Genomic DNA, 58,195 nt, shown 5'->3' on the forward strand with positions numbered 1-58,195 from the left:
AATCCCCTCTTTGAGGATTTATACAACAAAAAACCTGCTCTTGTTCCGCTTCTTGGGCACAGAATTAAGCCCTTCATTTCTGCTGCTGGCATTGAGCTGGAAAATATAGCTCCTTCCCGTCTTCTTTTTTCTCCTCCTTGGCAACTGGTGAGGCCTGAAGTTGACCTAACTCTGACAAAGTTTAAGAAATCTGTAACTAATGAATTACAATATAACCAAGAATATAATCAATTAAAAAATAAATATAATACTCACAAATCCTTATTTACAGATGGGTCCAAGGATGGTGGCGCGGTGGCATGTGCCACTGTCACTGGATCCCGAACAATATCTTCTCGACTACCAAATAACAGCTCTATTTTCACAGCAGAAGCTAACGCCATATTAACAGCTCTTAAATATATTAATAAACACCGTAAATATGAGCAATACATCATCTTTTCCGATTCTCTTTCTTGTCTTCAGGCTATTAAAAATCTTTCTTGTAAACATCCACTTTTATTAGAAATTATTGAATTGTATAATGAGCTTGCTACTGGCCAATGCGACATCGTCTTTTGTTGGTTACCCAGCCACGTTGGCATTTCTGGCAACACAATGGCTGATCTTGCTGCTAAGGCAGCACTCAGCAAATCTGTGACACCACTTTTGATCCCATACTCTGATTACAAAGCTGCTATAGGATCTTATATCCGTGATCTGATGCAAAAGAAGTGGGAAACCCAAGTCGGTATCAATAAATTACATGAAATAAAACCCTATGTCGGTTACACTTACTTGGGTTGTCAGTCCAGATTTGAAGAGGTCATCATACGACGATGTCGTATTGGCCACACAAGATATACGCTGGAGTACCTATTAAAAGGTGAGGATCCTCCGTTTTGTATCCCTTGTGATGAACGAATCACGGTCAAGCATGTCTTGCTTGACTGTGTTGAGTACTCCATCACAAGGGATATCTATTTCAAATCCCGAACTATGAAGGATCTTTTCACTAATATAAGTCCTCATTTAATTATTGCTTTTTTAAAAGAAATAAATTTGTTAACAGATTTGTAAATAGCTAAATATTTTATGATTGGAAGTTTGAATTAGTAACACAGATTGTTAGTGGCTGTATCCTCGAGGGGGGTTAAAGTACTGTAAAATTATTGTCCTCCTGAGAGGGTACGTAAGTCCCAAAACATTCAACGTAAATTTCAACTTTCCGTTTTTTAATCGTAGAATATGTGTAATTTTAATGTGTGGCTAGATATATCTCAATTGCTAACCGTTGAGGGGATGATGTAAATCCAGCTAGGGCCCATGCAGGAAGCAAATGTACTGTAAGTCTCCATGGTTCCTAGTATGGTGATCTACCTTCAGTTGTTGGCAATCTATAGCCTGTTTTTATATTGTATTGTCATTTATAGTTCCAATATTTTAGATTTAATTGCTAGTTTTAAATGGATATCTGTGATACACTAGTAGTTTTACTGTTCTTCGTCAACAGGTTTTTAAATGCACTACTTTATTGATATATAATATAATTATAAACTGTTCTCGTCACGATATGGCTGAAATATTGCCGATGTGACAATAAATATTAACTCACTCACTCTTTTCATAAAAAACATAGGCCTATATTCTTAGGCATAGAATGATTAAAAAAGAATACGGGCGCTAAGGGAGGATGTCTTTCCCATATAGTTTAGGGGGGAGCATTCACATTTTACATGCACCCCCATAACCTCACACCCATAAATTATGAAGGGTCCCTTAGCGTTAATCAGAAGAGTATGACGTTGGTACGAGGTAGTCATCTACATAAAAAACACATCAATACATAACAAGCAATTCAATTAATTTAGATTACTTCATTATCTGTGAATTTAACTTGCTTAATATGACTACCAATATCCTAATATTTTCGAAAAAGGAACCGCTAGATAGGCGGTAATGAGTACAAATACAGATATAGACAAATGCTATGTAGGGCCTGATACTTACCAGATGGCCAGTTTGCTTCAAAATCCACTCCGGCCTGGAACAGAATCGTCGCAGCTCGCTGAGAAGTCACGAGCATCTCCTTGTCGCAATTCATTTGCTGTAATGGCAGTTTAAATCACGTGGTTCTACATTGCATGTGATTGTTTAGAGCTCGACTTGCACGAGATTCTGGTGCAGGAACTTACTCCGCACACTTATAGTCCGTTTGGGTTCAAATGAGAACGACAAATGATTAAATAACTCGAAATTGGGATAAGTGCACAAAACATAAGTAAGACACATAGTCCTGAAACCTCTGTACCCAACAGGATCTGAAATCGGACGTTTTATTATCGATCACGGAAGAAGTTGTTTAGTAAGAAGCCATCATGTAATATTATGCTATTTTCACGCTTCACACCGGGGGATGACAAACGGCTGATGGATCATCGGCTGACCAGCTAGGGTCATCTCACCTGGCTGTGCTGCGTTGCACCTGAACGTGTGCGTGTGTGTTATCTGACCAACTCTCGGTTCCATACACGAAACAAGGCTCGCCTCACCTTATTCCCGGTATCGCACCTCGAGAAGAACTTTTCCCTTGGCAGATCGGGGTTGACAGCCCGATGCATCTACCTCAATGTTTTTATCGGAAACATCTTCAATAAATAAATACAAAACCATTCATTTTTTTTATTTTATTATATTTGCACATTGCAGTTAATAATATTACAACTAGAATAAGGATGTTTTTTACCTTGTGGTATATGTGAAATAACAACCTTAAGCTCGTGATTCGCTTCGATAACTACCTCTCGGTTCCCTCGAGGTGGTTATCACAGCGAACCACTCGCTTGGCGGTTATTATTTCACCCATAACGTCCTATCTCTAGATAAATGTTTGCCACTCCACATCTGAATAAGGAAGGGCTCTCCTGTGGGATCTGCACGTCGGGAAACAGTTAACATTGTGTTCTGTTGCGTAGATGGAATGTACAGTCGGAGTGAGTTGCCGCCATTCCCTCTCTGACTCCCGGGGCGCTGCACAACCGTGATCCACCATATAAACACTGTTTTCGACAGTCTGCTACCTTGAATACAGCTCAACCTTGTATAAAAGGCGCACTGTGGAGGGTAACCATCACATATCACTGTTGAGTGCATTATTTGGAGCATATCTTTTCAGACCCATAAAGAGCGCATCGCCCTGTTTTGTTCAGCGTTCATAGATGACAGAGAGTATGTCCCCCCATATAGCCGCTCCGTCCTGTATAGTTGGCCAAACCGTGGAATCATACAACTTCATATTGGTGTTATACTGCAATCCTCACAGATGTTTAACCTTTGATGCAGAACGCGGTTTGCTGAACAAACCACAGCTGCAATTGACCCATGTGCTGGTAATCTCTGGATGAAGCAGTCCCAGATAATTGTAACTTAATATAATTTTAAAAGACGTTGATCCGCACGTAAAAGGTTGAGTTGATCTTTCACACGACGGGTTTCTAAAATGAACGACCTTTGATTTATCAGGGTTTATTGCTCGTTTGTTTTTTCAGACATCAAATGTTGAGGCAGTCTTATCATTCTCGTTTTTCGTCATGAGGATTATGTCATCAGAATATGCAAGGATGCTAACAGAGTCTTCATTAATCTTCACTCCCAGATCTAGCTCATTCACAGTCTCAGTATGGTCATTCAGATATAAATTGAATAGAAGCGGAGGTAAAAGGCATCCTTGTTTCACACCTCCACGTACCTCAAACCAAGGGGTAAAATAACCACCCACATGTACACAGCACTTTACACATATACACAGTAACACAGTAGCTCTCTAGATCTTGCCACTAATCCCCATGTTACGTAGCTTATCTTGTTTCTATTATTATCTTGTTTCTATTATGGTCTTTAAGGACGATACATGTTCAGTTGTGGATCTTTCTTTCCTAAAGCCTTTGATTGTCTGTTTTGTTCAACGTGATTTGTTAGTCTGTCGTTGATCACACCACAGTACAGTTTATAAGTTGAACTGGCAAGAGTTATGCCTCTGTGTGAGAGGGTTCTCTTGGGTCTGCCGTCGAGCTTTTAGGTATAGGGCTTATTACTCCTCTTGGCCACAGTGAGGGGACTTGTCGAGTAATGAAACACAATTTAAAAAGTTTATGATGGAATAAAAGGCAGGTGTCATTTTCCAGCTCTTCCATAGGAAGTTGATCAAATCCTGGCGCTTTTCGATTTTTCGACTTTATTAATACTGTTAAGTGTTCCTCTACGGTGATTGGGTCATTCAGATGGGTCTGTTCTTCAGTTTCATTGTCTCGTTCTGTCTGTGGTTCAGTGGAAAACACGCTTTTGTTCAAGAGCGTCGAATGGATATAATTTTGCAACTTACTACCGGTGTCGACCTTTGGACATTTTTATAAGGCTCAGGACGTCGACAAGCGGTAGTTATTGGGTGTTATCTTAGCACATGGCTAATCTCCTGTGACGTTGATTCAGCGTCAACATATTTAATAGATTTATAATGTCCTTGTATAAATGTGTATGTATTTTAAAAAAAATGTGTATGTATTTTTAATAAATATGTATGTATTTTTAAAAAATGTGTAATATTTTATAAAAATTCGTAATATTTTGTAATATAACTATTTATAATTCCTGTAAAATGTAGTATGTTGTAATATGGTTAAATAAAATCTGTCTATATAGTCTCTCGTTACCACTCGTTGATTCTATGTATTTTATGTTATGTGCTTTATGTTTTAACGTATGTTTACTCAGTGAACTGAGACTGAAATAAAACAGTATCTGTATACACTATCTGTACCCTGTATACATACATTAGGTGTGTTCTCGTCCTCATAATCCGGATTATCCTCTTCTAACAACACGTAGACCCGTCATTGTCTCTATAGTCCAATGTTAATTGCTAAACTATCGAAACGGACAGGACGTCGACCTTTTTTTCTTCACTCAGCCGTGAATTTTGGACCAAAGGTCGACGTCCTGAGCCCTAACCCTACATCCGGGTTGGCCAAGCTACCGAATAGATAGGATTACTTAAGATAGGGCTGGGTGAGCGGGAATAACCCACGAATTCCAAAATACATGTAAGTTTACCAAACGTATCCCGTACATCTAAAATATCTCGGGAGGGAGGGAATCCCCAAATCTCTGATCCATACATAAGAATAGGTAATACCTTTAAAAATCAAATATATTAATCAAATTTTTTAATGGAAAATGACGAATACTAGTTTTTAATAAGAGTATAACTTTCCAAACTTGTTGTGATAATACGTTTAATGTACTATACTACCATGAACCAGAGCTAAAGTACTGTCGGAAATAAAAAAACCAACAACTGTTTTTAGGCTGTTACTCTGTATCCCTAAAACTTACACAATTGCAAAAAGCATATGTTGAAATAACCTACATCGGCCTAACTGGGCGTTCAGTGGGATGATTAACAGGATATCCAGAAAAGCATGTTTACTCGTAAAATCAGGCAAAACTTGGAAAACATACTTATAGCTGCTGGAAACAACAGACATATAGACATTACGTCGCTCAGCCAGGTATGACGACGGACAGGTACAGTACATTATTAAGTGTAGGGTTGCTCCATTACATGTACCGCCGCCGAAATACCTTAGTTTTGCGTGCGACGTTAAATAAAGCACAACAACAACAATTATATGTTTATGTTCATGGGTAGACAAAATGGCAGCATTCATGTTGGGAGTAGTCAAAATGGGAAGATGCCCCGTCGACTCACCTGGCATTAAATGCATGATTTATGCCTTTTTATGATATTTTATGCTTTGTCGTGAATGTTGAATATGTCTCATCTATTGATTAACATCTTACGTGTCTTTCTTTCATAAGGTTTATGTTGAGTTCTGTAAAATAGTATGATACCCATAGAAATGCTTAAATCAGCCATCGTATTAAAATGTCTCAAAATATATAGGTGGCATGACCACCCGAAGATCGACAGGACTGGATATTGTTTGTAAATTGTTATGTCATGCCGTTTACTTCCCCAGTTTAATTCCCCTAAAGGATTATCTCATCTTAGCTGATATCTCTATTCCCCAGCCCGACCCCATCCACAGTCTGGCACACCCGTCCTGGGTTTGCTTTTGAGACGACCCCTCCCACCTGTGCGTTATTATAGTGATAGTGAGACTCCGTGGTAGCTACATCCTTAATAGTTTCAGTATTTAAGTTATTATTATTTCTTACGTCAACTATCGTTGATAATGAAGCTAAGTCTAATTTTAAAATGGACATTTAAAAAGTGTCCATTGTAATACAATATATCATCGCACACTAATTTGCATAACACCATGCTCTGTTCCAAATAAGTCGCTTTAGACTTAGAAAAAACCGCATTGGTCATTGCTGCACTAATCTCTCCCCAGTAAAGTCCTTTTTAACGTTTCCTAACTCCCTACCACTGAAACTGTAGTTAGACCGAACTTAGTTTAACAAATATGTCACACTTTCTCATATTAACTACATAAATTGTAGATATATCTGTGAAAAAACCCCGTAAATGTTGTTGTTTTAAGGTGTCTGGGAACTGGCTGTCTGCGTAATGGGAGGACACCCTTTAGAGAGGTGTACACCAAATTATTTATAACTAGAGACTATACCAAGAGTATTGCTATCTAATGCATTTTTTTCTTATTTTCGGAGTCTACATGCTTTGCGAAAAAATATTACGTTACTTTTGGATATACATGTATTTACTCTCAATTGTTATTCATTGAAATTATCGTAAACGCAAATACTCTCGGGGAATTAAAAAACAAACTAAGAGAACACAACACCAATTAAATCTACTTTAATCTTTTCTATGGATCAAGATTTTGTCAGATAGTTCACTCCTGACTCTGGCGTTGGTGTGGCGATCTAAATGGAGATAAGTTTATCCAGACCTATTTCTGATAGTCCTGAATGTAACTGCGGGCATCACACTGACGATGCGCTTCTGTCCCACATTTAACGACATAAGATTAAATGCATACTTCTTTACTAGAGGGTTTAATTTGTCTTCAATTTTATATGGTCATTCGGGCTCATCTGAACAGGTAAATCGAAAATTATTAAAATCTGTACATACCTACACCATGTCTTTCCAGAGATTCTCGGAATTTACCTAACTTAGTTTTATGGTATATGCCGTGCCTTGCAAATATTTTAACATCAAATAGCTACTAAATTTGAAACTGACTTTATTTGAATTCAAAGAGTCTATGTCAATCTATTTAAATCATCAGAAAATAGGAGGATAAAGAGCTCAAGCAAAACATCCTCAGGACATCTTTGGTTGTCAGCTCCTAAAAAATCACAATGTCATTGACAAAGAATGAAAATAGAAATGGTGAAAGCTGACAGCCTAGCGACACGGCAATGTTCGCTGACTGAGCCAATGTACAAAGCCCCACAATGCATCCGTGGAATGTCCCGTGACTAGTCAACGTGTCAAATTTGTCTGATATTGAAATACAAATATTTCCTCTTTTCTGAGCTCATCACGCCCCACGGTTGGGAACACTCAACAAACACATCCAATACAAGCAAACTGATTACCTTAACGATAACAATACTTACTGGAAGAGATAGCAAGATGTATACTTTTGGTGAAAATATTCGCAATGTTTTTACGTTATCATATCTAAGGGTGAACAATATATAGAAAGGCTGTCCACGAATATTAAACAGAGCGAAACGCTGTGATGTGCTTAGCTGGGACACTTCAGATCGAGCTGTTGAGCATTCATGACTCCCGTGAAGTAATACACCATGGCCTCACCATGCAGATGGCAAAGGAAACGACGATTAGTCCTTATTTGTTTATTAGTAAGCGTCGTAGTCGCTCTGAAGTACAGTATATGGACGAACCACAATGAGTTGTCTCGGGAATTGCCAGGTCCCTTGTTACGTCTTCACAACCCCGACGATCCCAATGTGAAACTCGTGTTTGCCCAAATGGACCTGACGGATCCAGGAGTCAATGGTACAGGATTGACGTTAAATGTGACGAAACTTCCCAAAGAAGAGGCTGAGAAGTTCCAGAGGAGTTTGGAGCAGAGGGAGTACTCCAGTTATATCAGCAGTCTCATACCTCTCCAGAGATCTCTGCCTGATATCCGTCTTAAGGGATGTCACTCGCTGTACACAGACCTCAACCTCCCTGAAACCAGTGTGATCATCATCTTCCACAACGAGCACTGGTCAGTCGTGTTACGGACTATCCACAGCATCATGGACAACACTCCACCTCATCTTATCAAGGAGATCATCTTAGTGGACGATGCATCTACAGACGAGGTTCTGAAGGATCCGTTGGAAAAGTATATTTCCCGATTCAGCAAAGTGCAGATACTGCGAGCTGAGTCTAGACAGGGTTTGATAAGAGCGCGGATGATGGGATTTGAACAGTCTACGGCTCCTGTTGCAGTGTTCATGGACGCACATTGTGAATGTTTTCCTGGCTGGCTGGAACCACTGGTGACAAGGATCGCCGAAAATCAGAGTATAATAACTACCCCTAACCTTCACTGGTTAGATTCTGAAAGCTTAAAAATCCACAAATGGGAACAGCGAAAGAATATTGGAATACCCGTTCTCACCTTCCCCAATCTTTTCTTCACCTGGTCCTCCATGTCAGAAGAGGAGTGGAAGAAGAGAACACGGGAGACTGACCCAGTTCGGTCTCCAGCCATGGTTGGATGTGTCATTGCCGTCAGCAGGAGTTGGTTCAAGAAACTTGGAATGTTTGATCCTGGTTTGGAAATCTGGGGCGGGGAGAATACCGAGTTATCTATCAAGACGTGGCTATGTGGAGGTGGACTGGAGATCATTCCCTGTTCAAATGTAGCGCACATGTACCATCCTCATCGCCCATCAAAAGAAAGTGACATCAGGTTCAAAAGAAACATCGCTCGTGTGTCCAACGTGTGGTTGGACAAGTACAAACACTTTACTGACAATTACGACGGTAGCATTGCGGATTATGGTGACATTTCGGATAGGATAGCTCTCAGAGATTCACTGAAATGCCATCCATTTGAGTTTTATTTGACACATGTTTATCCAGATCAATTCATCCCAGGGAACGGTATTTACACAGGGCCAATACGAAATGTGGAGGTTTCTAACCATTGCCTGGACTCGGGGGGCAGAAAGAATGGGGATTCAGTCAATGTTTTGCTGTATTCTTGTCATGGTCAAGGCAATCAATTATGGGATTTCACAGAGCATCATGAGATTAGAACTGGAGGAAGATGTTTAGATTCAGGATATGGAGATAACGTTGTGATGCGGAACTGTCACGGTCAGAGAGGGAACCAGGAGTGGGAAGTGGTCAGTCTGGCAGGTCACGTGCTGCTCCGGTCTCACGGAAATTGTGTTGGTGTTACTAAAGATAAATCTGCTCTTGTCTTGGAGAAATGCCACAGTTCTCCACTACAACAGTGGACTTGGAAGCAAAACAGGAAACCTAAGATTTCTTGACCACATATTCGTGTTACTTTGTACAATGATGTATCTCAGTTCCCAGTACAAGAGGACAGAGAAACAGAGAAAAGTACGGTTTTTCTATCATGCTTAACAGTATTCTTTTGTTTATGATGACATTTGACATGGCAAATTGAAAATACACTTCATTATCATGATCAAGAATAAAATGACAAAGCCAAATTATTCAGCTATATTTCCTTTCAAGACCATATATTAGGCATGAATGGTCAATCAAACCAAAAGAATTGGACATATACTACCCATCAAAAGTTTAGACTCGCGTAAATCAATCACTATAAGTTATGTATGTACATATGGTTACAACGAAGATGGATTTCTCCACTAACTTGGGGAAAACATCTGCAAACCTTATGCAGATTAATTGCACGAGGATCATGTATCAAATTGCTGAAAAGCATGACAATATCGTGCATGTGAACAGCTGCGTTTTGGTGTAAAGTTTTGATAAAAAAAATCGCCATTTTTCACCGAGTGTCATCATTTATTGAACACATGACAATAACCTTTTAACGTCACGAATTTGTTTTACAATACACTAGTTCATGTATAAACAGCTCATGTACGCTGTATGGATTATTTTACAAAATCTTGTTCAGAACTTTTGACTGATGTAAGTGGCTACATTTACACTGGTGAGTCTAAGCATTTGATGGGGAGTATATAAGACTTTCTAGCTAATTTATCTCTGTAGGAACATGTTAAAAGTGCAGAGTGTAAAAGTGAGCTGAGTGACTGTTCTGTTCATTAGCGAGGGCGTGTCCACAAGGATGATTTAGTCTCAGCTTATTTGCAACTTTATCTCAATGGACTATTTCATGAAGAACTACCACTGCTGAAACGTAATGCTTTAAATGCAAACACATAAGTGCCTAATTTTAAGGACATCTCATCTATATGTTCCTGGATAGTATGCACATGAACAGTATGCTTGTACTCTTACGTTAATGACAGCATGCAGGCCTCTATGTTAGCAATGTATAAATTCTGGTTACACATATATGTTGTTTCTCTTTTCACTGAAAACATATTCAATATGTATCATCCACTGTGTATGCAATAAGCATATGTTTCGTCGCATTACGTTACTACGTATGCGAGTGTTTACTTGTGTGTCTGTTGTTTTACGCCGCAGGAGTTGATTTGCCCAGTACACAATGGTATTTCTGCCAAGCGAGTTGATTTCCCCAGTACACAATGGTATTTCTGCCAAGCGAGTTGATTTCCCCAGTACACAATGGTACCTCTGCCAAGCGAGTTGATTTCCCCAGTACACAATCGTACCTCTGCCAAGCGAGTTGATTTCCCCAGTACACAATGGTACCTCTGCCAAGCGAGTTGATTTCACTTTGGAACATTGGTAGCTCTAACAAGCGAGTTGAATTCACTTGGGCACATTGGTAGCTCTAACAAGCGAGTTGAATTCACTTGGGCACATTGGTAGCTCTAACAAGCGAGTTGAATTCACTTGGGCACATTGGTAGCTCTAACAAGCGAGTTGAATTCACTTGGGCACTTGGGGTAGGGCACATTGGTAGCTCTAACAAGCGAGTTGAATTCACTAGGGCACATTGGTAGCTCTAACAAGCGAGTTGAATTCACTTGGGCACATTGGTAGCTCTAACAATCGAGTTGGGAAGCTCACGAGTTGGCACATTGGTAGCTCTAACAAGCGAGTTGAATTAGCTCTAACAAGCGAGTTGAATTCACTCACTTGGGCACATTGGTAGCTCTAACAAGCGAGTTGAATTCACTTGGGCACATTGGTAGCTCTAACACATTGGTACAAAGCGAGTTGAATTCACTTGGGCACATTGGTAGCTCTAACAAGCGAGTTGAATTAACAGAGTTGAATTTGAATTTCTAACTAGGGCACATTGGTAGCTCTAACAAACGAGTTGAATTCACTTAGTCACATTGGTAGCTCTAACAAGCTAGTTGAATTCTCTAGGGCACATTGGTAGCTCTAACAATCGAGTTGAATTCACTTGGGCACATTCGTAGCTCTAACAATCGAGTTGAATTCACTTGGGCACATTCGTACCTCCACCAAACGAGTTGATTTCCCCCAGTGCACATTGATACCTCTACCAAACGGGTTTTAGTACATTCATGTGCGAAATTGGACTACCTTCAGTTAATCACAGTTAATGTATTTCCATTTCCAGTTTTCATCCATCTCAAGACGAATATCCAGAAATAACGCCCCGCCATCTTCACCAAACTGGCATCTTTGACAGTCAGCGTGTAAATTTGATATACATCCACAACACACCCATATTATGTTTTTTGTCCGTCCCCGTGCGATATTAGGTCCATTTCAGTTACTTTTTGAACAATTACGTTTAGTATCATAGGACACTTTCCGATACTTTTCAACTTTTTATACTCCCTGGGGATCATACAGCCATGCTTCCTGTTAGGCGCAATGAACTAAGCACTCACATTGCCATCACATCCTCACGGGTACCCATTTTATAGGTGAGTGAACTGAGACTAGGTGGATCACAGTATCTTGTCCAAGGATACTACTCAAATGTGCCCACATCGGGACCCGAACCTAGGTGCCTCCACCGGGATAGAACCCGGGCCTTCGGCGTGATAGGCAGACGCCTTACCACTGCGCTATTGCGTTCCCCATTTAAAGTACTAATGTACTTAGCAAACGTTTGCGAATCATGCAATAACATTCGTAATTTTGCATTGGTCTTTTCAATCTTGACTTATATGTGTGATGAACGCTTTGAACGGTGCAAGTTAAAATTGTGTGAACGCCAGAGAGAGTGAAGGCTTTCCTCTGTTGCAAAATGTCTGTAATAATAGAGATATATACAGCGAAACCAGGTTTTAATTCAGTTAGGTTGTGTATCTCAGAACAGCGCAAGCGCTTAAAAGCCTATCAAACAAGTTCCCCGGGACAAATGAACCAAAAGGGGTCGTCTCAAAAACAGAACCGGCGTTAAACGATATTAAACAGCTTTGATAAAGGGGTGATTAGGGTACAGTGTAAATATTCTTCTATCAATGAGGACACAGTTATCCAGAAATACATTAATCATAGCTCTCCACGAAGTGGAATTTCCATACACTGCCAGTGGCGATGACGAAGCAGTGATCCATGAGGATTATTCGTTCCTTTTCTGAGGTCATTCATGACTGGGACTTGAGATCATATAACATTCCCGGATGAATTATCATTCAAATTCTGGACAAAAAAACACACATTATGATACCATATAAAGGTTAGCGTGACATTTTAAGCACTCCTGTACCTGGGCTTCGTAGTGTATGCATACTAGTTTTCTTGGCAGAAATGAACAGACTATTCTCATACCTCATTATTCGTAATTATTACGCGGAGCCAGAACTGATCTTTCAGCATTTCCTAGAGTGTTTTAGCTGTGATGCTTACAGCTTGCTTGAATGGCCTTTTCATCAAAGTAATTGTGTCTCAAACAAATTGTAAGGTGTTTTTTTATGAAAGGAACAAAACAGTATTTTGTCATATATTCAAACATATTTCATTCAAATTAAAAAGGACCGTGAGCAGGTTATCCAACATGACTCCCATAGAAAAGAAAACAATTGGAATGTACGAAGGAAAGATTTACGTTACTTTCATTAGTTACATAATCTCCTCGTACGACTTTTTCGAATATACATTTGCATTGCCGAAAGGATATGTTCCTTTTTCATAAAGGACAGACATTAATTTCGCCTTTACATCAAATCAAAATCAAATTTTACATTGCTGTTCGGGCGTTTGGTAAAATGTCCCGAATTAGTTTTACGCCGCTTTTAGCAATATTCCAGCGATATCACGGCGGGGGCACCAGAAACAGGCTTCACACATTGTATCCATATTGAGAATCAACCCGGGTCTTCGGCGTCGCAACATTTACAAGCTGATCTCATATAGTTGTGATTGGTTAGTTTTTAGTTAAACGCCGCACTCAGCAATATTCCAGCTGTATGGCGGCTGTCTGCAAATAATCGAGTCTGGACCAGACAACCCAGTGATCACCAACATGAGCATCAATCTACGTAATTGGGATACGATGACATGTGTCAACCAAGTCAGCGAGCCTGACCACCCGATCCCGTTAGGCACCTCTTACGACAAGCATGGATTTCTGAAAATCAAATCTAACCCGGACCTTCACGGGTTCTCATAGTTGTGATGGCTGTTAAGGTAAACACACAAGAACCTAGCTAATTGTACAGACAACTGGCTCGTGTACAGATGGCGGTACAATTCTTATAAAGTAAAAGGTTTCTGACTAGTTCGAAAAAACCCGTCTTCATTTGGCTATTGTTCAAATAGTAGAACAGAGAGTAGACAGAGAAACTAAGACAATCCATCTTTGATCTGCTGTACCAACAAATCCTCAGTATCATGAGTGCATCAGATGATTTGTTATGGATGATATGCATTCGAGGTGGCTGAAACGTTTTGAGTGGAACTATAATGGGTGTCATTGATGGAGAATATTGGTATTAAGTATTTTTCAATGTAATCCCTTCCCATGAACACTTGATCCTCCTGATGAAAAAGGCTTCTGCTGTTGGTGTGATAAAGGTGCTTTTCTTGATGGAACCACCTTCATTTAGTGAGTTCGGATCTGAACTTCTCACGCAGTTGTCAAAGGGGATTAGCATCAGGTTGGCCATTAATCGTCCAACCTTGAGGTAGGTTGTCCGCCAGTAGGATTCATTTGAAATCCCAGAATCCGAGCTGAAATATTCCTTTGCCTTCCTCGGAAGTGACCTTAACTGTTTCCACTGCTTTGACTGCTGTTTATAGTCTGTGGCTTACAGACGTCAACTCAGGGCTCGTTCATGATCACAGATCGTTGAACAAAGAGGTTTTCCAAAAGGGTTAAATTCTTTTGGAACTTGGGGAGTTTCTGGAGCCTTGGGTACCACCATGCTGAAACCTTTGCTCATTCTCAGATCATTACTCTCTGATGGTAGGTCCCCACTTCTGTTCATTTGCATGTTGGTTCAAATGTTTTGGAAAGTATTACACTTAATATGATTGGGACGAATTATCCTTTGAAGGTAGGCGGGCAAGTGAGTGATATTTATTTGGCAAATGAGCATGTTGATAAAATGACAAAAAACAAACAAAACAAAAATGACGCTAGTCTGTACATCATACAGTCTGAATAAGAAAATCCAGTGATTGTCATCATGAGCATCAATCTACGCCAGAACTTGTATCAACTAAGTCAGCGAGCCTAACCACCGTTAGTTGCTTTAAGGGTTGCTGAAGACCAATTCTAACCCGGATCTTCAAGGGTCCCTTAGCGTGCGTTGTCGTAAGAATAAAAAGGTGAGCTCTTTACATTCATGAAAGAAAATAGCAGCTGCAAGATATAAAAGGGGATGTGGCCGAGAGAAACCAAGCAACACCATAACAAAAACAGCATAGGGCATTGCGTAACAAATTAGAAGTGAATTACTCCGTACCCTTACGATACGTTGTGGGTTTTTTCTTTTCCCTCTTAGAACATTGTTTTCAGTAGGGAAGAGTTTTAATTTTATAAAGGAAACATAGTGTTATGAAAATTGTAGACATAACCATTTTTGTTAAATACATACTTATCATTCGTTGACATCCCAAATTATAGTTCAAGTGGATCTGATATTCGAACAACGAATCCTGACGTACCTCAGGGGTGAAAAAAGTTCTCAGTTGAAAGTGAGATGACTGTGCCATACAAGTCCCCTTTGTGGGTTTACATGAGAGCTGGGGTTTTGAAAGCATATTTAGTGGACTCATTGGGGCGAAACGACACACATTGTGTTAACAGAGCCGGTAATTAATATATAATATAGCAGGTATATATATGAGCACACCGAGTAGCAGGTCAATGCGCCATGAAACTGACATAATAGTACATAGAGTAACAAGTGAACTCGTCATGAAACTGACATAATTATACATAGGGTAGCAGGTCAACTCGCTATGAAACTGACATATTAGAACACAGAGTAGCGGGGGAACTCGTCATGAAACTGACATATTAGAACACACAGTAGCGGGGGAACTCGTCATGAAACTGACATTCTAGAACACAGAGTAGCAAATGAACTCGTCATGAAACTGACATATTAGAACACAGAGTAGCAAGTGAACTCGGCATGAAGCTGACATGTTAGTACACAGAGTAGAGGGTGAACTCGCCATGCAACTGACATATCAGAACACAGAGTAGCAAGTGAACTCGTTATGAAACTGACATGTTTGTACACAGAGTAGCATGTGCACTCGTCATGAAACTGACATATTAGAACACAGAGTAGCGGGGGAACTCATCATTAACCTGACATATTTGAACACAGAGTAGCGGGGGAACTCGTCATGGAACTGACATATTAGAACACAGAGTAGCGGGGGAACTCATCATTAACCTGACATATTTGAACACAGAGTAGCGGGGGAACTTGTCATGAAACTGACATATTACAACACAGAGTAGTGTGGGAACTCGTCATGAAACTGACATATTAGAACACAGAGTTACGAGTGAACTCGTCATGAAACTGACATATTAGAACACAGAGTAGCAAGTGAACTCGTTATGAAACTGACATAATTATACACAGGGTAACAAGTGAAATCGTCATGAAACTGACATGTTTGTACGCAGAGTAGCATGTGCACTCGTCATGAAACTGACATATTAGGACACACAGTAGCGGGGGAACTCGTCATGAAACTGACATTCTAGAACACAGAGTAGCGGGGGAACTCGTCATGAAACTGACATATTAGAACACAGAGTAACGAGTGAACTCGTCATGAAACTGACATATTAGAACACAGAGTAGCAAGTGAACTCGTTATGAAACTGACATAATTATACACAGGGTAACAAGTGAAATCGTCATGAAACTGACATATTAGAACACACAGTAGCGGGGGAACTCGTCATGGAACTGACATATTAGAACACAGAGTGGCGGGGGAACTCGGCATGAAACTGACATATTAGAACACACAGTAGCGGGGGAGCTCGTCATGAAACTGACATATTAGAACACAGAGTAGCAAATGAACTCGTCATGAAACTGACATATTAGAATACAGAGTAGCAAGTGAACTCGCCATGGAACTGACATATTAGAACACAGATTAGTGTGGGAACGCGTCATGAAACTGACATATTAGAACACAGAGTAACGGGGGAACTCGTCATGAACCTGACATATTAGAACACAGAGTAGCGGGGGAACTCGTCATGAACCTGACATATTAGAACACAGAGTAGCAAATGAACTCGTCATGAAACTGACATATTAGAATACAGAGTAGCAAGTGAACTCGCCATGGAACTGACATATTAGAACACAGATAAGTGCGGGAACGCGTCATGAAACTGACATATTAGAACACAGAGTAGCGGGGGAACTCGTCATGAACCTGACATATTAGAACACAGAGTAGCGGGGGAACTCGGCATGAAACTGACATATTAGAACACAGAGTAGCGGGGGAGCTCGTCATGAAACTGACATATTAGAACACAGAGTAGCAAATGAACTCGTCATGAAACTGACATATTAGAATACAGAGTAGCAAGTGAACTCGCCATGGAACTGACATATTAGAACACAGATTAGTGTGGGAACGCGTCATGAAACTGACATATTAGAACACAGAGTAGCGGGGGAACTCGTCATGAAACTGACATATTAGAACACAGAGTAGCGGGGGAACTCGTCATGAACCTGACATATTAGAACACAGAGTAGCAAATGAACTCGTCATGAAACTGACATATTAGAATACAGAGTAGCAAGTGAACTCGCCATGGAACTGACATATTAGAACACAGATAAGTGTGGGAACGCGTCATGAAACTGACATATTAGAACACAGAGTAGCGGGGGAACTCGTCATGAACCTGACATATTAGAACACAGAGTAGCGGGGAAACACGTCATGAAACTGGCATATTAGAACACCGAGTAACGGGGACCTCGTCATGAAACTGACATATTAGAATACAGAGTAGCAAGTGAACTCGCCATGGAACTGACATATTAGAACACAGATTAGTGTGGGAACGCGTCATGAAACTGACATATTAGAACACAGAGTAGCGGGGGAACTCGTCATGAAACTGACATATTAGAACACAGAGTAGCGGGGGAACTCGTCATGAACCTGACATATTAGAACACAGAGTAGCAAATGAACTCGTCATGAAACTGACATATTAGAATACAGAGTAGCAAGTGAACTCGCCATGGAACTGACATATTAGAACACAGATAAGTGTGGGAACGCGTCATGAAACTGACATATTAGAACACAGAGTAGCGGGGGAACTCGTCATGAACCTGACATATTAGAACACAGAGTAGCGGGGAAACACGTCATGAAACTGGCATATTAGAACACCGAGTAACGGGGGACCTCGTCATGAAACTGACAAATTAGAACACAGAGTAACGGGGGACCTCGTCATGAAACTGACATATTAGAAAACAAAGTAGCGAGTGAACTCGCCATGAAACTGACATATTAGAGTGTGTGACTGAGTTTAGTTTTACGTCGCACTCAGCAATATTCCACCTATATGGGGGGACATATTAGAACACAGATTAGCTGGTGAAGTCATCATGAAACTGACATAATTATACACAGGGTAGCAAGTGAAATCGTCATGAAACATGAGTGTTCAGAAAAAACATCAAAAAAATTATTTTCGTAACATTATATAAAATAGGCATAAATTAATATGTAAAGGCACGAACATATATACTGAGTCAAAAAAGAAACTTTCTTTCTTCAGGGCACTATAAAAGAACAAGAGATGGTAAGATGGTTAAATTGTTATTATTTCATTGCTGAGATCTGTGTGATGTACTCGATACACTGACAGTGCCATAATCCGTTCCATTAGGCTACACCGCCGTTCCAAAACATGGGTATACAGAATGTCAAGTCACAAGAATAAAAATGCGAAATTTCTCAGTTCAATATCGTGTATGGCCGCCCCGCGCATTCACCACTGCCAAACACCGTCTCCTCATCGACAGCCTGATGCTTGTGAACACGTGGTTGGGGATTCTGCGCCATTGCTCTTGCAAGGCAGCGCCAAGTTCCTGCAAATTCTGAGGTTGGTTCCTAAGACCACGAAGCCTTCTCCCAAGTGCATCCCAAACGTGCTCTATTGGATTAAGGTCAGGGGACCTCGATGACCAGTCCATGACGTTGATTCCAGCGTTTTGAAGGAAATTTCGTGTCAACATCGCGGTATGCGGCCGAGCATTATCATGCTGGAACTGTAGACCTGGGCCATGAGCCGCCATGAAAGGAACGAGTTCAGGGGGTGAGCACCTGGTCGCGGTAAGCAGCTGTGAGGTTTCCACGGATGACCAGAAGTCGGGAACGGTTGTTCCAACAGAAAGCACCCCACACCATGCAACTTCCGCTTCTGGGTCCATCGGAGGTGACGTTGGGCCCATAGCAGACGTTGACGTTGATGAAACGGCGTCAATATTGGCCCACGATATGGACGTCGAGAATGGAGTTTGGCAGCCCGCAACCGATTTCGAATGGTCTGTGAGGACAGTCGACCTCTAAACATCTCAGCCCTGGTTCGTGTAGCCGGCAGAAATCTGTCACGTAGGTGACGAAGGACGATTTGACGGTCTTCTGCTCGTGACGTCACACGTGGACGACCCGACCTTGGGCTATCAGAAGTGGTGCCAGTTTGTTGTAGACGACCTCGCAAGTCATACACAGTACGACGGCTGCATCCCATTGCTCTTGCGACGTCAATAACTGATCTTCCCGCTTGCAACATGCCAACGGCACGTTCACGTTGCACATTTGACAATCGTGGCATTTCAAGTACCGTTAGAACTGTGGTTTAAAAGTGTTTTTTCAATTCTTGAGGCCAATGCAAACACGTGCTTATGAAGAAAACTTCGATGCGAAGATCATGTGATCGACTGCACGTGCGAAACCTGATTTGGCACTAACGTCATTTGCACGAGGAATGGATGGGTTTGAGTGGGTTTTGCTAACGTTTTTCTAGAGTCGAAAGATAGGGATCCCATTTCGGATACATAGATGTATCATCAGAGAAAAATTATTCATTATTTTCAAATTACATTTTGTGAAGTTTCTTTTTTGACTCAGTATATGTTTTTTGAAGACTGGTATGATAGAGGATGTTTCAAATGATTATAAAGAAATGTATTCCTTATATCTACGTAGTCTTTACAATAAAGTAAAACATGTCAGGACACTGTGACGGGTTCGTTTTCAATGCAGCAAGTTGTGAAGTCACTCTGTATGAATATCTATGTCCGAAATGCCACTTTCGCACAAATGTTTTAGATTTCTGGTTCCTTCCAACCAAAAAAGCACCTGCAACTTCTGGCCTTCTTTATCACATAAATTATTCTCATGCAAACTGTTTTTGCATTGTATACATTGAGACAACACGTGATGTGCCTAAACTCTGTTTTCATATGAACCTTTTTGTAACTCTAATCTGTGTTAGAATGGGCCGTGCAAAGCTGTTACATCCTTTTGAAACATCGTAACCGTGCCTTGACATAAAGGAACTATGTCTCGTGTGCTACTCAAAGCTGAATACTGTGACATATCACGTGACAGGCGACGTGACAAGATGACCATCTGAAGTAGACTTGCATACACATGAAACCGAAGCCGTTGAAGGTTGGGTCAAACAAATATTTGTTTTGCAATCAAAGCGAAGACATCCAGTCTTGGAACTTAGCTATTACTAGTTTGACGTTAGACGTGTGGTGGATGAACATTGGAAGAAGATGGCAGAGAAGTGCGTTGTTCCTGATAATGAGGGAGGTAATGTTTGGTTTGGTTTCTTTTCAACAACGTGCTATTAGTTTTGTTTTATTGTTGAGATACATTGCTTTGTTTCAGTTCCTCAGCATTTTGTTATTTTTATGCAGTATTTTATGTCGGGATTTTGCATAGAGACTTCATACTTTTCATCCGCACCTGCAAACTAAGACATTATATTAAATAATGTCCTTGTGGGCCCCAAATAATGATGTTGCAAAAGAAATGAATAGACAATATTAAGGCACGATTAAGCAAGTTATTCGATAAAATCAGGGGACCGTTGCCTTGAATGATTTTTTCTGCACTTTTGTAGTCAAGCGTATTGTACTAACGAACACGAATAACTAAGGTTTACGTAAGTTTCAAAACCAATATCTGTTTATAATATTTTAAAGAAGACCTCTTTTAAAACATTTTCATGAAGACATCTCCATGACTGTGAGATATTCACAGCTGGCGCGGTGCACAATTTGGATGTTTGCACGTTTGTTGGAAGCATGATGCTCACACACTTGTATGTGTTCAAGGCGGTGGGGTAGCCCAGTGGTTAAAGCGTTCGCTCGTCACGCCGAAGACCCCGGTTCGATTCCCCACACGGGCACAATGTGTGAAGCCCATTTCTGGAGTCCCCCGCCATGATATTCCTGGAATATTCCTAAAAGCGGCCTCAAACCGTACTCACTCATTCTGAAAACGCAGGACTGAGCCGCCACGTTGCAGTTGACAATGTCCCGCCACAAGTTACACGTCAAGTTCCTAACTGCCATGAACGGGAAAAGGCAGTTGCTTTTATCTAAATCTATTATCATTAATCATAAATTATTATTGGATGGTACATAGAGTAAATTGATAAAATTGGGAACGATAATTTAAAAAAAAGATATTTCTCTTTGCAAGTTCGAATGGTAATAATCATCTGGTAATCCATGTATATGTCCTGAAGAGTGGCATCCGTTTTTGCTTGACATCGGTACAAAAATCTATATAGAAATGTTGCATCAGAATATAGAGGAAGTTGGCATACATAAAACATATCTAGTCAATAGTTTACAAATTCAACACAACATAGACAATATTTTGTAGAACTGAATTGTATGCATTTAGTCTAAAAATCGCAGGAAATACTACATATAATCGCTGAGACTAGATATTTAAAAATTACCCCCTTAAAAACTCATCGATTCATCTTAGACATGGATAAGTGCTTAGTTACATCCCTTGCAGTGAAGCATAACATTTATTTAAATTGTTCCAGACCTCTACTCTATCGAACATGTCTGTATGGGATAGATCTATGTTAGAATTGCTCTTCAGCACCTCATGCTTGTCGTAAGAGGCCACAAACGGGGCCGGTTGGTCAGTGGCAGGCAAGCTGACTTGGTTGAAGCATGTCATCGGATCCCAATTGCGTAGATCGATGGACCTGTCATCGGATCCCAATTGCGTAGATCGATGGACCTATAGAACTGGTCTTCGGCAACTCATGCTTGTCGTAAGAGGCGACTAACGGGATCGGGCGATCAGGCTCGCTGATTTGGTTGATACATGTCATCGTATCCCTACTGGGTAGATCGATGCTCATGCTGTTGATCACTGGATTGCCTGGTCCAGACTCGATTATTTACAGAGCGCCGCCAAACAACAGCCAACTGACCAACCACCCAGCGCAGATTGATGCTTATGATGTCAATCCCTGGACTGTCTTGTTCAGGAACTGACAGACCACAATGAGTGAGTGAGTGAGTATGTTTTTACGCCGCCTTTAGCAATATTCCAGCAATATCACCAGAAATGGGCTTCGCGCATTGTACCCATGTGGGGCATCGAACCCGGGCCTTCGGGACTTCAGCGAACGCTTTAACCACTAGGCTACCCACCGCCCCGAAAGACCGCAAGCAATAGAAAATATATAATCATTTTGAGTATATTCATGTATATATGAATAACCCCTCCAGTATGGCGTCCTTGACACGGGCAGTACATACACGAGGGTAACCAGACTCTTCATATTTGCTGACACACTGACATTTGGACAAACAAGTGATGTTTATATACATAGTGGCATGGTGACCAACTTATCTGTGACTCGCTGAGGTGTGTTCTACTTCTCATCCAGTTATTCTATTTCTGGGTAAAACAAGACATGCACGTGTATTTCACAAAAACGACTCATGAATGGTAAATACTAAACACCTTGGCCCTGTTTCACACAGCCATCTTTACGCTAGGACTGCTGTAACTCTATGTTAAAGTATGGGAGTAAGGACACAACAGGAGCTACGGTCGCTTTGTCAAACAGAAACAAATAGTCAAAGGGCAAATGTGAATATATCAACAGACGGTGGCAAGAACACTTACAAAATGTAAGCCGCACATTCTTTGTGGAGTGACACCAGCACTTCAAGGGTTTTGTATTTACCACGTTATCCTCATGAGCCGGGGGAGTACTGTACTTTCGCATGCGCTTCGACGGATTACTTCCTTACCTCGGGACCACGAGCGCCATCACAGTTTAGGAGTGCTCGTTTAACGGGACAGTGAGGCGCATGTGCGAGAAATGAAAATGTTTGTCCCTGAAGACATGTCAGCTCCCAAAAGATCGGAAAGGGTACCAAGGAGGGGTTTGGGGGCAGGGTTGCGTGAGTTGGTCCGAACTACATTTGCGCGACAAGTTGCGTCAAAGCTTGGCGTACATTGTTCTACTCTGAACTTACATCGGGTATTGCAAATATGTCAATCTCGATTATCCATTGTAAAATATCTTATGTTATGAAAATCAGCCATATAGACCTATTGTTTTGTTGACTTTTCATTTATCCATACAGGGTACGTTTATGTCAGTAATATAGCTGTGTGTTTGGTGTTGTGTGGCGACCTTGAACACTTCTCATATATGTTGCGATATGAGAGACGGAACCCAGCTGACAAGGCGGAAGTAGTGAGTGAGTGAGTGAATATGGTTTTACGCTCCTTTTAGCAATATTCCGGCAATATCATGGCGGGGGTCACCATAAATGGGTTCCGCACGTTGTACCCAAGAGAGGAATCGAACCCGGGCCTTCGGCGTGACGAGCGAACGGCTACACCACTTGGATACCCCACCGCTCCTTAGCTGTAGTACATGTGTCTGAAGAAATAATGCTGATGATAGCTTAGCTCTCATTCGTCTGAGCACTTACGGTTTTCGAGGTTTAGCCAAGCCGTTGGTTGATTATGTCGTTGGTTAAATATCGCGACTACACCGCAAATTTACCGAAAGTATGCAAGGGTGAAATATTAAATAAACGTTAAATTGGCTGATGCTACCTGTTTTATATCTGAGTTAAAATTTAACTTTGCTTCAGCATCATTTCAGCCACATAACGAAGTGTAATAAAGTAACACGGTGAGTGAGCGAGTGATCAAACGGTTGAATAAGTGAGCGAGGAAATGAGTGAGTGAGCGCGCGAGCGAAAGAGTGGATGACCGAGTGAGTGAGTGATCAAACGTGTGCGCGAGCGTCCACACTACTTAAGCGACCCGTGAAGATGTGGACTAGAATTGATCTTCAGTAACCCATGCTTGTCGTAAGAGGCAACTAAAGGGGTCGGGTGGTCAGGCTCGCTGACTTGATTGACACATGTCATCATGTCCCAAATGCACAGATTGATGCTCATGATGTTGATCACTGGATTGTCTGGTCCAGACTCGATTATTTACGTACCGCCGCCATATAGCTGGAATATTGCTGAGTGCGGCGTAAAACAACCAACCAACACCACTTTAGCAACAACATTGAGAGGGAATGAACTCTGTTCATTGTGCCATGGGGGAGACCCGAACCCGGTCCTGTACTGCTTTAACCACTGGGCTACCAAACTGCTCCGCTCATGTTTCGAGTGATTAATTCAATTAACGTCTTTTTTCTGACAGTTCCTGTATTAACATCCAAAAGATGGATTCTGGCCTACGTGGCCATCGTCGGCTTCTTCTTCCTCTACTGCGTCCGCACCAACATCAGCGTGGCCATCGTGTGTATGGTGAAGACGCAGCAGATGAACATTACCACCGCCGGCAACCTCACACAGGAGAATCTCGCAGATGTGACTCAAAGCTGTACCATTGAGGAATCCAAAGGGTTTGATGTAAGTGGCGACGGCGACGACGATGTTTATTATTGTGATCATTAAGATTAAGTTAAACCTAAAATTGCCTCCATTACACAACATATCCCTCCAATAAGCATGGAATTGGAAGCCCGTATCTTTCGTTTATTGGCGACCTAGCTTCGTATATTGGCGACTTTATCGCGTGTATTGGCGCCCTACTTTCAAATTCTGGCGCCCTATTACTGACCTGGTCCTAACGCTGAATCCAAACAGTAATACCCCCTGTACCGAAATACAGAAACACTTTAGCACCATTACGCTCCACAACGAAGTGTACAGTTTTAGCACTTGAATTGCAGCAGTATAACGGTGGGGGACACGACGCATGGGCTTTACACATTGTGCCTTTGCAGGGAATCGAACCCGCGCCGCAGGCACTATAACCACTAGGCTACCTCACTTATTAATTACGTCTATGGGCGGTGAGGTAGCCTAGTGGTTAAAGTGCCTGTGGCGCGGGTTCAATTCCCCAGTCATCACAACCCACTGGCCTGCAGTCAAGTTGTACATATATTGCATACAGGCTGCACTGTAGCCGTCGTCATGTTTTTTTTTAAACAAACTATTTTTTAAAAAGATATGAATTTCATTTTTTTTTAAATTTTAAGATTTTAAGTACTCACCATATTATTCACTCAGCCCAATGACATGTACTTTTGGTCAAGTCTATATGGACAACGACGGCCCATTCAAATAAAAAGCGGTTTCAAGCAATTTTTCCGGGGTGTCATCCCCAAGCAAACCCGACTCCCACAATGCACCCTCTTCCTGTGGTGTGATGACGCTAGCTTTCCTAGCCTTCTACGCATGCCAAAACCAGACTGTGCCAGTGATTACATTTTAGCGTCTAAAATGGTTCTTAAGCCCCTAAAAGCAAAGTCGGTGGTTAGGTTAACATCTCGACCACTTTGGCGCAAGAATCTTTGCATCAAAATAAGAATCTCGTGAACTATGTTGCCCTTGTTGACCTCCCTTTTGGTTCCTTACCCGTGCAGGTCCGTGTTAGAATATTGATCTTCAGTAACCCATACTTGTTGTAAGAGGCAACTAACGTGATCGGGTGGTCAGGCTCACTGACTTGGTTGACACATCGGTTCCCAATTCCGCAGATCGATGCTCATGCTGTTGATCACTGGATTGTCAGATCCAGACTCGATTATTTACAGACCGCCGCCATATAGCTGGAATATTGCTGAGTGCGGCGTAAAACTAAACTCACTCACTCTTTTGGTTACTTACTGCTGTGACAAACAGACTCAGCGTCCTATTCAGCTCTTTATCAGAAATACTTAATAATCTGCTGCCTAACTGGGATTCAAACCCATCCCTTTCACGTTGCCAGGAATCGAAAACCAGCACTGCCCACTGCTTTTCTTTTCTGAATTTTTACTTTTTTGGGAGATTTATTTTCAGAAACTGAGAGAGGTTAGCCAAAACGTTTGGTAGTTGTTTGTTCACTTTCTTTTTCTATCTGCTGAGAAGCAAGCATCAGTTCATCATCTACTGAACTATTCATTTGGTCAAATTCCCGTTCTAGGTATTGCGACTCACGCAGCAATTCTTCATCCGAAGAACTATTCCCAACTGTATCTACATGATTTCTCCTTGCAGAGTGATATCAAAATTGACACTCGAAATACTTCCATTCAATTGCTTCGGAAAATGTATTAACTTTGAGTGACAAAGACATCGCATAAAGAACCCAATTCGCCTGACATGATTGAAAACATCTGGTAAAATGGATGCAGTAAAATATTTCGTTTGTTTTGTATCCCTCCAATACGCTGCCACGTGCACAGTAGAGCGTGTTCATAGCGTGTGTATCGTGCATACCGTGCTACCCAGATGTAGGACGCCAATATTAATAGTGCTGTGTTCGGGTGCAAGAGTTACGAAACTAGGGCGCCAATATGTATGATTTTAGGTTTAAGCGCAATAAACTCCTCAGACTCGCCAATATTCGCGCGGCTGGGTGGGTCCTCGGCCTAACGGCCTCGGACTCAGCCAGCCGCGCGAATATTGGCGAGTCTTCGGAGTTTATTCCTTACATATATTCCTTTATAATACAGCAGACCCGTGAAGGTCCGGGTTAGAACTGATCTTCAGTAACCCATGCTTGTCGTAAGAGGCAACTAACGGGATCGCGTGATCAGGCTCGCTGACTTGGTTGACACATGTCATCGTATCCCAATTGCGTAGATCGATGCTCATGCTGTTAATCAATGGATTGTCTGGTCCAGACTCGATTTATTTACAGACCGCCGCCATATAGCTGGAATATTGCTGAATGCGGCGTAAAACTAAACTCACTTATATATAGCAGTCATGATCTCCGACACCTTCATGTCTGGCAACATTGGTTTTGGAAAACCAGAGATTCCAAGCTTTCCAACGGTACCAAAACATCTTGCTATGCCTCCAGTAGACGTGTTTCAGGTTTTCACACCATAAACCACTGTTCATTTGGGTAAGACTGACTGTCTGAGTTTAGTTTTACGCCGCTTTTAGCAATATTCCAGCAACATCACGGCGGGGGACACCAGAAATGGGCTTCACACAATGTACCCATGTGGGGATTCGAACCCGGGTCTTCGGCGTGACGAGCCAACGCTTTAACCACTAGGCTACCTCACCGTCCCCATTTGGGTAAGATGAATTAATAGTAACGTATCAGTTATTTCACATTTCGTTGTTTTTCTTATTGCATGGGACTGGTGATAAGCAACGTCGTCAGGCCACTCTCCTTGTTAAATAAACTATAATCATCATCATCATCATCATCGGATTAATTGGATACATATTTCGGCCGATGAATGCACGTTCACGCTGATTATTACCTTTTCTCACTACCATATCCATTTAGTCTTCTCTGACAATAAACGCGAAATACGTAATAACAGACTGTGGTCACACAAATGTTAACACATGAAGTGGCTTCAACTGTGTGAAGGACACTACAGCCTAAAAGTTCATTCAAGGGCTGGGACGGGTCCAAATATTCTATCCGGGTGCCCCACCCACTAATACCATACCCGACCCGGATACCCGTTAGGTTAATTCCTGACATCAAATCTACAAGGAATGGCAATATATTCTTCAGCCCGAAGACTAATATTTCGAGTTTTTCAATATCTTAACCATGCATTGTGCATGGAAATATGCGCTTTATAAATGAACTATTATTATTATATTCAAAACAGGTAAGAATAACGCCTCTAACATATTCGTAACGTTGTGGGAAGGTTGTAGATTGGTAACGTCAAGACACAACGTTGTGACAACGTTAGTATTACGTCATTTTATAACGTTATGTCACAACGTAATAACAACGTCGAAAATTTACGTTGAGGAAACGATAGAGTTTTCTGTAAAACTGTTCACTTTCAGATTCTTTCTTCACTATTCAGCTACTGCTTCAGAAAACACACGACCAAAACAACATACAAATTGACAAATAAACATTGAAGTGAATTTCCGCTTTGTTTCCTGTGTACTGTTCAGTACTTGGATTCAAATATGAATGTTAAACAGAACGTTAAGACAACGTAAAATACATTAGCACCAAAAGACTTTACCTTGTGGCGACGTAAAAATGACGTATTACAACGTCAGGCCACAACGTTGTGACAAACGTATAAACGAAAGTCCACGGAATAACGTTAAAACAACGAAAGCATAACGTTGTCACAACGTTGTCACAACGTGGAATTTTTAGCTGGGAACAAGTTCCATTGTTTAATCTATTAGTCACATGACCATAACGGATAGGGGTATTGAGACGGGTACCCGGGTCCAAGTCATTACCAACCCGTCCCAGGTATCCGGGTTAACCGTCCTAGCCCTAGTCCATTCCCCTTACACACGTTGAGAAATTTAACGCAATGACAAACAACCCACCACGTCACCTTGTCTCACCACCCTATCCATTTAGTCACCTCTAACAACAAGCACAGGTTTGCTGGTGACCTATTTTCTTATCAGCATCACCAAGGCTGAATTAAGGAGCTAACCTCTTTAGAAACACGCATAAAAAAGCTAACTGTAGGTACACAAATATTATCATATAAAGTGGTTTCACCTGAGTGAAGTAGGTCAGGCCACAAATTCACTGATGTGCAACAACGCGGTTTTCGTGGGGAGAAGAAACTGGAAATTGGACAACCTGTATGTTTGTGTTGAACACGTCAATGTTGATGCCGCGATAATACCACGATGTGTTAGTAAATCAGGTGCATCAGTCTCCTTATAGCAAACAGTCCCTTTCTCGGAGCACGCTTCATCAGTTTCGTAACGTTTAAATATGTTGCCATTGTGTGAAGCACGAATGTCACAGTTACTGTAGACATAATTAAATATCGTGCCACGTTGTTAACGCCTTACAGCGGCCTCGTACATTTGTTTTCTTCAGGACACAATCGTGGTACTTTCCATACAGGGTCGCTTTCCACGTTTTTCTTTTGTCAAGTTTTAGTCGGAAGTATTTTGTTAACCGCGTTAAAACTATGCTAAACTACGGAAGCGTGGAAAGGACCTGATGAAATAGAATTTATCTTGAGCGCACGAGTTAGTATGTTGAGTGCACAAGTTAACATATTGAGCGCTCAAGTTAGTTATTTTCAGCGCACAAGTTAGTATTTTCAGCGCACGACTTAATATCTTGAGCACACAAATTAATATCTTGTTGTGTTGGGGGGAGAGAGGAAGATCGTTGGTTCGATCCCCGACCGCGCCATATCAAAAGACCTTAAAATATGGTACTTGTTGGTCCCTGCCTGGCGCTCGGCATTAATGGGTAGGTACAACAAGGACTGGTCGGCTCAGAGTCAGTATAATGTGTCTAAGTGGGGTATTCATGCTTCTCTGCGACATGGTATCTCAGTGGGCTAGCACTATAAAACCAGCTTCAGTCTGGGCTAGTACAAGCAGCCGCACATACACATACACACGCATGCACGTCGTCATATGAGCGAAATATTCTCAAGCACGACGTTAAACCCAATTTCACCTCACCTTACCTCGTGTTAAGCATCCAATGGCATTACTGGAACGTTTGCTTGACTGCTGGCTAAATTGTACAAACCTATATCCTTTTTGGAAGATTTCAAACGATGCAAACCATTATTGGCATGAGTATATTAGTATGCGCGCGTATAGCACATATACTGACTATATTTCTTACTAAAATACCACGTTCCTGTCCTGTTACTTCCTCCCTATACACAGGTTTATATTAGATGAGAATAACATGCATTGTTATACTTCGAACAGAGAAAAAGCCAAGTTTCCAGTTGAACTAAAACCCATATCTTCAGTGAGTTAATAAGATGATTATCTCCTCCTATGAAGTGTAAAGAATCTCATTTATATATAATTGTGGCTCTAATGACCTTCCCTTAGAAATGAGAGGAATCAAATCCTGTGACAATTTTAAGTTACAGCTGAAATCTCACCTCTTCACCATCTACTATGTCTGACTCACTAGTGTTGACATTTTCCCTCTAATATCCAGTCTTTTAAATGTATTTTATTCTATTCCGTGTTGCGTTTTGAGCATATGTTTTTATGGAATCTAGCGCTATACAAAACTACATTATTTATTATTAATAATATTAATTAATTGGAAGATAAATATTTTATAATTTCACTCCAAACATCAAAATTAAATGCTCTTAATTATTGGGTCTTATCTAGACACAGTCTCCTAAGACCTATTGTTTTATCGTGGTTATCATTTATTTGTACCGAATTTCGTTAGTACCACTTCCACCATAACGCCTGATGCGATTTCGCTGATACCTTCACAATAATAGCCCCTAAAGCAACTGAGATTCTAGTGTCAACATTATGACGACATCTGTCATAATCGTCATATCTTTGGAACCCATGACTGAAATAAACGTGAATCAACTAGCGTCTCCGCTCCTCCATTGCTTCGACATGAGTGAGTGAGTGAGTTGTGTTTAAGCCGCACTCAGCAATATTCCAGCCATATGGCGGTAGTCTGTAAATAATCGAGTCTGGACCAGACAATCCAGTGATCAACAGCATGAGCATCGATCTGCACAACTGGGAACCAATGACATGTGGTCAACCAAGCCACCCATCCTGACCACCCGATCCCGTTAGTCAAGTATCTCAAGATACTAAGTTTAGCACTCAGCATTCTAACTTGTGCGCTCAAGACATTAACTTGTGCTCTCAACATATTAACTCGTGCGCTCAAAATAAATTTTATTTCATCAGGTCTCTTCAGCGCTTCCGTACTAAACTTTTCTGATTAAGTAATTTGCTTTATACATTCACGTCACGATCAAAATAAATTCTTAATTATTTTAAATACCACTTGCAGTTTATGCTCAAATAAGTACTCAATTACCTTGTGTAGCGTTCTCAAATATTGACTAAAACAAATCCGAAATTACTTGTAATTTATGCAAAAAAACATTATCAATCATGCTCATACACCTTGTGCACCACTTTCAAGAGGAGGCATGTCCTGCTCTACTCGAAGCGGCCGTCAGTCTCACAAGTTCATACAGAATGGATAATTCCTGCATTATTTTTCTTTCAGACAGCAGAGATTGATTGGGACAAGTCTGTACAGTCAGCCGCCAATCTTACAAGTTCAAACAGAATAGATAATTCCTGCATTATTTTTCTCTTTCAGACAGGACAGATTGATTGGGACAAGTCTGTACAGTCAGCCGCCAATCTTACAAGTTCAAACAGAATGGATAATTCCTGCATTATTTTTCTTTCAGACAGCAGAGATTGATAGGTACAAGTCTGTACAGTCAGCCGCCAATCTTACAAGTTCAAACAGAATGGATAATTCCTGCATTATTTTTCCCTTTCAGACAGGACAGATTGATTGGGACAAGTCAGTACAGTCAGCCGCCAATCTCATTAGTATTGACTGCGTGTGGCGAAAACTAAACTCACTCACTAGTTCAATCATAATGATAATATTTGCATTACTTTTCTCTTTCAGACAGCAGAGTTTGACTGGGACAAGTCTATACAGTCGGCCATCTTGTCATCGTTCTTCTATGGTTATCTCTTGCTGCAGATACCAGGGGGGTGGTTGGCGGTACGGTTCGGGGGAAAGAGGGTCATAGGCTACATGTTTGTGGTCAATGCCTTGACCACCCTCCTGGTACCCGTGTGTGCTAGGGTGGACTACAGGCTCGTCATGGCGCTGAGAATACTCCTCGGCATATCATCCGTAGGTGTTATTTGAGTGGGAAATACTTTTGCTTGGAACGGTATTTCAATTACGTTATGGTAACGTCATCGATGCAGATCGTAGACATTTTTCCACTTTGTCCAAACCGATGACATTGGGGATTGTGCAGATGACCCAGGGATGATAATCGCATTGAATATAGGATTCGAACTTACTGTTAAATACTGATATAAGGGCATCATCATCTTGGTCATGATGAACGGCATCGCTTTGATATTCACGCCCATGAAGTAATACACAATGATATTACACAAATAGTTCCAGTCATTCATTGTTTGGTAACAATGGTGGTAACAGCTGCTTGGTAACAGTCGTGGTACTAGTGTTACAGATAATGATTAGGCGTTGAAAACAATACGATGGCATCAATGCAAACAAAAAAAGCATCGCTTGACAAAGGAATGGTAACATAAACGCCTTTATTAGTTGGATAATGTACGATTTAAGCAATATTAATGATATGAGTTACAGATTTTACATGCGCTTTCCGACATAGTGATAATGCATATTTCTCACACGGCAGGATATGCAACATGCTTCTTTTCATACAGTCGGAATCAAACAATGGATGTTGTCTGTCTGTCTGTCTGTGCGGGCGTGCGTATGCATGTATATATGTTTGTATGTATCATAATAATATATGTCTGCCTGTCTGTCTGCGCGTTCGTGCGTACGTGCGTGCGTGCGTGCGTGCGTGCGTGCGTGCGTGCGTGCGTGCGTATGTATGTATGTATGTATGTATGTATGTATGTATGTATGTATGTATGTATGTATGTATGTATGTTGTGTGCAATATAGCTCTAACGAGATGTCGGTTTAGTCTGTTACATATCCAGCCATGCAGTCAATGTGGGGTTTGTGGGCCCCGCCGCTTGAGAGAAGCAGACTAGCATCTTTTACCTACTCAGGTAATTATTTTCTAGGTGAAATGATGTGACCAAATACATCCCACGAGAAGGAAAACCAAAACATCTTCTCTAATATATGTTTTCCGAAAATTGTTGAATTCCTTGAATAAGGTCGGCTTTGAGTTAGTATGCTGTATCTGAGTGTGTTATCTATGTTAAACTACTGCATGGTATAGCTAAACCGACTGAAGTCTTGACAAATACACACAGACACACACAGACACACACAGATATGACAGACATACACAAACACACATAAACATACACACACAAATACGCATACACTTAGAGACACACAAACGCATAAAATCACATATATACTCACACACAAACACAGAAAAACCCACAGAGAAAAAGTTACACTGACAGAAACATACACAAACGCACGCGCGCGGAGGGTTAAATCCAGTTTCAACTCACATCATCACCATTTGATTCTCCCATGCCTTCACGGGGCGGTGAGGTAGCCTTGTGGTTAAATGTTCGCTCGTCGTGCCGAAGACCCGGGTTCGATTCCCCACATGGGTACACCATGTGAGGCCCAATTCTGGTGTCCCCAGTCGTGATATTACTGGAATATTGCTAAAGCGGCGTAAAACTAACCTCAGTCATTCACTCTTTCTGTACACTGACTGTCATATTATTGCATTGGGTTCTGTGTCCATTAACAAACCTGTTCTAATTATGTCCCTAGGTTAATATACATTGCGTCTATGTTTACAGGTTCTCTGATCGGAAACATCTTCGCTTTTTCTGCATCAGGACTTCTTTGTGAATACGGATTTGACAACGGTTGGGGGTCAATTTTCTACATTATAGGTGAGTGAGTGAGTTGAATTTTACGCCGTACTATGCAGTATTCCAGCTATATGGCGGTGGTCTGTAAATAATCAAGTTTAGACCAGATACTCCAGTGACCAACATCATGATCATTGATCTACGCAATTGGGATACGATGACATGTGTCACACACCACCCGATCCCGTTAGTCGCCTCTTACGACAAGCATGGGTTTCTGAAGATCAATTCTAACCCGGATCTTCACGGGCCCTACATTATAGGTAATGGATATGACAAAACATGTATTACAACGATTTAGGTTTCGGTCAAAGCCACCGGAAAAGCGCGTGAATATTGTGTCACGCCGGTAATAACAACGAAATGACAACGTTCGAGTAAACCGGTGAACGATAGCATGAGCATCGACCAAGAACGAAGACATGGCACACATGTCAACCAGCTGGCCAAGGATGACGAGGACGAAACTATTAGATGCTGCTGTCTTTAGATGCTGCATAAACTGGCAGCAAGTTTCCCTGTACCCCTGTAGAAGTAGTTCGTGCAGTTGTGGTAGTACAAACCGCTGTTGTGGTGGTAGTGGTCGTGGTTGTAGTTGACGTAGGAGTAGAGGTAACCGTAGCAGCAGCAGCAGGAGCAGTGACAGCAGTTGCTGAAGTAAATGGTTGCGAATCAGCTTTTTACACAAAGTGTTGTAAATTCAGATTTAATCAAAATCTAATATATACAAAGTATTCACCTGAGAGTTTACACTTCAGTCGCCTCATTAATCTATGATTGCGAGTCCATGTTTCTTAGGAAATCGTCGTCACCTATCGTGAGACATCGCCACGATGTCAAAATCATTTCTTGTTTTATATTTATCTATCATCAAACATGGATGTATACTGTCTTTTGTACGGCAGTTAAGAATATTATTCATTGTTGCCTAATTTACTGTGTAAAACTGCAAATATAAAAATTATAGTCATTACGTTTGTTGTTTTCCCCGTGAAGGCATTATGGTTGTTGTTTTCCCGGTGAAGGCATTACGTTTGCTGTTTTCCCCGTGAAGGCATTATGTTTGTTGTTTTCCCCGTGAAGGCATTATATTTGTTGTTTTCCCCGTGAAGGCATTATGTATGTTGTTTTCTCCGTGAAGGCATTATGTTTGTTGTTTTCCCCGTGAAGGCATTATGTTTGTTCTTTTCCCCGTGAAGGCATTACGTTTGTTGTTTTCCCCGTGAAGGCATTATGTTTGTTGTTTTCCCCGTGAAGGCATTATATTTGTTGTTTTCCCCGTGAAGGCATTATGTATGTTGTTTTCTCCGTGAAGGCATTATGTTTGTTGTTTTCCCCGTGAAGGCATTATGTTTGTTCTTTTCCCCGTGAAGGCTTACGTTTGTTGTTTTCCCCGTGAAGGCATTATGTTTGTTCTTTTCCCCGTGAAGGCATTACGTTTGTTGTTTTCCCCGTGAAGGCATTATATTTGTTGTTTTCCCCGTGAAGGCATTATGTATGTTGTTTTCCCCGTGAAGGCATTATGTTTGTTGTTTTCCCCGTGAAGGCATTATGTATGTTGTTTTCCCCGTGAAGGCATTATGTTTGTTGTTTTCCCCGTGAAGGCATTATGTTTGTTGTTTTCCCCGTGAAGGCATTATGTTTGTTCTTTTCCCCGTGAAGGCTTTACGTTTGTTGTTTTCCCCGTGAAGGCATTATGTTTGTTCTTTTCCCCGTGAAGGCATTACGTTTGTTGTTTTCCCCGTGAAGGCATTATATTTGTTGTTTTCCCCGTGAAGGCATTATGTATGTTGTTTTCCCCGTGAAGGCATTATGTTTGTTGTTTTCCCCGTGAAGGCATTATGTTTGTTGTTTTCCCCGTGAAGGCATTATATTTGTTGTTTTCCCCGTGAAGGCATTATGTATGTTGTTTTCTCCGTGAAGGCATTATGTTTGTTGTTTTCCCCGTGAAGGCATTATGTTTGTTCTTTTCCCCGTGAAGGCTTTACGTTTGTTGTTTTCCCCGTGAAGGCATTATGTTTGTTCTTTTCCCCGTGAAGGCATTACGTTTGTTGTTTTCCCCGTGAAGGCATTATATTTGTTGTTTTCCCCGTGAAGGCATTATGTATGTTGTTTTCCCCGTGAAGGCATTATGTTTGTTGTTTTCCCCGTGAAGGCATTATGTTTGTTGTTTTCCCCGTGAAGGCATTATGTTTGTTGTTTTCCCCGTGAAGGCATTACGTTTGTTGTTTTCCCCGTGAAGGCATTATGTTTGTTGTTTTCCCCGTGAAGGCATTATTGTTCTTGTTTTCTCCGTGAAGGCATTACGTTTGTTGTTTTCCCCGTGAAGGCATTACGTTTGCTGTTTTCCCCGTGAAGGCATTATGTTTGTTGTTTTCCCCGTGAAGGCATTATATTTGTTGTTTTCCCCGTGAAGGCATTATGTATGTTGTTTTCTCCGTGAAGGCATTATGTTTGTTGTTTTCCCCGTGAAGGCATTATGTTTGTTCTTTTCCCCGTGAAGGCATTATTGTTCTTGTTTTCCCCGTGAAGGCATTATGTTTGTTGTTTTCCCCGTGAAGGCATTATATTTGTTGTTTTCCCCGTGAAGGCATTATGTATGTTGTTTTCTCCGTGAAGGCATTATGTTTGTTGTTTTCCCCGTGAAGGCATTATGTTTGTTCTTTTCCCCGTGAAGGCTTTACGTTTGTTGTTTTCCCCGTGAAGGCATTATGTTTGTTCTTTTCCCCGTGAAGGCATTACGTTTGTTGTTTTCCCCGTGAAGGCATTATGTATGTTGTTTTCCCCGTGAAGGCATTATGTTTGTTGTTTTCCCCGTGAAGGCATTATGTTTGTTGTTTTCCCCGTGAAGGCATTATGTTTGTTGTTTTCCCCGTGAAGGCATTATGTTTGTTCTTTTCCCCGTGAAGGCTTTACGTTTGTTGTTTTCCCCGTGAAGGCATTATGTTTGTTCTTTTCCCCGTGAAGGCATTACGTTTGTTGTTTTCCCCGTGAAGGCATTATATTTGTTGTTTTCCCCGTGAAGGCATTATGTATGTTGTTTTCCCCGTGAAGGCATTATGTTTGTTGTTTTCCCCGTGAAGGCATTATGTTTGTTGTTTTCCCCGTGAAGGCATTACGTTTGTTGTTTTCCCCGTGAAGGCATTATGTTTGTTGTTTTCCCCGTGAAGGCATTATTGTTCTTGTTTTCTCCGTGAAGGCATTATGTTTGTTGTTTTCCCCGTGAAGGCATTATGTTTGTTGTTTTCCCCGTGAAGGCATTATTGTTCTTGTTTTCTCCGTGAAGGCATTATGTTTGTTGTTTTCCCCGTGAAGGCATTATGTTTGTTGTTTTCCCCGTGAAGGCATTATGTTTGTTGTTTTCCCCGTGAAGGCATTATGTTTGTTGTTTTCCCCGTGAAGGCATTACGTTTGCTGTTTTCCCCGTGAAGGCATTATGGTTGTTTTCCCCGTGAAGGCATTATGTTTGTTGTTTTCCCCGTGAAGGCTTTATGTTTGTTGTTTTCCCCGTGAAGGCATTACGTTTGTTGTTTTCCCCGTGAAGGCATTATGTTTGTTGTTTTCCCCGTGAAGGCATTATTGTTCTTGTTTTCTCCGTGAAGGCATTATGTTTGTTGTTTTCCCCGTGAAGGCATTATGTTTGTTGTTTTCCCCGTGAAGGCATTATTGTTCTTGTTTTCTCCGTGAAGGCATTATGTTTGTTGTTTTCCCCGTGAAGGCATTATGTTTGTTGTTTTCCCCATGAAGGCATTATGTTTGTTGTTTTCCCCGTGAAGGCATTATGTTTGTTGTTTTCCCCGTGAAGGCATTACGTTTGCTGTTTTCCCCGTGAAGGCATTATGGTTGTTTTCCCCGTGAAGGCATTATGTTTGTTGTTTTCCCCGTGAAGGCTTTATGTTTGTTGTTTTCCCCGTGAAGGCTTTATGTTTGTTGTTTTCCCCGTGAAGGCATTATGTTTGTTGTTTTCCCCGTGAAGGCATTATGTTCGTTGTTTTCCTCGTGAAGGCATTGGTACGTTCCTGTGGGCCTGCCTATGGATGTTGGTCGTTGCTGACTCACCATCCAAACACCCGACTATATCCAAACAAGAGAGGCGCTACATCATTGACAGTATTGGAGACAAGGATGATGAGGTGAGACAAGTAGAAATAAGGACAGTGTCTGCTCACACTGTGTCTTCGCTGATGTACTCATGCACATCTTGGTTTATCCACAGGGGCGTGTCGCGCTAAAAAAAACAGCGCTAGAAAGACATACAGGTATAATACCCTACCCTAGTACTATACAAAAGGAAAGGAATGTAACGACGAAACCACCCCCTCCTCAATCAAAGTTAGATTTCACCACGTAAAATATTTTTAAGGCCCCTACGGATCGAAAGCTAGATGGTTTCCTTTGAAAGTTACAAAATGAGCTATAAATGGTCACAATCACAATATGACGACGTGAATGCGTGTGTATGTGTTTGTGCGGCTGCTTGTACTAGCCCAGACTGAAGCTTGTTTTATAGTGCTAGCCCACTGAGATACCATGCCGCAGTGAAGCATGAATACCCAACTCAGACACATTATACTGACTCCGAGCCGACCAGTCCTTGATGTACCTATTAATGCCGAGCGCCAGGCAGGGACCAACAAGTACCATATTTTAACGTCTTTTGGTATGACGCGGTCGGGGATCGAACCCGCGACCTTCCGCCCTCCGGGCGGACGCTCTAACCACTACACCACGGAGGCGGTCTCCATCATAAAGATCAGTCGTGCAAATGTATGCGACAAAAATTTAGAAGAGGCGTTTGCCGTGGGTTCGAATCTCAGACTCGCCCTCACCAATATCCTTGGTGTGTCTGAGCCCAATCCATGCGTCTGGATTGTATCAAACCGAAATATTTTCTACATTATAAGTTCCTAAAAATATATGTTATGGTTCTGGTAACAGCAATGTCAAGGATTCTATTTTCTATTTTCATAAATGTATAGTTTCCCAGCATACCGTTTTGTCATTGAAAAACGAAGGAAAACATCGGTTGTGAATGGACGTCTGTGTAGATTCTAATTTAAACCATAAACATAATCACAAAAACTTCATATATGTTCTTTACCCAATATACCGGTTCTCAGAAAAAAGATTACAATATGTATCATGTGAAAAGCGTATTGCGGTATACCGGTAATACCGCGGAATCCTAATAATGAATCTTCGCGAAGGTTCGGTCTACGCCGTGGAAGAAGCTGTTTCTGTGCCGAGCCAACTGGACCTGTCTAACAGCTCACTTCTGCAACAACTGGATGCACTACACTCTCATGACCAGCCTTCCCACCTTCATGAAGGCCGTACTCAAGTTCGACATCAAAACGGTATTCCATCCACCATTCATCCATCACACATCGTATACCCATCCTTCCATCCTCGTCTGCATCCATCAACACGTACCATGTTCCTTCCGTCCATCTTTCTACCATCTATTTTCCATATCAATCATCCATGCTTCTGCCATCCAGCAGTCATCAATCTTCCATATCATCAACCACCGATGCCCATCAACCATCAATCCATCTGCCAGCCATCAACTATCAATCCATCTGCCACCCATCAACTATCAATCCTTTTACCACCCATCAACCATCAATCCATCTGCCACCCACCAACTATCAATCCATCTGCCACCCATCAACCATCCATATTCAATATCCATCAACCATCAATATATCTGCCACCCATCAACTATCAATCCATCTGCAACCCATCAATCATCAATATATCTGCCACCCATCAACTATCAAACCATCTGCCACCCATCAACTATCAATCCCTCTACCTCCCATCAACCATCAATCCATCTGCCACCCACCAACTATCAATCCATCTGCCACTCATTAACCATCAATCCATCTGCCACCCACCAACTATCAATCCATCTGCCACCCATCAACTATCAATCCATCTGCAACCCATCAACTATCAATCCATCTGCAACCCATCAACCATCAATCCATCTGCCACCCATCAACTACCAATCCATCTGCCACCTATCAACCATCAATCCATCTGTCACCCATCAACTATCAATCCATCTGCCACCAATCAACTATCAATCCATCTGCCACCCATCAACTATCAATCCATATCCCACCCATCAACCATCAATCCATCTGCCACCCACCAACTATCAATCCATCTGCCACCCATCAACCATCCATATTCAATATCCATCAACCATCAATATATCTGCCACCCATCAACTATCAATCCATCTGCCACCCATCAATCATCAATATATCTGCCACCCATCAACTATCAAACCATCTGCCACCCATCAACTATCAATCCCTCTACCTCCCATCAACCATCAATCCATCTGCCACCCACCAACTATAAATCCATCTGCCACTCATTAACCATCAATCCATCTGCCACCCACCAACTATCAATCCATCTGCCACCCATCAACTATCAATCCATCTGCCACCCATCAACTATCAATCCATATGCAACCCATCAACCATCAATCCATCTGCCACCCATCAACTATCAATCCATCTGCCACCCATCAACCATCAATCCATCTGCAACCCATCAACTATCAATCCATCTGCCACCCATTAACCATCAATCCATCTGCAACCCATCAACTATCAATCCATCTGCCACCCACCATCTATCAATCCATCTGCCACCCATCAACTATCAATCCATATGCCACCCATCAACCATCAATCCATCTGCCACCCACCAACTATCAATCCATCTGCCACCCATCAACCATCCATATTCAATATTCATCAACCATCAATATATCTGCCACCCATCAACTATCAATCCATCTGCCACCCATCAATCATCAATATATCTGCCACTCATCAACTATCAAACCATCTGCCACCCATCAACTATCAATCCCTCTACCTCCCATCAACCATCAATCCATCTGCCACCCACCAACTATCAATCCATCTGCCACTCATTAACCATCAATCCATCTGCAACCCATCAACTATCAATCCATCTGCAACCCATCAACCATCAATCCATCTGCAACCCATCAACTACCAATCCATCTGCCACCTATCAACCATCAATCCATCTGCCACCCATCAACCATCAATCCATCTGCCACCCATCAATCATCAATCCATCCACCTTCCATCAACTATCAGTCCATCTGCCACCCATCAACCATCAATCCATCTACCTTCCATCAACTATCAATCCATCTGCCACCCATCAACCATCAATCCATATGCCACCCATCAACCATCAATCCATCTACCTTCCATCAACTATCAATCCATCTGCCACCCATCAACCATCAATCCATCTACCATCCATCAACCATTAGTTCACCTACCACCCATCAACCACCAATCCATCTGCCACCCATCAACTATCAATCCATATGCCACCCATCAACTATCAATCCATCTGCCACCCATCAACTATCAATCCATCTGCAACCCATCAACCATCAATCCATCTGCAACCCATCAACCACCAATCCATCTGCCACCATCAACTATCAATCCATCTGCAACCCATCAACTATCAATCCATCTGCAACCCATCAACTATCAATCCATCTGCCACCCACCAACTATCAATCCATCTGCCACCCATCAACTATCAATCCATATGCCACCCATCAACCATCAATCCATCTACCTTCCATCAACTGTCAATCCATCTGCCACCCATCAACCATCAATCCATCTGCCACCCATCAACCATCAATCCATCTGCCACCCATCAATCATCAATCCATATGCCACCCATCAACCATCAATCCATCTGCCACCCATCAACCATCAATCCATCTGCCACCCATCAACTATCAATCCATATGCCACCCATCAACCATCAATCCATCTACCTTCCATCAACTATCAATCCATATGCCACCCATCCACCATCAATCCATCTGCCACCCATCAACCATCAATCCATCTGCCACCCATCAATCATCAATCCATCTGCCACCCATCAACTATCAATCCATATGCCACCCATCAACCATCAATCCATCTACCTTCCATCAACTATCAATCCATCTGCCACCCATCAACCATCAATCCATCTACCTTCCATCAACTATCAATCCATCTGCCACCCATCAACCATCAATGCATATGCCACCCATCAACCATCAATCCATCTACCTTCCATCAACTATCAATCCATCTGCCACCCATCAACCATCAATCCATCTACCATCCATCAACCATTAATTCACCTACCACCCATCAACCACCAATCCATCTGCCACCCATCAACTATCAATCCATCTGCCAGCATCAACCATCAATCCATCTACCTCCCAACTATCAATCCATCTGCCACCCACCAACTATCAATCCATCTGCCTCCCAACTATCAATCCATCTGCCACCCATCAACTATCAGTCCATCTATCACCCACCAACCATCCATCAACCAACAATTCCCCTACCATCCATCCATCTCCAATATCTATCAAACATCCACCTGTCATCCATCTTGCATATCCATAAACCAGTCTTTCATCTGTCATCCATCAACCCATCCATCTTCCATCGATGTGTCTGCATATCCGCGAATTATCCATAAGTGGTCCCGTTAGTCATGAAAGGTATTTCAAATATTTACAAGTTCAGAAGACTGTCGCTCTCGGTGCACACATATTTTCGAAGAGCGGCGGAAATCAAATTTTAAATGCACGATTTCATTTTGTATACTCATCGATTATTTTATTCATTGATTCAGCAAATTGAAAATGCCTAATATTCCACTCGTAAATGAAACGTTTGTTTACTGGAGCCATTTGCAAGCATCACCCATTCGTGTGCACACAAAACGTGACGTCACCTTGTTTCGTGGATTACGTAGTTGGTTAATATATATCACTAAGTACGACATCCCATTAAATAAGTATTAAGTAAGTATTGACACAAGGAAGGCAGACGACGAGATGTGAGAAGGTTGGTGCTAACGGTATTGTTTTTACTTGACATTTTGTCAAAAACAGAATATGGTATTAGTCGCATTAGTGATCTTGGGCTGTTTATCTCAATTGTGGACAGTTAGATTTAGTGTATTTACGTGTAATGCAGAGATTCGGAACATTTTGCCAGCGAGACTAGGCATTGTGTGTACATCAAAAGTACAGCTTCGTGACGAGATTTAATTTACGAGATAGCGTGATAATTACCACAAATCAAGGTTACCCACGAATTTAGGTTACGGTTCTGTATATCACTGTTTCTATTTGTGCATCGCCAATTCAGAAATATTTTGGGAACTTTGTTCTGAAAATCGGGGAAGAATATTTACACGTCATGATTTCTGACAGATTGGGTTAAATTTGAAAACGAATCTGTCCAAAATAACTTTAATCATTTGTCTACAAACAGCCATAAAATTTTCTCGCTCAGTCATGAATCAATCTAAGTATGTTATAACGTTAGTTAGTTACGCTTATATTCCATCTGTTCAGAACGGAGTGTTATCAGCTGTGCCAGATATAGCCATGGTGGTGATGTTCATTGCTGGGTGTCATAACCTCTATAGTCTGTTTGCAGTGAAAACGTACCGATGAATTTCACTTCAAACAAAAAAGTAAATCGAATAAAGTGAAATTAAGATTGGGAATCCTCATAATTTTACCTTGCCAACTGAACATCTAAATCTCAGAATGTTATTTCAAAGTTGTTTAACAAATGATTATAGTTTCAAATCGCGATTGTTGGTTTGTATTACAAGGGTGTATGCACATTAAATGAAACGCCGAGAACAGGTTGGGTTGGTCTAAGGTAACGCTCATCACGTACTGCACGTGCATTGGTTTCACTGCTCCAACTACTGCCCTTACCCCCTTGTAATACAAACCACTGATAGCGATTTGAATCCATGATCGTTTGTTATATAATTACGTTTCTATTCCATCTGTTCAGAACGGAGTGTTGTCAGCTGTCCCATACATAGCCATGGTGGTGTTGTCCATTGCTGGTGGACAACTGGCAGACTGGCTCATAAAGAACTATTTCTCAACAAGATTTGTCCGACGTAGTTTCCAATCTGTTTGTATGTTTGTCGTTTGTCACACATTTCTATATCTCCTTTTGACGATAATATAACGTAAACGTAAGTCATTTGAAGCCTTAACTTTTTAAAGACACGACTGATCTCTCAAATGGACATTGACTTTCACAATCAAAATCATAACGGATTCAAACAAGGGGGATTCAGTGGCCGAAATACGATACCGCTCTTGTCTTGAACGAGTTGCGCCCCTTAGTTGTGCCAGGATCTCCGATCTACTGTTCTATATGTATTTCACGTATCTCCACAGCAGTACACATAAAAATGCGCAAACGCACAAACGCGCTCACGCATGTACGTGACCCTTCTTTAACCCTTCTTTCGCACGTGCACATTTTGGAAAGAACTTATTTTTCACAGTAAAATTTGTATTGGTACAGAATGACTGTTTGGTAGTGTTTATGACTTTGTTGCAGCATTTCTGTGCAGTGCCGCCTGTCTGGTCGGTGTTGGTTTTGTGACGTGTGAGAACAGATACGTGGCCGTGGCCCTCCTAACGACGGCAGTCGGTCTGGAGGGACTAGTCAACTCTGGCTACATGGTCAACACCATCGACTTCGCCCCGAGGTAACGTGCAAAGGTGTTTTGGCAACATTTTCAAAGTGTTTGTAACGCGTGACGTTTATAATTTCTACGCTGATCCCAAAGCACCAAGAGTGCACTTTCTTTTGTACTTCAGTTTATAACCACCTTGGGTGCCAATACAATGTTGCTGTTACGATGCGTATGAATGTAATATCATATACGGAGATTAAAGAATCAACTACGAAGACGATAAATATATTTAAACTGTGGCGCCTATACGCTTCCAAAAATACTTTTCAAGATACTTCAATAGATATCGTCTTCATTATATTATGTATAATTATCCGTTGCTTCTTGACACTAATTTTGTCGTTCAATGAAACGTCAACCAGGAGGGTTGCTGATACGTTAGATGAAAAAGGTGACGTCACTTCCTGAACAATCAAGGTCAAGGACATATTCATAATAGAGTGGAGATATGATACACTGGATAATCGAGGGTTGGGTTTTACGACCCTGTGAATAGTATTGCTGCTGGGAGTTTCAGATGTTCACCAGTTTTGTGAGTCCCACGGACACGGGTATGAAGATGAAAGACCTGGAGATATGAAAAAAATAGACCATTGGTCTTCTGTGTCTGGTGCGTCCAAGGCATTCGTAACCACTCGCCCCTTTCCGTAACCTGCTTTTCAGCTTGGCAAGGAATAGCACGAGCTGGTCACGAGTGAGTAAGTTTGGTTTTACGCCGCTTTTAGCAATATTCCAGCAATATCACGGCGGGGGACACCAGAAATGGGCTTCACACATGTACCCATGTTGGGAATCGAACCCGGGTCTTCGGCGTGACGAGCGAAAGCTTTACGACTAGGCTACCCCACCACCCCAGCTGGTCACGAATGAGCGTAAGGAAGTCCAATGCGGTCTTTACGCCGTTGTTTCAAACGGCTCAGATCACACAGAATTATATACTCAACATCACTGACATTCAAACAAAAATGGCTGTATTTCAGATATGCAGGTCTTCTCTTTGGTATCAACAATACCATATCGACAATACCAGGAATGCTGGCACCCCTGGTCGCCGGTGCCCTTACCCCCAATGTAAGTGCTGGTATCTTAGTGTTGACCCCCTATGTAAGTCTCGGATTTTTAGTATTGACCATCTATCATGTAAGTACAGGTAATTTAGTATTGATCCCCTATGTAAGTACAGTTATTTTAGCATTGACCTCCAGTTTAAGTACAGGTATTTTAGTTTTGATCTCCAGTATAATTACTGATATTGTAGTGTTGACCTCCAATGTAATTACCAGTATTTTAGTTTTGCCCTCAGAGGAAGGACAAATATTTTAGTGTTGACAGTAAATTCTTCCTATATTTATTTGTTGAAATTTGTTCTTGGATGCAATTTATTTTGTTGTTTGTTGTTGCTGTTTGTTTTGTTGTTCATTGTTGAATTATGGTATTTGTTGTTGTTGATATTAAAATGGTCGCAATGGGTGTCCCCCTAATTTCAGGACACGCCTGAAGAATGGAGGAACGTCTTCTACGTTTGTGCCGGTTTGATATCCCTGGGAGCTCTCGTGTTCGGCTGTACTGCTCAGACCGATTTGGAACCGTGGGCACGAGCAGCGAACTCCGAAGTGACTGTAGCTCCCCCTACACCTGCCAAAAAGCTCCCTGAAGAACACGGCGTGGAACCAACATCAAAAGAAGCATCTGTAATCTGCAGCGAACGTCTTTGAACTCGAATCGAGTTATTAGATTTCTACATTATTCCAGTTGGGAACTTCGTCCACACTCCTTTTAACCAAGATTCGAACATCGGACCTATACGTCAACTCAATTAATCAAATTCATGTTGTATTTTAATGTGAGGGACCATTTGCCGTCATCGTTTTGCCAGAAACATGAACTTCAACTCGACCGTTTTATTAGCAATTACTCGGTCAGACACTTGTCTTACAACGACTTGTTTTTCTTAAGGTATCCAGCGAGTGAAAATATTATGATCAATAAAATAGAGTTATTTGTATCACCTTAAGTGATGAAAAGTGTACGGCATTCTCGGAATAATGTATCAAAGACACATTATCGCAAGAAAGCCTTCATATTTTAGTGATTTCGTATGTTAAAATATTTACAAAGCTTGTGTGGTCCTGTTGTTTGCGATTATAGGTCTCTTGAGCGGAATGCATATGTTTTTGTTTTATATCTACCAATTAATAAGTAATATATTACTTGAAGTAATACGTACGTTTTTCGTAAGGCCAGAGAGATAGGTGCAGTTATGTTAAGTAAAGAATACCAGGATTGTCCTATGGCAAAAAACGTTCCTCGTCAAGTGCATATGTTTGCAATGTGAACCATTAATCACTTTGAAAGCTTTATTTAGACCAAGGCCATATGGCGCTCTTTGAAATCTTTTTAGAAAGGGACTTGTGAAATTATGCTTTAAAAGTTGTAAGTAAGTGACAAACCGAAACATGAGTCTCATTAACCTATTCAGACAATGACCTACTTTTCAGCCGATCCGAATCTTCTCGTGTGAAAGTGAAAAGACACACTACAAACAACTATGGTTACACTGAATTTCAATTTCTTGTTTCATAAGAAAATGGTATTTACAGGTTAATTTTAATTTCAAACTTTAATAACATCGTATTTCTATGTTTATATGGCGAGGTGTAGGCAGCATGACCTTAACTAAGACGTCACTAACTGCCCCTGTTTGACGAGGTCGTAAAATGATTCACAATTCATCTGGCTCACTCGTTACACATGTTATGTGTTCTTTGCGCTTGTTCAGTGTAGTTTTGTAACGCACAATGTCCGTACCAGACCGCCAAACCTTTCTAGCGGCAGAGCCTCGTTTTGAGATTTCCACGATTTCCAGATTTCCGTCCGTTAGCATTCGTCAACACTCGCCTCTTTCCGTAACCTCCAAGAACATTCGTCACCACTCGCCTCTTTCCGTCCCGGAATAACACGAGTTGGTCACGAATGGTCTGTTAGAACACGCTGTACGACAGAGCACGCTGCACGACGCGTTTGCAAGGATTAGAAGGAGCGTAGTGTTGCAATATACAAGTGCTTATATGTATCAAATAATACTGATTAATATTTATGTATTCAGTTGAATGAATTGGTCTCAAAATTCTGGACTGGTTATTGTACTATGTTGCGCAATAGGACGAAACCCAGTCAGCAGGAAACGAGACTGTTGTGTAATCAATGTTTTGACTTGTTTAGTTTCTCGCCGCTTTTAGCAATATTCCAGCAATATCACGGCGGGGGACAACAGAAACTTCACACATTGTACCTATGTGGGGAATCGAACCCGGGTCTTTGGCGTGACCAGCGAACGGTTTAACCACTAGGCCACCCCACCAATGACTAATTAACACGTAAAACGTCACATACCTCATCCCCGAGTAAGTCTAAAAAGTTGTGAAATTAAATGGGTTCAGCAAGAAGCTGATAATTGGAAAGTTAAAGTCATCCTTCGTGAGACCTTGTACTTTGCATAGTTTGTTTTCTGAATTGTTCATCAATACATCAACATTAGAAACAGTTGGACGACTTAATATAATGTGTTTATGAATCACTTTAAAATGTCCCCTAGTGAGTGAGTGAGTTTAGTTTTACGCCGCACTCAGAGATATTCCAGCTATGTGGCGGCGCGGTCTGTAAATAATCGAGTCTGGACCAGACAATCCAGTGATCAACAGTATGAGCATCGATCTGCGCAATTGGGAACCCATGACATGTGTCAAACCAAGCCAGCGAACCTGACCACCCGATCCCGTTAGTCGCCTCTTACGACAAGCATGGGTTGCTGAAGGTACATTCTAACCCGGTAAAATGTCCCCGAAAGACATACCATCAAACAACTGAGAGGCTTTGAATGATACAACCCTGATGAAACAAATTTTGAGCAAGAGTCTTGAAAATCCGGATATAAACTGACAAGGAGCAGTAGAAATCGTGGTGGGCGAGCTGTCTTAGGCGCCAGGCTAGTGATCCAGCGACCTTGGAGATGCCGGGATCGAGCCCACCTGTGACCGGGTGTAAAAACCTGGGAGTCAACTTTGTGTGCAGACTCGATCAGTGTTGTCACCACCCCTAGTGTACGGTACACAACCCTGTGCACTTAGAAGAACCCATGAATCTGTTGGTATATGACCAGATGGTGGCCACATGAATACGTGCAAACACCTAGTTACGGGTACAGCAAATTGCAGTAAAACGTGGACAAAGTACTGTGACTATGTGTCCCAGTCCACCCAGCTGTGAATGGGTACCTCGTAAGGATCGGATAGCCAAACTGTTACGTATATTATGCCATATGCATTACAGCCACTGGCAAAAATGACTCACACGAGATAGATAAAAATTGCTCGTCTATCTTGAAAGGTTGTATTGTACAGTGCACTCTTATCATGATCCCCAAGGAGTTGAGATTGATAATACCATGTGTCGTTTGAGATTGACATCCAATGATCGAGGGGAAAACAAAACGCCTTTGAGCAGCTGAGCTCGATATTGGTGGTATACAAATATTAGCATAATAATAATAATTATCAGTTCGCAGTCACTAAATATAATACGGTCTACGTTTACAGGCAACATTTCAACCAATTTGATTACGTTGTGGGCACCTACCATGAGTGAGTGGATGAGTTCAGTTTTACGCCGTACTCAGTATTCCAGCTAAATGGCGACGATCTGGACCAGACAATCCGGTGATCGATCTACGCAATTGAGATACGATGACATGTGTTTACCAAGTCAGCGAGCCTGACCACCCGATCCCGTTAGTCGCCTCTTACGACAAGCACGGGTTACTGAAGATCAATTCTAACCCGGATCTTCAAGGGTAAAACAGTTAAGAACACACAGTATGCTGTCTATTGAGGATAAGCTTCTGCACCCGCATAGATAGAGCTACAGTAGCCATTCGAAATGCCGGTTAAGGATTCTGTGTAAAATCTGTTTTATTTGCAAGATCAAACAGCTAACTGACCGTCTTGAATATGGATATGAGTGAGTGAGTGAGTTATTATTTAACGTCACATCGGCAACATTTCAGCCATATCGTGACGAGAACAATCTAGTTTATATGAATATGAAAATCAATGAGGTTGGAACATAAATACCTGTCATCGAAGGACAGTAAAAATACTAGAACATCACAGCTATATAAATTTAAAACTAGTACGCTAACGTAAAATTAAATCACTATAGACAGTACAAAATTAAAACTGGCTATAGATCACCATACAAGGGTCCATGGGAATATGGATATGAATATTTAAAGATGTTAAGATTATACAGAACAAAATCATACAAGCAACATACCAATCGGTCATTGTCTTGATTGGTTTTCAAATTAATTAGCTACGACTCGCGGGCCATGAATGAAAGCTATTAAGGATTTTCACACTAACCAACATGTGAGACATAAATAACAATAGTTCATTATCGAAATTTATTTAATCCACCGAGAATTAGAGATTAACAGAACATTAACTTTCAGGTGAGGAAATATCTTAAAATTAGGTGCTAAATATTTGATAGAGTAGCGAGTGATTTCTCAGTGGTACGCTTACAAGAAATCTTACAACTTTTCCTCTTGTCATATCAGTGTTTATCAAATACGTAACAGGTAGCGTGTGAGTTCGAATCTCGGATGAGACTCAACCTCCAAAAGTACTAGATTCAGAGCTTTACTGAAAAATCTAACCCCAAATATAACATATGTTAAAATTGACCACTATTTAAATGGCACTGTGTGTGCATATAGCTAAAGGCAATGGGGGGGTGAAATATAGAAACCTGCCAACAAAGGACAGTAAAACAACTATTTGTTTGATTAATTTACTTTGATTGCTTTGGGACTTACGTACCCTCTCAGGAGGACAATAATTTTACAATACTTCAACCCCCTGTGATGATACAGCCACTCACAATCAGTTAAACTACCAATGACAAAATTTTGACCTATTTACAAACCATTTATCAAAATTTATCTAATATTTTTATTTCTTTTAAAAATTCAATATTTGAATTATAATTAACATTAAAAACATCCTCCACTGACATTGAAATATTTATTTCTTGTGATGGAAAAATCAATACAATCAAGCAGGACATGCTTGATCGTGATTCTTTCATCACAAGGGATATGAAATGGAGCATAATCTTTTAACAAATATTCGTGAATATATCTTGTATGGCCAATACGACATCGTCGCATGATTACCTCTTCAGATCTGGACTGACAGCTCAAGTACGTGTAACCGATAAAAGGGTTTGATTGCATGTGTGGGCGGTGGGGTAGCCTAGTGATTAAAGCGTTGCCTCGTCACGCCGAAGACCCGGGTTCGTATCCCCACATGGGTACAATGTGTGAAGCCCATTTCTGGTGTTCCCCCGCCGTGGAATATTGCTAAAAGCGGCGTAAAACTAAACTCAGTCAGTCAGTCAGTTGATTGCATGTAAATTATTGGTATGTATGTATGTATGTATGTATGTATGTATGTATGTATGTATGTATGTATGTGTGTGTGTGTGTGTGTGTGTGTGTGTGTGCGTGTGCGTGCGTGCGTGCGTGCGTGCGTGCGTGCGTGCGTGCGTGCGTGCGTGCGTGCGTGCGTGCGTGTATGTTACGATCAGCATAAGCCGACTACGTCAGCATCGATGTTGCGACATCACTGCGTCACCCATACAAGTACCATGACATCGTGTAGTTTCTGAAAGTCTACGCCATGGTGTAGTGGTTAGAGCGTCCACCCGGAGAGCGGAAGGTCGCGGGTTCGATCCCCGACCGCGTCATACCAAAAGACGTTAAAATATGGTCCTTGTTGGTCCCTGCCTGGCGCTCGGCATTAATGGGTACAACAAGGACTGGTCGGCTCGGAGTCAGTATAATGTGTCTGAGTGGGGCATTCATGCTTCACTGCGGCATGGTATCTCAGTGGGCTGGCACTATAAAACCAGCACATACATGCATGCACGTCGTCATATGAGCGAAATATTCTCAAGCACGACGTTAAACCCAATTTCACCTCACCTCACCTGAAAGTCTACGTCTTGTATGTTAAGAAAGATCATTCTTAGTAATCAGTTCAGAAAACAGAAGTGGACTTACTATAGTTATAGACCCGTGAATACCCGTATTAGAATTGATCTGCAGTATCCCATGCTTGTCGTAAGACTAAGAGGCCACTCACTGACTTGATTGACACATTTCATCATTTCTCACATATACTACCCATCAAAAGTTAAGACTCACTTAAAGCACTCACTATATGTTATGTATCTATATATGGTTACATCGAAGACTTGCACGAGGATCATGTATCAAATTGCTGAAAAACATGTGCAAATATCGTACGTGTGAATTGCTGCGTTTTGGTGTAAGGTTTTGTTAAGAATTCGCCAATTTTCACTGAGTTTCATCGTTTATTGAACTCATGACAATAATTTTTTCAACGTTACAAATTTGTTTTCCAATACATCAGTTCATGTGTAGTGCCTGTTACACCTTATGGAATATTTTACAACATTTAGTTCAGAACAGTTGACTAAAGTAAGTGGCTACAATTACACTAGTGAGTCTAAACATTTGATGGGTAGTATATGTGGATCGATGCTCACAATGTCAATCACTGGATTGTCTGGTCCAGACTCGATTATTTACAGTTCGCCGTGATATGTAATCCTTCCAGAGAGCACAAACCGGTATTGGGCATGTCCCGGAATAACACGAGTTGGTCACGAATGGTTCACGCGCTGATATCAGAGGATTCTGATTTCGAAATATGTTTTCTCTCTTATAATTTCAAATGTCTTTTCTATCTATAATATCAACGTCATCATTAACAAAAGAATAATGTTAAGCATGATAAAAAAACGTACTTTCCTCTGTTTATTTACCCTCTTGTAATGGGAATTTGAGATACATCATTGTCCGTGGTCAAGAAATCCTAGGTTTCATGTTTTGCTTCCAAGTCCACTGTTGTAGTGGAGAACTGTGGCATTTCTCCAAGACAAGAGCAGATTTATCTTTAGTAACACCAACACAATTTCCGTTAGACCGGAGCAGCACGTGACCTTCCAGACTGACCACTTCCCACTCCTGGTTCCCTCTCTGACCGTGACATTTCCGCATCACAAGGTTATCTCCATATTCTGAATCTAAACATTTTCTTTTAATTCTAATCTCACGACGTTTTGTGAAATCCCATAGTTGATGTCTTTGCCCATGACAAGAGTACAGCAAAACATTGACGGGATGCCCATTCTCTCTGCCTCCCGAGTCGATGCAATAGCTACGAAACTCAACATTTCGTATTGGCCCTGTGTAATTACCTCTCCCTGGGATGAATTGATCTGGATAAACATGTGTCAAATAAAACTCAAAGGGATGACATTTCAGTGAATCTCTGAGAGCTGTCCTATCCGAAATGTCGCCATAATCCACAATGCTACCGTCGTAATTGTCAGTAAAATGTTTGTACTTGTCCAACCATACGTTGGACACACGAGCGATGTTTCTTGTGTAAATGATGTCACTTTCTTCTGATGATCGATGACGATGGTACATGTGCGCTACATTGGAACAGGGAATGATCTCCAGTCCACCTCCACATAGCCACGTCTTAATAGATAACTCGGTATTCTCCCCGCCCCAGATTTCCAAACCAGGATCAAACATACCAAGTTTCTTGAACCAACTCCTGCTGACGGCAATGACACATCCAACCATGGCTGGAGACCGAACTGGATCAGTCTCCCGTTTTCTCTTCTTCCACTCTTCTTCTGACATGGAGGACCAGGTGAAGAAAAGATTGGGGAAGGTGAGAACGGGTATTGCAATATTCTTTTTCTGTCCCCATTTGTGGATTTGGAAGCTTTTAGAATCTACTGAGTGAAGGTTAGGGGTAGTTATTATACTCTGATTTTCGGCGATCCTTGTCACCAATGGTTCCAGCCAGCCAAGAAAACATTCACAATGTGCGTCCATGAACACTGCTACAGGAGCCGTGGACTGTTCAAATCCCATCATCCGCGCCCTTATCAAACCCTGCCTGGACTTAGCTCGCAGTATCTGCACTTTGCTGAATCTGGAGACATACTCCTCCAACGGTTCCTTCAGAACCTCGTCTGCAGATGCATCGTCCACTAAGATGATCTCCTTGATGAGATGAGGTGGAGTGTTGTCCATGATGCTGTGGATAGTCCGTAACAGGACTGACCAGTGCTCGTTGTTGAAGATGATGATCACACTGGTTTCAGGGAGGTTGAGGTCTGTGTTCAATGAGTGACATCCCTTAAGACGGATATCAGGCAGAGATCTCTGGAGAGGTATAAGACTGCTGGTATAACTGGAATACTCCCTCTGCTCCAAGCTCCTCCGGAACTTCTCAGCTTCTTCTTTGGGAAGTTTCGTCACATTTAACATCAATCCTGTACCATTGACTCCTGGATGCATCAGGTCCATTTGGGCAAACACGAGTTTCACATTGGGATCGTCGGGGTTGTGAAGACGTAACAAGTGATCTGGCAATTCCTGAGACAAGTCACTGTGATCCGCCGTTATTCTGTACATCAGGGCGACTATGACGTATATTATTAAACAAGAAAGGATGGTTCGTCGTCTTCTTGGACGTGCGCATGGTAAGGCCATGATGCACACACTTCCCAACCACTGTGATGAACGTTCAGTAAGTCACACTATAATTATCAAAGGTATTACGGGGAGTTGAATCTACACACGTGTCACGAACAGGCTTCAGCTTGAGATATCGGAATGTAAACAGGCACTAATGATCCTTACCACGTTAACTAATGGTTGCTATATAATATTAACTAAGGCTATTTATTCTGATCATTTTCAATATGTTGAGATATGACTGACTGACTGAGTTTGGTTTTACGCCGCTTTTAGCAATATTCCAGCAATATCACGGCGGGGGACACCAGAAATGGGCTTCACTCATTGTACCAATGTGGGGATTCGAACTCGGGTCTTCGGCGTGACGAGCCAACGCTTTAACCACTAGACTACCCCACCGCCCCAGTTGAGATATGATGTGATTATACGCCTAATATTTGAAAATAACGCAACGGTCTTGATTATCTGCTAAAACAGCATTCAAGGCGAAAATAACGACAACGCAATGGTCTTGATTATCTGCTGAAACAACGTTCAAGGCGAAAATAACGACAACGCAATGGTCTTGATTATCTGCTGTAACAGCGTTCAAGGCGAAATGAAACATGAAACGATGAACGTTTGCTCACATATTAACAATACTTGACAATCTGAAAAATATCCCGTTATGTGCAAAGAGTTTCAAGTTCCTCCTGTGCCTCTCTGCTGACTTCGTTGACGGTGCTGTTTACATAGGATCTCTCAACTATAATGGGCTGTGACCCCGAATTTTAACTTGTTGTGATACAGGCGCATAGCAGCCGGTGCCAGCTCACAAACAATATTTGCCGCTTTTATAAACTCAAAGCAAGCAGTCGACCCCTTCACCTGACAGCACTGTCAATACTTAGGTGGCCCATAAGTGTGGCCATCAAAACTTTGTTTGGTCAAGACTCTGTACGCAATCATCAAAAGCTCGTTACCAGCAACTGACCGAATCGTGACCTCCAGGAGAAATTTGTGTGCCAACCAAGCCCGCCTGTCTGCATCGCCTCAGACCATTAAATACTGTTACAACAACGAGCTAGATTGTGAATGTCTTCTGTTTTGCTAGACGATATCATATTAACTCGCAAATTATTAGCAAAATCTTCCCCCAAGTTGTTTATAAGCTGGACATTTAAAAATACGTGATATTCATCTTCTAAATCTACTTTAGAGACAGGACAATTTCTGAGAGATGCATCAATATTTTCCCACCTTATTACGTTATTCTTTACACGTAACACACCAGTTCTGAAGTTGATCAATACTTTACAGAATTTAAATTTTAATTTTGGAAGACAGATACCCCTCTGGCTCAAAAAGACGCTTATATTCTGAATATAACTTATAACGTGAACTTTTCCAGAGCGAGCATGTCCAATTTTAGTCAAACGTGTTGATCAAGCGTTCTTTAAAATGCGATTAAAGGCGCAGGGATCACCGACATCTTGTGAATTAATATATCTTGGTAATTCTCTCAATATGTATTGAAGAAGCACCAAGCTGGTTCTGGTGATCAGTTATGCTTGCCATGTAATGTGTTTGTTGCATGTTTCAACGGTGGGGTGATCTCAGAAAAGAATCTATTGATAATTATTTTTATTGTTTTATTCAGAAATAGTATCATGACATTACTTCAAGTAGTAAATTGTGGCTGTACAGTAATGTCAAATGTGAATTTGGATTTGATTATGCTTAGATTCTTTACATCCAAACACTGTTAGGTATTTAACTATGTTACGAATTTCGTCGTAAATTAAAAATTAAAACTGGGCGTTATGAAAATATTAATAGGGAGAAAAGATACTGTATCTACTGTAAAGGAAATAATGTCAGTGTAATTGAAGATGAATGCCATTTCGTTTTAATTTGCCCAAATCATACTGTACGTAGAAAACAGCTTATTAAACTTTATTTTCGGAAGAAACCAAGTATGTTGAAATTTTTACAATTATTAACAAACCCATCCACATATAGTATTGCAAAATTATGAAAATACATTAATGTATGCATGTAAGTACCAAATTATTTTGTCCAGCCTCCTTTTGTAAATGTAAAAACAATCATGTATATTTCAATGGATAACCATATTCTATCCTGTATACAGTGTAAAATGATGGCGAGGGGCATATATCCCAAGTCTTTACTAAATAAAGAATCGAATTAAATCGGCATTTCTCTCAATATCTATTGAGGAAGCATCAAATTAATGTGTGATATCCTCATGTCATCTCAAAATAAAACTAGATGAGAATCGGGTGTCTGCAAAGTGCTAACTGGTGTTTCATCAAACCGATCAGTGTTGGTCATCGAGTGAGTGAGTGAGGAAGGGACTGAGGAAGGGAGGGAGAGAGGGAGGAAAGGATGGCGAGTGAGGGAGGGCAAGTGAGTTTCGTTTCAGCTGCGTCTAGCAACATTCTAGCAATATCACGGCCTGGGACACCAGAAATGGGTTTCACACATTGTACTCATGTAGGGTATTGAACACGGGTCTTCGGCTTGATTGTAAATGACCGGATTAAACAGCCTTGGTTAATGTTGTGGAGCAACGGCATGTGACGTGATTACGTGGTGTGGAGCAACGGCATGTGACGTGATTACGTGGTGGTTGGATAGACAGTGAATATACTGGTCAATGTGTTTCTATAGACAGAGGGAGTGATCTTGTTGGATGGGTTGTCAAGCAACACATCATGGAAGGGCAACCACTATCCTCATATAAAACGAGCCATAGTATCGACCCTAACCAGACGCGCCAAGGCTATCTGCGACCCAGCCCAACTCCAAGACGAAATTCACCACCCCAAAACAACCTTCAATACCCCAACGGAGATCCCAGACAACTGGTAGAGCAGACCGTAGCCACAATCCTCCATCAACGAAATGACCCGAACCAGCCCCCATCCTAGTCAACATTCCACACCACGGCCAGATTAGCCATCACATCAGCCGACCTCTTAGAAAAACTGCCAATGTTGATGTAACATTCTATTCCGACAAAATCTTGAAAACCATCCTCAGATCGAACGGAAGAGGTGGCAGCAACCAGGCTGAAACCAATCCCAGAGCATGCGTCTACAAAATTAGTTGTGATTGTGGAAGCAGCTATATTGGACTGACTGACTGGCTGAGTTTGGTTTCACGCCGCTTTTAGCAATATTCCAGCAATATCGGGGGGACACCAGAAATGGGCTTCACACAATGTACCCATGTGGGGATTCGAACCCGGGTCTTCGGCGTGACGAGCCAACGCTTTAACCACTAGGCTACCCCACCGCCCCAGCTATATTGGAGAAACTCGCCGGCTCTTCAACACAAGACTAAAAGAACATAAAACTTCAGTTGAGAAATGTGATCGCAAATCTGCCCTTTCAGAGCACATCGTTAAGAATCCAAACCCCTCTATCAACTGGCAACACACTGAAATCTTGATTCTAACGTCAGTGATTGACGCAAAAAAGCTTCTTGATATTTAGGTGTAGCACATTTAGTATCAAGACAAGGAGAGCATATTCTATCCCCTCGAAGTGTGCTCAGAAGGATTGTCGTGCTACAGTCAACACCAAAGATGGTCTTTGATCGCGTTAATCGAGACTGCCTGTGGTACAAACTGATTAAGTTGGGAATTAATGGTAAATTTTATCTTGCCGTAAAGTCCCTATCTAACAAGAGTGTATCCAGTGTATCGGTTAATGGTCGGCTTACCGATGGGTTTAATACACTGAGTGGGGTTAGATAGAGGTGCGTCTTATCCCCACCACTATTTCCCGTATTTATTAACGATATTAACGAGATAGATAGTCTAAATTGTGGTTAGGGCTTCAACGAGTCCATTTTCTTGGACTCGAGTACTCGAGGGGTGAGACTCGACTCGGACCCGAGTACTCGAAATTCATACCTTTTAAGCAAACGGTAGCGTAACTTGCATGACATGTGTTCCGATCACACAAGTGAACATTTACTTCATTACGATTTCATATCGTCGTGTGAGTAACATTTCCTATTGGTCAGAATCAGTATTTGGATGTTTTCTTGACAAATATATTTTTTCACCTAACTAGCTGGTTGTACTGTCTGCATAGCGCAGTGATATACCGCACAGGTGGCATTGGGTTATTTTGCTCGTTCCACTATCCAGATCAAGATATGCCCATACAATTTTTCTTATCTTTCTCCATGTCCAGTGGGTTCGTCCTCCGGGATAATAAATTTATATCTTATCTTAATATTAGACTTTAACGGCCGCTCATGCTTAGCATATGGCTGACAGACAGTCTGTCAGCTTTACCTAATAATTCGACTTGTCTGCCCTTTTCGAGTCCTCGAGTCCAGCTAAACCCGACCCGTCCTCGAGTACTAGAGTACCCGAGGAAGCCCTAATTGTGGTGTTGATATCGGTGGCAATCTTCTACACTCAAG

At 41.5% G+C, this 58,195-nt stretch overlaps 3 protein-coding genes across 3 annotated transcripts; 2 read left to right on the top strand and 1 right to left on the bottom strand.

Moving 5' to 3' along the window:
• The first annotated feature begins 7,968 nt into the window (after positions 1-7,968).
• LOC124287108 (polypeptide N-acetylgalactosaminyltransferase 5-like) lies at positions 7,969-9,495 on the top strand. Its single transcript, XM_046723586.1, has one exon. It carries the CDS (start codon positions 7,969-7,971, stop codon positions 9,493-9,495), a length of 1,527 nt encoding a protein of 508 aa, XP_046579542.1.
• Positions 9,496-20,276: 10,781 nt separating this feature from the next.
• LOC124287121 (uncharacterized transporter slc-17.2-like) lies at positions 20,277-46,263 on the top strand. The gene is made up of 11 exons (XM_046723605.1): positions 20,277-20,374; positions 24,287-24,498; positions 31,514-31,747; positions 32,589-32,676; positions 33,400-33,495; positions 37,480-37,607; positions 38,682-38,831; positions 43,398-43,527; positions 43,962-44,112; positions 45,081-45,171; positions 45,588-46,263. Exons 1-11 carry the CDS (start codon positions 20,338-20,340, stop codon positions 45,813-45,815), a joined length of 1,545 nt encoding a protein of 514 aa, XP_046579561.1. The 5' UTR covers positions 20,277-20,337; the 3' UTR covers positions 45,816-46,263.
• A 5,788-nt stretch (positions 46,264-52,051) lies between these two features.
• Positions 52,052-53,686, bottom strand: LOC124287123 (polypeptide N-acetylgalactosaminyltransferase 5-like). Its single transcript, XM_046723606.1, has one exon. The coding sequence runs from the start codon at positions 53,684-53,686 to the stop codon at positions 52,052-52,054; it is 1,635 nt and encodes a 544-aa protein (XP_046579562.1).
• Between the last annotated feature and the right edge of the window lie 4,509 nt (positions 53,687-58,195).

The sequence above is a fragment of the Haliotis rubra genome, unplaced genomic scaffold, assembly GCF_003918875.1.
Source record: "Haliotis rubra isolate DU_JTF1 unplaced genomic scaffold, ASM391887v1 Scf4, whole genome shotgun sequence".
Taxonomy (NCBI): domain Eukaryota; kingdom Metazoa; phylum Mollusca; class Gastropoda; order Lepetellida; family Haliotidae; genus Haliotis; species Haliotis rubra.

Excerpts from the sequence above, each read along its gene's own strand:
- LOC124287121 (XM_046723605.1), top strand. The coding sequence starts at position 20,338 with ATGGCAGAGAAGTGCGTTGTTCCTGATAATGAGGGAG. Across the intron at positions 20,375-24,286 it reads TGTTCCTGATAATGAGGGAG|TTCCTGTATTAACATCCAAA; the intron begins GTAATGTTTGGT and ends TTTTTCTGACAG. Across the intron at positions 44,113-45,080 it reads ACCATCGACTTCGCCCCGAG|ATATGCAGGTCTTCTCTTTG; the intron begins GTAACGTGCAAA and ends GCTGTATTTCAG.
- LOC124287108 (XM_046723586.1), top strand. The coding sequence starts at position 7,969 with ATGGACCTGACGGATCCAGGAGTCAATGGTACAGGATTGACGTTAAAT.
- LOC124287123 (XM_046723606.1), bottom strand. The coding sequence starts at position 53,686 with ATGTACAGAATAACGGCGGATCACAGTGACTTGTCTCAGGAATTGCCA.